At 39.7% G+C, this 72,089-nt stretch overlaps 2 long non-coding RNA genes and 1 other non-coding gene across 3 annotated transcripts; 1 reads left to right on the forward strand and 2 right to left on the reverse strand.

The window, feature by feature from the left end:
* Nucleotides 1–8,560: 8,560 nt before the first annotated feature.
* Nucleotides 8,561–9,497, reverse strand: LOC116713894 (uncharacterized). Its single transcript, XR_004337938.1, has 4 exons — nucleotides 9,426–9,497; nucleotides 9,139–9,292; nucleotides 8,957–8,993; nucleotides 8,561–8,862 (listed from the first exon to the last, which is right to left on the reverse strand). It is a non-coding gene; the product is annotated as an uncharacterized LOC116713894 (long non-coding RNA).
* Nucleotides 9,498–13,933: 4,436 nt separating this feature from the next.
* On the reverse strand, nucleotides 13,934–14,452 carry LOC116714838 (uncharacterized). The gene is made up of 2 exons (XR_004338137.1): nucleotides 14,297–14,452; nucleotides 13,934–14,219 (listed from the first exon to the last, which is right to left on the reverse strand). It is a non-coding gene; the product is annotated as an uncharacterized LOC116714838 (long non-coding RNA).
* Nucleotides 14,453–69,636: 55,184 nt separating this feature from the next.
* Nucleotides 69,637–69,708, forward strand: trnad-guc (transfer RNA aspartic acid (anticodon GUC)). The gene has a single exon. It is a non-coding gene; the product is annotated as a tRNA-Asp (tRNA).
* The last annotated feature ends 2,381 nt before the right edge of the window (nucleotides 69,709–72,089 follow it).

A 72,089-nucleotide genomic window follows, 5' to 3' on the forward strand; every position in this document is an offset into this window, starting at 1 on the left:
AAAAGCTCAATAATAGTCGGATTTATTGAAAATGACTGCTTTGTTTTAGGCATTTTTGGGGTCTCTTTTCTTCTAAAACATATTTGGGGGGAAACAAGTGGAGCAAAAATGTAATTTGGGGGGAAAAACAAGACTTGAAATAAAGTCTTGTGAAAAAAATGAAAATGCTTTTCAGTGGGCTAATTTGCTATCTGAAAGAAACATTGTCAACATCCAGTCAAGTCCTGAAATATCTGTAGAAGCATCCTCTCTCAATAAGATTTTAACCTTGGGGAGAAATAGCAACATTAACTGAGCTGTAACAAAGATTTGAGAAATAAAGCAACATTTCAAATTAAACTTCACTTACAAGCAAAGTCAACAGCAGCAGCACCACATTGTGAGGAGTTGAAAAGAAAGTTGATTACTTGATTTTATTTTTCATTTCTTCTTTTTTATATTAGTTCTCAGATTTTATGTGATGTAACAAACACTAACAACAACAAACTATGTAGATTAGACTCTGGGTCTTTAGTCAGATGCTGCCCTTTTGATTCTGAACCTGATTCCATGGTGCATATACATTTATGTAGTGGAAAATATATATGGTGCCTTGTTATAAAGGCAGCTATTTACAGGTTAGAGCTAAAAAATAAGTTTTTTATGCTAGGATTCACTTTATGTTCATTTATACATATGGTTTTGCCTTGTTTGTGGAGGTTTTGTGTGTAAGTCTACATTAATTTGCGCCTTGAAGCCAGTGTGTGGGAGTTAAATGTTGTTTATGTTTCATGGAGCCTGCTCTCCGTAGTTTAGTGCTGTTAAATCAGCTGCAGGTAGAATGATCTGCAACATGCTGTTGCTCTTTGTTTGCGTTATACTGAGCGTTATACTGTAGAGGGGGCGGCAGTTATTGTGAATTCAAGCGACCACGCGCTGTCACTGTTCACTGCAACAAGTTTATGTTTAAGTTGTTAATAGTTTATATTTTAAACTAAAGTTAAGTTTTGGTTTTATTTTGTTCCAGTTTTTGAGGGGGATGAGGATACCATTCAATGATGACATAAAAAATGCTGGATGTAACATTTTGGATTAGGGACAACATGGCCGAAATCGTCCATGGCAACGGATCTGAATTCTGATGGAGAAACTAGGAAAGGCAATTTTGTTTGATTAGCTGCTCGGGCATCTGGTCAGGATGCCTCCTGGACGCCTCCCTGGTGAGGCGTTCAGGGCACGTCCCACCGTGTGATGGACCGAGTTAAAAACAGGAGGAGTCACAGGACATATTAGAAAAATAGGTGTTTTTTTTTTTATTTTAACCCAAAGATTATAAATGACAAAAGATAAACTGAGCTCATAAAAGAGGTCAAAAAACCAAACTGAACTCAGGCAAAAAATGTAAACAAACTGGCTGCACAAACAAACATAAGTGACCTAACAAAGAAATGACTCACAGGGGTTTATATACTGGCTGATCAGACCAATTAAGAAACAATAGGGGTAACTAAACAGAATACAATTACAAATAACATAAAACAAATAGCAGTGCAGCTAAGTTTGGCTAAACTAAAGACCCAAAAATGAAAATCAAAAATATTAAACTTTTAAATACTAATATTTACTTAAATACAAAACTTATCTAAACAAAGAAACTACAAATTCCCCCTGCCAGCAGGAACTAGTGGTTCAGTCCAATCAGCATTGGAGCTGAGCCCTGGCCCCCATCTTTTGTCTGGCAACTCCAAGGCAGGTAAGTACCGGCAGGAAAACAAACAGAGTTAATCTTAAGCAAACAAAATGAACTTTAAGTTGATATAAATACATATGTTAACTAAATGTGCGCGCTAACAAATAGAACAAATGTACTCAAATCAACTAATAAATGCTTTTATTGAAGCTAAAGTGTTGTTGTGTTTGTATGAAAAAATTAACTGTGCATAAAAAGAGTTACCGACAAAGGAGTGTGGCCATGGATTTGGCCATCACACACCGGGAGGAGGCCCCGGGACAGACCCAGGACACCCTGGAGGGACTATGTCTCTCAGCTGGCCTGGGAACGCCTTGGGATTCCCCCAGAGGAGCTGGAACAAGTGGCTGGGGAGAGGGAAGTCTGGGCCTCCCTCCTGAAGCTGCTACCCCCAGCGACCCGACCCCGGATAAGCGCAAGAAATTGGATGGATGGATGGATGGATGGATGGATGGATGGCTGCATTTAAATTACAACTCTGAGGAAATCTTTGTCTGTATTCTGCTTTTAAAAAACAGAATTTTGCAATTGCAGAGTTTTCATTAAATAAGAAATTAAATGGAAGTTACACGTGAATAAGCTTTTTTATTTAAAAAAAAAAGTCATGTACACTGTAAACCATTACATCAGATATATTCATAATTCAGTCATGGAACTAGTGCTCATCATCTATTAGTCATCGGAGGAGAGATCGGCGTCTGATTCAGGCGTTGGATCAACAAGCCCTGCTTCTTGGGAGCAACTACGTTTGCGGCGTTTTGGGTTAATTGTAGCTGATGATTTATGAGATTTGAGTGGCAAACTAAACTTTTTTATGAACTGTGCAATGCTGCACATTGTCTGAAAAAATAAAAAACATAATCCTCATACTGCCTTCGTGGTTGTCGCCAGTGGTTAAAGTCCAGCTGTTGGGGCATGCGTCCCAACGACCTTTGAAGGTCGCATGTCTTCCCCCCCTCTCCTCGCCCTCCTTCCTGTCTGCCTACTGTCGCAAAAATACAAGCTACTAGTGCCGCAAAAACTCTTCGGAGAAAAAAAAAAAGTCCAGTTGTTGATCACGTGACTCGTGATGCGTAAAAAAAAAAGCGTTTCCGTTGCAGTTTTGCCAAATACATCTACTTCTATACGGAGAGAAGCCACCTCATCCTAACACAAAAACCTTTTATGGCAGTCCTTTTATGGACAGCCGCGTTTCCATTAAACAAATTTATTTTACACATTTTAATGTGCTCAAGTTCATTGTTAATGGAAACACAGCTCCTGTAAATTTGAACAATATGCTACTTGTTAATAGGTTGGATGCTACACTTTATATATGTGAAGTACTGTATATCGCATAGCCGGTCTAATGTGATTAACATTCTTCAGCTGTGATTCGTTGGTGAAAACCACATCTTGCAGTAACGCAGTGTATAATTTATTTAATTTTATTTTTTGCCAGTCACACTTTAGCAGGTCAGTCGACAGATATAAATGCACGGAGTATGAATCTTTGATGCGAATGCAGTTAGACGACATGACTCCTCCAGAGTACTAATTAGTTTGGTCTACCCCTCCTCCCACACAAGCACACATCATCAATACCAACTCTCAGCCTGAAACCCCGTTTATACTCATGACTCACTGACGGCCATCTGTCTTACTTACGAAGCACCTCGTGGTGCCAGATCTGCTCTTTCAGCCAATCTTAAGTAAGACGAGGAACCGAAATGCTGATTACGATAGATACTAATTAGTTTTTAGGGTTTTTTGTTTTGTTTTTATTCATTTTTACATGTGATTGATATTAGCAGCTTGATGTATTCGGCGGGTAGCGTCCCAACGTGTTTCTCTGTGCTGATGAGAACAGATTGCATGGTGGAGCTGGGGAGCACTGGAGCAACTAACCGTGTCTCAGAGCTTTTCACTTTCTCTGTCAAAGCTGCTAATTAACAGGAGAACAAAGCATCTGCAGGACCGAGTGGAGAGGGAGCTGGAAGAAAAGTTGATAACGTCGCCCGGCTAATGTTAGTGTATGGATCTGGAGTATTGATTTAAAGGCTGCAGTCATTAATTACATATCTCAGTGGAATTAGCAAATGTTTACTGAAATGGGGACCTTGTGTGTGGAGAGTGTGCTCTCCACATCTACACCACATTAAACCAATGGTTTGACTGCTTCTTTTTCTTTGCGGTTAAAGTTGCCCTATTATGTCTAGACTTTATTGTAGTGTTTTAAAACAGCTGGGATACATTTATTCATGTATGAGATATCTATAAACCATCAGTGAGGAGTTCGGAAGATTTTAGAAAATACAACGCCTTTCCCCAAAAGCAGCTGTGGGCACATGTATTCTAATGCGTCAACAGTACCGCAAATTTTTCGTTTGGCGCTTTTGCTAGCTAAGAAAATGTTTTGTGCTAAATTCATTTTGCCAGATTATTTTTAAAGCGCTAATTGACTTGTCTGTTTTGTTAACTTTTGGTTGAGTAGTCAAACATTTATATTCAGGCTCTTATTTTGAAGTGCGTGAAGACTGTTTATGCAGCAATTTTACTTCCTCGCCTCCTTTGGCATTAGCTTCATCTTGGTATAATGCTATAGTGTTTAACTAAAGTGTCTAACTTTTTAATTAGTGGTAGCCAACAACTGGCCAAAACTTTCACCAGTAACTAGAGTTTCTGCATCAGATGTCTTATCTCAAACATTTAGAAAATATGTGGAGGAATGCTAAGACAACAAGAAAGAGCAGAAGTTTATCTTTCAACCAGCAGAAAAACAATACAGTGATAAAGTTACAAGAATACAGGTCAAATTTTACATGAGCTTTACATCATGTTATAATTTTATTTCCTCGTCAAAAACGTACGTGAAGTGTTGTGTTGATTCTTTAATGCATGTTTGAGAAATCAAAAATAAATTAAAGAGCTCCAGCAACGCCACCCACTCGCCACCGTCCACCCCGTAGCGCAGTTCCTTCACCCGTACACTAGTCGATATACACTGATGTGTTCAGCACTGCTTCCTGGGGATGCACAAAAAAATCTGGTGTAGATTGACTGATGTATTAAGAAGATAAAGTTGTTGGAATAACCTAGGGTGTGCAGTGGAGTTGAATTGCAATTTAATGCCACGGGGCTCTTCAGAGGTTAACAAAGGTCAATCCTAACAAGTTTGGCTCAAATCAGATGACGCATGTGTGGTTTACAGAAAACCGTAAGCAAACGACGAGGGATTAGAATTCGCTATTCAGCCATGCCCACATGCTGCCGCCCGCAGCCAGTGTTGAGAGAAGGTTTTACCATCATGTTGTTCTATTTCTTTAAAAACATTTTGAAATCTGCATGAACCATAGAGTAAAAGGAAGAAAAACACTAGGAAGACCCGTTGAAAGGGGGCGGGCCTAAAGTGATGTCTCTAATTGGCCATGTGAATGTGATGAGCTCTGATTTGTATTCGAATTACCTGGAACAGAATATTCAACACCACAGTTTTCTATGTTAAAAAGGGTTAAATCATCAAACTGAGGAGATTCACAAAACAAACCTGTATGCCTCAGTGCTAGAGGGGACAAATTATGCATTGAGCTGAGGGCATGATGATTCCACTGCTGAACAAATTCACTGGCAGACTGTTGAATTCGCTGTATGTACTGTATACATAATGTAAGGCCAATATGAGTACTTTGTTATCCAGAATTCCTATCTCAACCACATATCTAAAAAGTGGCTTATAAAAATCAGAAACTACTCTGTTGACATCAACCCACAAACGCTCAATCCTTTGATTGTGCTCACCTCTCCCTGTTCCTCTATTAGTTATCAAAATATTGTGAGATTTTATTTGAAAAATGTGAACCATGAGATCTCACAACATTCACACTTATATGTCAGTGGATTTAGCAACCGCTGTGCTCATAAACCGAAAACAACAATCAGTTATTGCTCTGAGGAAACCAATCGGGTCAATGTTTCAGAGGTCAAAGGCTGAACCTGAAGGCAGGCAAAGAAAAAGTTATTGTTTCAGTGATTTTATCCACCAATCTGTGTTGGGTGAATGATTGAGCGGAACTGACTGACAGTCTGAAAGGGTTGGCAGCCAGATTATTCTGGCAACAGGGTGATGTGGACTGATTGACAGGAGGGGAGAAAGCAGAGGCAACAACAGCAATTCTGAAACACTGAGAACAATGGTAGGCAAGAAAGGCACGCTTCACAGGTCGATACTCAAAGAACAACACGCAAGACTGAATCCTGAACAGCAGCCACCTACAACATGGGAATCCGGTCAATTGGAGTGGAGGAGATGAAATACAGTTGTGTGGGGCTGTGGTCACGGAACCAGGAAACAAAATCTGAGGAAGACAAAGGAATACAGCCACGTCAGAAGGGGGAAAAAACTGATACTTATGTGATTTGGCATAAAAACAAGTTCTCATTCATAGCATTCGTTTTGATGTCTCACTATGGGATACGCCCATCCTGTGTATTCTTCAAAACCTTTTATCTCATTACGCCAATCCTGATTGGCTGGTGATCTCGACACTTGCATCATGTATCCTTTAAGTAGCGCGCGCCACGACGCAGTATCATTAAAATACCTCTTCTCGCTTTGAAGGCTTGCCTCTGTTTTGTGTACTAGCAAGCTAGCTTAACTGTCCATTCACCGGAGAAAGTTTTCAAGCTAACTCTCCATTAACAGACGCTAGCTGCTGTGGCTACGGTCTTCACCATAGACTGGAGCACCTGTCATGAAATCTCGTATTAGCACACCAGCTAATACCATTCACTCTGTTTAGAGTTAACTCTCCGGTTAGCTCGGTTCAATTTTGGCTAGCAACCCAGTGACCGAAATGGCAGAGGTAGAGACTCTGTGACTCGCTAATGCAGGGACAAGATGTTGAGCAGAGATCCACACCTGGCTGCTAGTTCTAATATGGATCTGCAATCTTTCAGAAACATATATCAGTTTGTGTAATGTTAAAACTGCAAAGAACTGCAGTTTGAATAGATAATAGATAATAATGAAATAGATAATAACTAAATATATAAACTCCATGCTTCCTAATATCTAGGGTCTAACAGTCAATTTCCTCATCGCGACATTTACCCATAATATTGGAAAACATTGCATGTGTAACGGTGTTAAAAACACTGTAAAGTTGCTTCATTTCCCTTTGAATGTTGGAAGTTATTCTGCAATGTGTAAGTGAATTTTACCGCGTTTTGTGTTTTATTTTGGAAAACCAGAAATGCACAAATATCCTTAGTCTCTTATGAACCTGCCAATTTAATGCAACACATACAGTAAATAATAGTTGCACTTTACCCACAGTGAACTGTAACTGCACTGTCAACATTGTACCATAGAGGGTTAACAAACTGCTCAGCATGAAACCAAGATGTGAACTTCTTAAACGTCGCCGATAAGCTACTCAAGTGCTATATTGATGAAATGTATCGGGCCCTCCCTTCACACTGAATGCATAGTTTTCAGCCATATAAATTGCATCTTTGTAATTAATTTTATCCAGCTGTCGGACTGGAATTCAGTATGAATTGATTAATATATTATTTAGATTTGGGGAGACAAAGCCTGCTTGGGTCATCCCCACACTGAACATGAGTCTACACGAGCCTCCCTTTGTGCTCCACGTCTACTTCGAAGCAAAGAGGCAGCAGAGAGGAACAGTCACCGAGGCGGATCAGCAGAACAAAGATAAGCAGCCAGCCACAGAGCTGAACGTATCAGAGTGAAAGAGAAACATGTCCTGAATAAATTTCTTGGTCCATGACAGGAGCTGTAGATGTTTGCCAGCTGAATCTCCAGTACTGTGACACACTGTAGGGTTGTGTGATACGTTAGCAGTTTCATGTCAGCCTAATTGGGTAGATCTTGATAGAACGTTAATGTTGAAGTAGAGAAGACCGGAAGTCAGCGGCTTTTTACTGGGACAGTCTAGCCTCTGGACTTTTTTTTTTTTTTTTTTTTCCCTTACGCCTAGTTAACACCCAGGAGGAAAAGGACAGAGTTGGCCATAGGAGCTGGTGTTTTGCCGCTGCTGCTACTTCAGCTTCATAAATGAAACAATAAATGACACATAACTCTGGTCAGACTGTGTATTTCTACAACTCTGTGTCCGGCCCAGTAACAGCAGTTTGGGGTCTGGTCTTCGTCCGGGGAATGAACCGGCTGCAGATTTCACACTAAGTGGTGTGGAGAGTCCTACTTGGTTCGCTCACTCGCTGCCATAGTGTGGAGCCACCCAGGCCCCTGTTGTTAGGAACTAATTTCAAATGAGCTTTTGACTCAAGTCCACTGTTTCAGGTAAGAAATAACAGAAGATCATCTTCTTATATAAATGTCCTCCTGCAGCCTCAGTTTCTTTAATTCAGAATAAATGAGTTCTGGTCGAGGCAGGATTGTAATAACTTGCCTCCTCCTTGTGATCCACAATGTACCGGCTATACAGAGCTCAAATCCTCCAAGTCTGGTGCCAGTAACAGTTTCATATTAAAATTGTTTTTAAAAAAAGCGTGCTGTGGTGGCGTAGGGGACAGCGCGACCCACGTTTGAAGGCCTTGAGTCCTCGACATGGCCGTCGCGGGTTCGATTCCCAGACCCAGCGACATTTGCCGCATGTCTTCCCCTTTCCTGTCAGCCTACTTTCATACAAGGGACACTAGAGCCCACAAAAGACCCCCTTTAGGGGAGAAAAAATAAATAAAATTAATACATTAAAAAATGTGTAAAACATTTAAATAATTTCAGGGTGAGGTTATTTTTATTTATAAGTTGAAAGGATGCAAGCTTTATGCAACAATTGAAACATTTTATTCATGGTGATTTTATTTGTGTACAAGGTGATTGAAGTTTAATGAATTAATTTTTTTTTGTGGTTCTGCACATTATGTATAAACAGTTTTTTTTTTTTTTTATGACACCCTTCAACTGCCAAAGAAGTGTGGATGTGATGGCGAGCCACATCCATGGACGACACTGGCATCCTGGTAACGTCAGCAACTGAACTTCTGACTAAACCTCAGCTGAGGCCATCGTGATGGAGGAGCAGCAGCATCGCCAGGAGTAACATGCACATCGGGCCAACCTGCTGAAGAAGCAGCAGGAGGAGAAGGACCTCCGCCTGGCTCTGCTGCTCCAGTGAGAAGAAAGAATAATAAAGAAGAAAGACTGCGAGCCAATGACTGTCTGAAAATACATACTTATTGTACTCCTGCAGCACTCACTCAAAGTAGGCGGAGCCGTCACTCTGACCACTCTCAGCTGCAAAACATAATAAATACATATATATAAAGGTTAGTTCAGTTGCTATGACAACGGTAAATAAAACACCAAAGGACTCTATAGAAACTACATAAGTTATTCAGAGTTATTTTGTTAAAGTAAGAACATTTTACCCCCTACTTACCTGCCAGCTGGATAATACTGGTAGGAATGACGAGGCGGAAACAAATCCGTGTTTCACAAATCCTCCTGGAGTCCATTCTGCAGCCGGTCATCAGGTACGCAGACTCTGGAGGGATTACAAGCTCACTCTGCCTCCTACTGGTAACTCTCTGCTACTGCAATACAATTAGGTGCAATAGATGGCAACTTTTGATATTTCAAATATACATAAAAACGCATCATTTAATTCAATAGCAATAAACAAATAAATACATAAAATATTAGTAATCACATAACACAAACCATTACCTTTAGTGTGTGTCTGGGTTGTAAGTGGCTGTTAACTACCACTAACTCAAACGTTAGCTGCCAGTAACGTAACCAGTAGCTAACATTCCTGTTGTAGAAGTTTAGTCTGCAGGTGTTACCTGGCGCTGGGCCAATTCTTAGCCACCGTCAGCTGAACAGGTGGGGCAATTGAACAGGTGGGGCAGCTGAACAGGTGGGGCAGTTGAACAGGTGGGGCAGCTGAACAGGTGGGGCAGTTGAACAGGTGGGGCAGCTGAACAGGTGGGGCAGTTGAACAGGTGGGGCAGCTGAACAGGTGGGGCAGTTGGTTATTTTCCACTTTATTTTAGATTAGTGAGCAGTTATAAGAAATTGTATATCATAGATTTATTTAAGCACACGTCTGTTGTATATATAAGAATGAATATATTTTTTATTAGTAATGTATTTTAGGTTTATTATTTAAGCACTGGTGCATTGGTTAAGAAAGAATATACATCCTGATTAGGAAATTCCTGCACAGTGATATGAAATGCTATTATGGGTGTACAAACTGGTCAGGTTTCTTCAAACTACAATACTTCTTGTGAAAATGGGCAACATTTTATGGCAATAATTGGCTTAAAAGGCTCAAAAACTGTGGATACAAACTCCTGCATTAGAGAAGCAAAGTAAACTCACTTTACTTTGCTTCTTGTGGTTCTTTCTCGCCCACTTAGAGAGGTGTAACATTTTCACGAAGCCCTGCACTAGCATTTTACTGCTGTGAGCTGGCAGGCTGCCTTGTGAGAAGTGGACATCCCAGCAGAAGGCTGATAACACACAGCTGCAGTCGCAACACGTGGATGCACCACGGATTTATTAAAAAACACAGCCTGGTGAGGTGCAAAGCTACACAAACACAGGATTCACTGGTGGATGGAGTTTATCACTGGGCTGTTGTTGGACGTTTGGGGGAGAAAATCAGATAATTGTAAAGGATCAATTCTGGGAAACTCAGCGATGATGTCAACATGTCATTTTGTTTGTCTCTCTTCTCATTTTTTCCCTGCATGAACCATCAGAGTTGGGAACAATGATGGCTGGTTTGCCAAGACAGTGCCTCGCAAAAACATTCACAAACTTTGATATTTTTCATTTTTGTTATGATACAACTACAAAAATCTAGGTAATTCATTGGGAACCTAAGGTGACAATCTAACACATACTTGAGAAATGGATAAGTACTGGTGGTTTTTTGCATTTTCTAAGAATAACACTCATAATTAAAACCCACTTGGACCATTTTCTGCAGAAGGAAAATGGTCCACTGTATTCTCAAACTGTGCAATTCAATTAGCCTCTGGTAATACTTTTGTATTGCTTTAGCAAATTTGGAAATACTGCTGATACTACACATCAGCATCAAATTGACTTCAGCAGCAGGACTTTGAAAGCATTGTGAAAACGACTGAGTCTATTTCGCAGCAAGAACCGCACAGACTTGTCAAACCCGGTCATGTCAATTAAAGATATTGGGAGTTTTTTCCTCAATAAGCAACTTCTTTTTCTAGCAATTTTGCGACGTTCTTCTGGTAATTTTTCATCTTTATTCTACTAATATTATGTTTTTAATCTCATAATAAAAAATACTAATCTTAGTCTGCGTTTAATACTATGTCAAGTATATGAGTGGAAAGGGATTGCAGGTTGTTGAAGTTACCTCTGAAACTTGTACAGGCTCACTTTGCGTTATTCCATTCAGTCTGTTATTTATTTCAGGCTTTGCTCTCTCTGTGTTTTGTAGCATTAACGAACAACTTATATGCCTTAACATGTCATACATAGACAATACTTTCCTGTCAAGTTGCTTCTTACGTCTTCATGGATTCTCTGACCAGATAGCTAGCAATGGCCGTGTCTCTCATGCATGCAGTTCATTCTCAACAGGAAGTGCAGATTTTGAGCAGCGGCGTTCATGTTTCAGTCCCTCTAATGTAATGCAAGCTGGACTCAGCCTTTCCAAACGGCTCCCTGTCCGCCACAGTACAATCTCATAACCATCTGTTGTTTTCTAGCTGAATGCCTGCGTGTGACTCTGCATCTATGAACCTACTCTGAGGCGTCCGTCGGATCAGGTTCTTTTTTTTTTTCACAGAGCACTGGTGTAGCTCTTTGTCTCCACCGCTGACCCATGTAATATCCGGTCTGATGCCTGGGTCAGAGGTCTCTCAAGGTCACAGCAGTGACAAGACGTTGGGCTTGGCGCTGCCAAAAAGTCGCCCATGCGTGCCGCATGTCAACTAGAGGAACTCTGGTTGTTTAGGACGGCAGAGCAAGTCATTAAGCAGGTAAGGAGGAGAGCTACGCTCTGATTAAATTTCAGACGATAAAACGTCTGATTGCTCTCAAGTTTTCTTTTTCATCGGGCTTCGAGAGAACACGTTTAAAGGTTATCGCAAAACGAAATGAGCTGTTGCTGTTTATGACGCGAAGATATCACGTTTATAATACTTTTGGGTTTTTCATAATAGTTTAATTTTATTTTGTTGTGACTTTTAGTCTAATTCAGTTAGCTTTAAACTAGTGCGTTTGCCGGTTTTTATTAGTTATAGTAGTAGCTTTAGATTTTTCATACTTTGATTAATTTTTGGCACAGAAACCAAAAACTTGTTATGATTATGTAAACACTGATTGACTAATGAACACTCAAATAGAAGATACCACATTTCTCCAGAAAAAAAGTTTAAAAGGCTCATAAATAGATTCATAAGCATAAAAATGAAGAGAAATATGTCTATAGATTCAATATGCTTTAATTAGTTTTTATATAGTTTTCCCCATTAATTATCATTTTTATTTAATTACTAATAAAATAAAAATTACATTTTTATTAAGTTACAAAAATGTTTTCTCTATTTCAGTTTTCTTTTTAGATAACTATAATAATCTTGGTTATAACTACAAACTTAAGTGTATTTTAATGGGATATTATGTGGCCAACAATCAGTAGTAAATATCTGTGATATAAAAGAAAACGGTCAAGATGCTATCAATCTTTTTTTATTTTTTTATAATTTATTACTTAAAACAGATGCATAGCAGAACAAACTGGGCCAATATCAGAAAAAAAACAACTAATTTCCTGTACACTGTTAAATTCATATTACATATTTTTGTCAAAAGAAATTAGATTTTTTGTTTTTACATCCTCATACAGGCAGGAAATGTACCATGAGTAATATTATTACTAGTGCATCAACAAATGTGATATACATGATTTCTTGCCCCTGTGGGCATGCATACACTCATGTGAAAATAATTAGGACAACACATCAAATATTCATTTAGTTATTCAGAAATGTTCACATGCTGTTGCCTCGTCTCATTTTTGTCTACATATGGATGTAGAAGTGAATTTGTAGCAGGCAAAAAATGAAATTCAACCATATTTTATGACTTTTATATCATCGGTTTTACCCTTTGTGGTTGTAATAACTCCAGTTAAGATGCTTCCTGCAGCATCACAAACAAAATTTAGAAGACATGTAATGCCTTACAGAAGAATAATCATTCTAGATGCTAATTGGATCACAACAGGAGGAGGTTACAGAACCTAATCATTAAATTGGCTGCAAATAAAAAGAAATAAAAATGTTTGGTGGAAAAAAGAAAAAAAAAATGTCATTCACCTAGTTGGGTGGGAAGTCATCCATCACGTAACGTCCAACGTGTTAATCAGGAGTTATTTCTGTAGCTTCCAACTGTAACACTGTCATCTGTAAAACATTTATCCAAAAGTATGTTTATTTTTTTTTGTAAACATCCATACAGTTTGTGTATGAATTTTAAACATACACAACATCTTCTATTCATTAATGGTAATGTCTCAATATTATATTGTATATTGTTTCCATCAGCAAACCTTGTTTTAGAACAGAAAGTGTCCACAAGTACCTAGAAATGATACAGGAGTTGTGGTTTACTTCTGATAAAAACTCATTCATGATAAACTAAAGTCTTTCCTATCTATGTGATCCAGATTAAGCAGCAGTAACCTACAGATGTCTGATGTGTTAGGTTCCTGGTCTTTGAATTGTCAGGACTAGATGAAGAGTCAGGAAACGAATTGTTCCGGAGACACTTCATGGCATTTTATAGTACTAAAATTGTTTGTTTTAGTCAGAATCACCATGGAAACTATCAACTGACTCACAAGAATCGGAGCGAGACTTCATTTGGAGAGAGAAATGCAGTTTGTGAAAACCCTATATAGCTGCGCACACATTATCTCGACATAGTTATAAATATAACTTTCTTACACAATTTACATAGTACATTTTAACCACTAAAAGTATGTAATCAAGAAACGTTAGAATTCCTCTAGACAAAATATCTGCCGTGAGGTTTCGTTAAAGTAACCCCTAACCTGTTTTTTTCTTGCTGCTAAACTCTCTAAATAAGTTATTTAGGATTCAATGTTTATGCTTCTGTGTCATGCTGAGGTCTAACTTCTTAGCCCACATGCAGAACAACACCAGAAGCCGAGATTGATTGAAGAGATTTATTACAACCAAGGGGAAGGGGGAAAAAAAACAGATAAACAATCCGGGGGCGCTTGGGACTGGATATCAGGTCAGCTCCGATCGGGAGGAGAAAGGACTGGGGGGGAAAAACCTGGGAAATCCGGAGTCTGTTTTGAGGCGCAGCGGGCTGCGGCGGCGTTGGAGGACGGACAGGTAAGTCTGAACTGTTCTGCCAGAAGCAGGCTGCCGAGCTGTAGGTTCGGAGGGGTCCTGGGCTGGATCTATCTTCAGCAAGTCTCAGGTCAATCAGCTGAAAAAGGTCAGAGACACAGGTGGATCAGAATTCAGGAAGCAAACAGGTAGAGTAGAGCTGGAGTGAACCGGTACCATAACTAGCTAACAATCTGGCAGGGAAGTGTCAGCAGCCTCCTCCAGTTATACAGCTCCTGATGGCAGAACGGTTTCAGGTGCGTGGTTCAGGAGACGCCCTCAGATGGAACAAGGCCTCCAGCGCCCTCTGGTGGATGAACAGCTCCGGATCCCAACATTCTGTGCCAATTTTGTGTAAATTTGTTCCATTTCGCATTATTCTGCCTAAACAGTTTCACTGCTGGCTCCTTCGGTCGAACATTGCTTAGGCAATTGGATCCTCCTATTCATTAAAAATAGTAGGGCTTTACGTAAAAAGACAGGTTTTCAAAAAAATCGCTAGATTTGTAATTTGCTGTGGAATTCAAAGAACTCTATCATATTGTTACAGTTTGTGGGTAGTTTTATCAATACATTCTGCCGTAACTGTTTCTTCGAGAACCGTCGTGATCTTCATGGCCCGAAATGAAAGAGGTTAACACCCAGGGCTTACAGCTTTCATCCATTTTACCCACATATTTCACATAGTTTTGTACATATTTCAACCAACTGAGTTTTACTGGAATATTCTTCTTTTTGTTGAGATAAAATAGTTACACGATGATTGTAGGCATTTTAAGTGGGGTAGAGTATTATTAACACACTTGCTATTGTTAGACATCGCACTAGTTAGCATTTAAGCTCACGTTAACATTTTAGCTAAACTTCTGCCGTGGAAAAAATACTATTTCCAAGCACTGTTCAGGTGAAATCACTCAATCAGGTTTATTTATATATTGTGCACAATACAGAAAGCTTGTAGGATAATCAACAATGAAGCAGGTCTGGATGAAAAGCTCTGCCAGGCAGAGACAACACTTGAGTTTTATACCAAGGATAAAGAATTAAAACAAGGGGAGAGACAGTCTGGTTCTGCTGCAGCTGTAGAAAACAACTAACCTTCTACATGTAACCCAAATAGTTCTTTTGGTGAGAGTTCACAATCATTCATATAACATGATCAGCAGATGTTACCTTATTGTAATATTTCCATCACACTTCACATAAGATAAGCCTTATCATACTGAATGGAGTAAGTTATTGTTACCCAACTTGCTAGTCCTTGAGGAAACACAACACTAAATGGAGTAATGCTGCTTAACATGCTAGTGGTAGCCTACATTTGAGTTATTTTGAACTTTTACACTTTTGTTACCATATTACATTGAGTAAATGTATGTTATGAAACGGTAGTTGGTGATTTTAACTTATTAGCTAAAATACTAATTGTAGCATACACACTGCTCTTTTGAGCTGCTCCCTGTAGCTATGCAACATATGACTATGCTGTTTACCTTTGTAAAAACTGTTATGCATAATTTTTAAACTCTTCTGCTTAGGTTTTTGCGTGGATTTAAACTTGTCAACCATTTTAAATTGAGGTCTTACCATGTCTGAAATTTTGAAAGCTGTTTTGCTTTTTTCTGTTGTTAATGCTTATTGTATCTCTTAAATATTCAGAATATTCACCCTCTTCCTAACTGATGGTTTAGTTTTTTATGAAGTCCTGGATTGTACAGCCAGTGTGTGAAAGGTACGACTAATTATTCAGTTTCAGGAGTAGATCAATGATTAATGCAATCTTTTGCTTTGCCTTAAAGTGTAGGTATATGGTTTGTCTTGTGTTCATCTTTTTTCTGTTGCACTGATTTGTACTTTAAGTTTATCCTAAACATTTTTCCAGTCTTTCAGAAAATCCCTATATAACTGGAGTCATAACGACCGGAGTCAAGGAGAATAGATTCATTAAAAATGCACACACACAGGAAAATTAGCTCCCAATAGGCTCATTTATTCATACAGCGTTAAGTCAACACTGCAAACATTAATCAGGTTCTCTTTTCGTCAAGTCCTCCGTTTCCATTTACCAAAATCATAGTTCTCTAGGATCCTCTTGCCCTGTGAAACGGCAAGGGCACATTTTTATCTTAATCCATCGGACCTGCAGTGTAATCCCTCTTCCTTTTCCCAGCGTTTGAGAACCAAAGATTAACCGTTGCTGTGTTGAGACGAACTTTGATGTCGGCAGAAACGTGTATTCCCAAACAATTTTTTTTTTTAAAGCGTTCCACTTTGACTCAAAACTGAGGGATAGCTACCACAACTCTGAAATATCAGAGTTAAACTTATGGTTCAAAGTATATTGACACAAACTTACACACTTGTGTATAAAACAGGAGAAATGTCAGCCACATAAATGACAGAGCCAGAGCACGCTGTGTGTTTTACTGTATTTCAGCTGCTATGCCACTAAAATAACACAAATACTAAAAATGAGATAATTATTCAGACACAAAAATAATAGGACACCTACCAGAGCTGGGCATGTGCTTGCTCCTGTTGCTATGACAACCACCATATACCAATTGATGCTGTTTTGTTATAACTGTAACTGAAAGCCTATAGTCCCAGAAGCAAATTCTAATTCACAAATTGTCTAATAAAGTGCTGGATTAGCAGTGAATATTTTTTATTTACAGGTTTATTAAATATTCATGTAGGTATTATGTTTGCATAATTTTATTGGAAAGTAGTGCTGATGCAGGAGGCTAAAGAAATCTGACATCAACACTGCAATGGTACATTTTCTTAGTATTTTGCGGTCTTGATGTGTGATGTGATGTCAACTTAAAGATTCAGTCCTGTAATTTTTCTTCGTTGACTATTGAATTTGTACCCAAAATGAAAGACTTCCATATGCTAAAGGAGTCTCTTCTCCCGGCGGTGCCTACAAAGTGACTGCTCATCCGTCCAATGTCCTCTTCCCCCTCCTGTCTGTCAGCGGCTCTGACCAACGCTGTTTGTTTGCAAAGTGTAATTGTGTTTGTGCATGTCCTGCTGTGAGAGAAACTGGGACTCAATGAGGGACACCGAAGTTCATTCAAAGGTTTCCCGCTGAGGTGGAAATGAGCACCATCAGGCTAACACGTTCTGAGAAGCCGGCTAATCCGTACTCACACCAGTTGCCTTAAAGTGGAAAGGACTTTCAGCTACGTTACATCCCGACTGAGCGTTGGAATTAAAACAATGTGTGCCAATGACACGGTTGCTCATTCTAAGAGTCCAAGTAAAAATGCAGGATACTTTTGCTAAACCTTATGCCAGACTTTGCTAGCTAAGAAAATCAAGCTTCTTTCCTCTTAAAAATGTACTTATTTTTGGGTGAACATTAAAAGTCCACCACTGATGAAGCATCAGCCACATAGATGAGTAAGCCATTTCGTTCTGAAATATTTTAATAGCTGTTTGAAGTAAGTCCAAAGGGACACGGGTAAGTCTAAGTGCAAGCACATGGATAGGAAGAGAGATCTGGCTTTACACTTAAACATGGTGTGGAATAAATTAATTTCTTCAAGCACTGTTAAGGTGAAAAGCACTGTGTCAGGTTTATTAGGAATCTTGTACAGGATGAGAGCAAACAGAGTGCCAGAAGGCTCTGTCAGAGTGTCAGCTCTGAATTAAAGAGTTCAAAGCATGTCTTTTATACCCAAGGACAGAAGAAGTCCAAAAGTATTTAAAAGACAGACTGTGAGAAGCTGGCTGCTGTGAGGACCAGACTCACTGTTATCTATCCTTACAGCTGCAGGACTCTGAACAGACGTGACATAAACCATAAGTTCAAACAGTCATGAAGCTTTAGGACCCAAAGTTCAACACAGTCTCAAGACTTTAGCACAAGAATTCAAACAATAGACTTCACAGTGCCGTTTACTTTGGCTTATTGATCTTCAAACTATTTTAGTTTAGTTTAGAATAACTCTGTAATGCTGTTTTTAAATGACTTAATTTATGAAACAAAAAAAATCCTCTCAACCTAATAATTGGTTGGGCAACTACTGGTGACAAAACTTGTCACCGAGTGTTTCCAAAGTCTTGCAACGAGTCTTATACAGAGAGAAAGTTCTGTTTAGCCCAGATTTATTAAAATGTGTTTTCACACCTGATGGTACCGAGTCACATCGGAGACCAAAATGGCAACATTGTTACATTATCAGCTGGTGCGGTTCGCTTCCACACTGCACTGAGTCAAACCAACCAAACCCTTTGTAAAAACCTGTTCAGCCCCTTGCCTGAGATGGCGCTGCACCAAAAACAAAAAGGAAATGACATAGAAACCTCTGAAGAAGACACTGATGTGCCTAAATCGGATCTGATTGACGTGATGAAAATTGCATAATTTTCTTCGCAGAGAAACATCTTTACATCAGGTCCTGGTGGAACTAATTCGACAGAGCGCTGTACAAACTGTTGCGTGATTGGTCAGAAGTTTGTTGGTGTGTTTTATGTGGAAATGCGCTGTGGCAGCAATGTTCATGAAGTCCTCTTTCTGAAATGCTATGTTTGTTAAACACCAGATTCTATGGGAGGAATATCTGTGGGGGTTCGATTCCCGGCCCGGGGTCTTTCTGCACGGAGTTTGCATGTTCTCCCTGTGCATGGTGGGTTCTCTCTGGGTACTCCAGTTTCCTCCCACAGTCCAAAAACATGACTGTTAGGTAAATTGGTCTTTCTAAATTCTCCCTAGGTGTGAGTGTGTGTGTGCATGGTTGTTTGTCTGTCTCTGTGTTGCCCTGAGACAGACTGGCGACCTGTCCAGGGTGTAACCCTGCCTCTCGCCCGGAACGTTAGCTGGCGATAGACACCAGCACCTCCCGACCCACTAGGGACAAGGGTGTAAGTGGATGGATGGATGTTTATCTTGTCAGTTCAAAGACTGTTTAGGGATCATGAAGATGTTTTAGATAAATGTTAGAGAGCTACCATGTAGGCCATTTTTGTCCAGTAGATTTCTTATTATAAGCTTTGACTTTAACAGAGAGAAACAAGACCTGAACTATTTTTGGACCTCCTGGATGAGTCATCGATGTGTTTGTGGAGTAGTTTCTGTATGTTGGCCACTCCTGGGAAGGTTCACACCTGGTCGTCTTGGATAGTTATTTTCTCCTTATAAATAAAATCATCATTTTAAAAAGGCATATTTTTACACTCATGTTATTTTTGATTAGCTGATCCGTCTGGGTGTGATAAAAAGCAAAAGGAAAAAAAACAACTAAATTGACAAACACTTTTTCAGTGCTCTACAAATCAGTGGAGGGGATGAATATTAGAACTGAAACATAAAAGAAAGAATTCCCATCCTGTAAAACGCTGTATTAGAGATCAATGGTGTTTAGTAGCAGCTCATTAATTTCTTTTTCTTCGAAGATCACAGGCTTGATTCTCTCATTTCAGACATAATTGCTCGCCATCTTCTGTCTAATAAAGAAAATAGCACAATAAAGTACATCCACTGGTAATAGAAAGCACTATCTTTTTTTCCTACCAGTTGTTTTTTTTACATCCTTGAGGATATTTGCTGCTTCACTGGGCTCCTCTACCATTGCATTGTTCCTCTCTTGTCCTCTACGTGTTCTACAGAATCAGAAATGAAGGATTTTCAGATATTTCTCATACCCTCAAACAACGGATGACAGCAAAATGCAAGTGGTGTAGTAATAATTCTGTCATATGGGTCATGGTTGTCACCTCCAGCCATGTCTACGGCAGATAAGGCCATGGAAAGGCTTTCCGTCTTTGTCGGAGCAAAAGTTTCCAAGGTCGCCACTGCAGACAATCGACAATTCCGTTTTAGTCTCTTTTTTTTTCTGGAAGAGCTGTAAACAAAAATTAATTTTAGGCTATAATGCAATGCTTGGGTCAGTAATTTTCCTCTTCATCTCTGATGGTTCTGGTCACAGAATTCAGTTTATTCCCTGATTGTCCTGCAGTTTAAGTAAGGGGACCCATGTGTGTTTTCTTATTTGTAAGGCAGCTACTGCGCCTTTCAAAAGTATTATACAACTATAACACGAAAGTAGTAGTTTATATCTACTTCCTGGGATGCTGGTCTACCAGTGAAGAGCGACGGAGACTTGCCTCTCTGAAGCTGCTCTGCTCCAGATTGGTAGCAGGTCTGATCCCCCTGCAGCCCCCACCTACAATGCCATGAAAAGTTATTAGACTATTTCATCAGATTTATGGTGGGTGAAAGAGATGCAGCGGTGTTGTAACACTTAAAAAGCGGATTGAGGTTCTGTTCCTTTCCTCTTCCTAGGTGTAAACTGTTCGAGTGAAGACATGTTGAGATGGAGCCACGTTTATATAGTAAGTTGGATCAATCCTGTGCTGTGGTATTAGAGTCAAAATGAAGACTATTGCGTGCCCAGCGGTGGCTACATCTTTGTCGCAGGAGATCTTGTCTATTCACAAGAAAGCTACTAACCCGATGGATTGGGCGGCTTCGGTAACCGAGTAGTCAGCGCTCGCAAATGAGAAGGAAAGTATTCACTTGAGTTAGCATTGGAGAGGCTAATGACTAGCGTGTCTACCTACTGGAAATTCTGTCAGAAGAACACATGACCGTGTATCTAATGCATGCTACTTATAGATAGTACATATCGACCATTTTTCTTGATAAAATCATTGGTTTCTTCAATACTAACCGCAGCCTAGGCATGCTAGCCACTACACTCTTCTATGCTAAGACAAGTAAGCAGTCTGTTTCTCATTTGACGCTCTGGCCGGTGCTGGCCTGTCAGTCAGATCAGTGGCTGGTTTTCAGAATGGACAGAGACATAACCACCACTGCGTGTGCAATGGTCGCCATTCCAACCCAACTCTGACATGAAGGACGATGGCATTAAAATGTTTCAACCACTCTGAGTGAAAAACACTTCAGTTTGAAATCGCAGTAATGAGTGGAAGAAAGTAACCTGCACAGAAACTGGAGAAATAGATGATCGAATAAAGGAGTTAAAGGAGCAGGTCTAATCCCAGGGACTTGGAAGAGGGGGAGTTAGAGAAAGATGAATTGGGTTGGAATGAGATAAGAATCGAGATAAAACGGATAAAGGATGACTTGGTAGGTGGAGGCCTTCTTTGATGGATAATTGAAAGGATGAGGGAGAAAAGATAAAGGGAGGAGAGTAAGAGAGGTTATAAGAGTAGAAAAAAGTAGAGGTCAAAAGATGAGGAAGTTATTAACCAGATGAGTAGCAGTAAATTCTCCATAAAGTGCTTTGATAAAACATGGGAGCATTTTGGCAAACTAAAGTGATGTGACAAAAAAAAAAAATCTACTCCTGATAAATGACTCTGGTTTGGGTGCTATGCAATGCAAAATGCAAGACGCCACCCTGTACAATGTAAAGTCAGCTAAACATTTACGCAGGAATTTGTCTTGTAAAAGGAAGGCTAAAAGTAAAGCTGACTTATTATTGATGGATTTGTTTATGTTCTGGATGAAGCCTGGTGCGCTGGGTTTTCTAGCTTGATGAAAATGGCTTTTTGGCAGTGATGGCATCCTGATTTAAAGCCACTTTGTAACGTTGGCAGCAGATAAACTCATTATGTCGTGGCTGTGCAACATCTGTTTAAATAAGGTAGAGCTCTACGATGATACAGCACACTTTTCAGGACAAAGCCACTTCATGAGATGTTGGTATGAGAAACTTTAACTATGTCAGAACAGGTGATGTGATGGCTACGTGGCACTTTACAAGTTTTAGCCATAAAATAAAAAGAGATTCACAAGCTGGGTTTCTGTTGACCATATAATTGCACAATTTGACATTTCAAAAATAAATCTGCTTGAAGAGGAAAAACCAATTTCGAAGGAGTCTCTTGTTTTCCAATAAAACGTCTTGACGCTGTGATGAGGTATTTTTTTGGCCGAATCAAAATTGGTTTATGCAGTGGAAGCACCTTTTTTGCATCACACGAGTCACCTGATCAGATGTTGCTGTTGCTTTGTGGCGCAAGCCACAAAGAAGAATAAAACAGGAAGTGCTTGGAGGATGATGGGATGAAATTTTAATGACTTATCATGTAAAGGTATTTGTGTTGATATCAAAACCAGTGATACTGGCATTGTATTTACTTGGTGTCAGATCGATACCAAAATATGCAGTACTACACACTTCTACTCCAAGGTGTTCTATTTCAGCCACCATTTTGAGCTTGCGGTGAAACTAACCTTAGCGCATGCACAGTATGAATTACTCACCGATAGAGATAACCTACGACAATATGGACCTGCCAATACTGCACAGCCACACCTTTAAAAAAAAGGCAAAACAGGAAGTCTGTGCAAACCAGCAGTGCATGTACATCAGCTAAAATTGGAGAAGTGGAAAATGCCAATCAGCAGAGAAAGGAATAGAGGAAGGGAGAGAAAAGGTCACAAGGAACGAAGGGGGGAAGTTAGGAAGAAAGGGAAGGGAGACGGGAAGCAAATGAGCAAGTGAAGGAAAGACATTCAGCGGGGAAGAGGATAATGTAGGAGGAGGAGAAGATGGAGGAGGAAGGTCAATGATGAAGTGGCAGACAAGCTGCCAGACTCCCCACGGCTCTGAAACACTGAGTCACAGATTGATGTAGTGGCTGGATGGGCAGGGAGTGGAAGATAAAAGAAGGGAGGAAAATGGAATGGATGGCACGGGGACAGGACGGGACAGAAGGCTGACTTATCGTTGTGTAGAGTCACAGTAAGAAGCGCTGGGGGTCATCAATCTAAATGGGCTTCAAGACTACAGTAGGTGTTATTATGATGATGAAAGCTCAGCCAAAAACATGATCTTCAACATAAAAGTCAACCGGCTTTCTGAAGAGAATTTCATTCCGTTTGTATTTTAGTGATCAACAGCCAAGAAATTAATCGCATCATGTAAGGGAAACTATAGACAGATGTATACCAAAGCTTTACAAAGTAGCTTTTTCAAAATTGCAAAACAACAAAAAAAAATCCAGAATAAAACCAGGATGTTCACCAGTTAAAAGAACTGTAGGATCGCTCTTCTCCTACCTATTGCTGTGGCTCACTAACGGTCAGCTGGCTGGAAGGAGGACTCCAATTTATTTTTACCCAGCTCACAAAAAAAAGACTAATTTGGCTGTTTGGACAAAGGGTCACGCCATGGAAACTAGACACCCAGTAGAGATACAAATCTTTAACTGTCTAGTGATTCCATTCCAACTTTTCAGGTCATGTTTTTCAATTTTTCTATTCAGTCTAGAGATTCTGTTTAAACTGTGTGTCTGACCAGAGGAAAAGACAGTGGCTGTGTCCATGACAACAAACCAGGGCCAGGTCTCAGCAGGGGGCTTCCCACTAAGTCCTTCCCCTGACTCTGGATATTTGCTGTCCTAAATAGAGGAAACAAGATATCACAGTTGGCAAAAAGAGCAACAAACGTTTTTTGTTTTTTTTTACTTTACATGTATAAACACCTGCATAAAAATTATACTCTTCATTACACATTTACATACTTTGCATTTCTTCGTTAGGTTGTCCCATTTCTATTTTGCCTGCAGAGGAGTCACCCTCCTCTGCAGACTCATCTTCTCCAAAACGATCCTAATAATATCAAGACAACAGGAATGAAGAGGGAAAACGTTGAAAATAATGTCTTAAACCCATATTGAAAAACTCCAGTTTTCACAGCACAACACAAGAGGAACCATATTCCATTCAGATCGCAGGTTATGCAAGATGAATAAATAGATTCATTCTTGTACCTCCATGCCACAGAGTATTTTGCACCCGTAAAAAGGTGGCCATCTTGATAAAAGCTTCGGTGTGCTAATTGCTCCCTAAAGAGAAAAAGGAAAAAAGCTTAGCGTAAGGGTTGAGTTGCAATGTTGCCTGATGATCTCTGACAAAAAATATGTACGCCAATGACAAAAGCCAATCATCATAACGGCTTTATGCCTTTAATGTCTGCAATCCTAGATTTTAACATGCTGAGATTACAAAGTGTACTCGGTTTCTGTGGCTCCATTTCATGCTTCGTCCACCATTTTGTATAGAATTTTCCATTTGACATGCAATGCATCTTGGGATACAGTGGGCTAAGAAGGATACACCGTCTGGTCCCATCCTTCATATCGGGGGAAAGAAGAACACATTTAAAGGAGGCTTCAAGATAGGTCTGCCTTCGGTACGAGGTGCTCTGCCTTTAAAGGATGTGGCCACTGAACTGAGATACATCTGGTGTAAAAAAAATAGAACATTTATTTAAAATTATTCAATTTCTGGGTTTCAGATGATGTAGCACTGACGTCACCCAATGCAGATGGAGGGCAAGAAGTAAATGCAGCCCGTTCACTTCTGTTGATCCAGCATCAAAACGCCTAAAGTCTGAGTCGTGTACGGTTGTTCCAACCGTTCTAACAGAGAGGAATATAAATGTTATTTTCGTTTTTCAAAGGTAGTTGGTCACAAGGGAGTTAATTTTAAAAAACATGCTGAAAAAAGAGGAGAAAAGTAGATCAACAATCTACGTGCGGAAACAAACAATGCCAGAGTTTGCAGTGCCCACTTTCTAACAGGTAACAATTGCATCAGTAAAATTGTATTTTCAGATATTTTATTGGATTGTTACTTAGAAGGACAACCTTTCAGGTGTAAGGTAAGATATATTATTTTAACACCCTAGCTTGGTAGTCCACAGAGTGCTAATGCTGTTAGCAGCTAGCTCAATGCAGAGTCCTGGACAGAAAATATGTTTATTCAATGGGACTTTCATGCTAAAAAAAAAAAAAGCTAAATAAATTAAATATAACCTACCCAACCATACAGTCACAGTGAGCTGTGACTATTCCCCCACGTTTTGTGTCAGGAAAAGGGTTTCTGTACATCGCCAATGGTTGACCTCCATTGGATCTGAATCCAGCGTCCTACAACGACTCAACATTAACATACAACTCCAGCATGAATTTGGGTTTACAGAAGCTAAATAAATTATTATAGAAATAACATGGGTTAGTTTGTTGTTAGCGATAGCCGACAGAAAGAAGTCGACCGTCATTTAATGCTTCTTTTGATCCTAATTGCTTGACAGAACCTGACACTAAATAATTGTATGCTTCAGGCTTTTCAAAACTTTATTCTAGCTTGTCATTTAATATGAGGTCTGCAGCTTCAGATGGTTTTGTGGATCGCCTCGACACAGCATAAATCCTCAAGATTAAGAGAGAAGTCTTTTTTACAGAGATAATACGGATCATGTACTAAATATACACATATTTTTTTGAGACACCTCGTCTGTACCAGCCCATTTAGGGCATTACCGTACTCACTGTGATCCATTTTGCTCCGTTTTCAACCGGAGAAATCCACTTCCGGACCTCTGTCTGAATTTCGCACATCATTCGGGTCACATGTCTGAAACCCAACAATAAGGTTTCAAACTGTGTCAAAATTCATCAGTTTATATTTCACCAAAAGTAGGTTTGGGTATAAAATTTTGTAACGTAAAATAGCAGTATTAAGTCAGCTGAGCTACCGGGCTTTTTCTTAAATCAAAAAAGTATCAAAGAATTATCCAAAATACACACAGTGGCCAAGTGGAATCGTACTGCAATATGCAGTATCCTCGCAAATTCTTCTAAGTAGGGTCTGTTCATCCTTAGACATCTGGCTTAAAATCAAGAATTACTTGGTTTTAAAATGAACGATAACAGGCAACTACATCAGGCTTTAAACATGTAGTAGATCCCTACATCTAGATTGGTGTGAGCTGAGATTAAACAGGAAAAATATAATAATGGGAACCAAAGCGATCAAACTTCTCTGACTCTAACATAGATGTATTTACATGGTGGAGCACAGAATTTGACTTACACCATTTGTTGTTGCCTCAAACCTTTTGGATCGCAGCCTTCGAAACATCAAAGCCTGAACAATGAAGCATTGCAGTGAAGTTGGCTTGGCTGAGTGTTCAAAGTGGAGTTTGATGATGACTATAGAATTGCCTCTGGTGTCGCACGCCGTAAACTTACGTAATACCATCTGCTTTTAAAAGGTGGTTAGTCAGACGTCACTGACACATAGAAAAATATCTTAAATTATGGTCACCACAGCCACTGATGTGTTAGTCTGCAAGTTGAACTCTGTGAATGCACAGTGAATAGCTAAAATTCAGCAATACCTCTAAAATGCAAACGTGTATTTTTATAGTTCAGACACCAAATATACCTCCATATGCTTATATGCAGTGATACCCACAGGGGAAGCAGTCTTAGCAATACCACAGGAGCCAACATCCATAGTCGTCCTTATCTCCACTCTTGAGTGAATATAGCCAATAAGCACCAGGAAAAGTGAATGGTGCTCCTGAATTGGCTGATTTGCAAACACCTGACAATAGTGTGTCAAGCAATACCACATCTAGGTATTTCAGCTTCCCAACTTCCATAAATAGGTGATTCCTATCATTTCTGCATCCTGATGATTCCAGCTATGAGGTCTGACCTTGGAGTTAATTTGCTTGGATGGCTACCCCCGGGAGAATTGGTACCAGTCTGAAATGTAACTCTTCTCAATGCAGATGCCAATGGACTTTACATAAAACTCGTCTTACATTGATGTAAAGCAACAGTTGGCATCTGTAAAGTCAGTGCACGTGTCTTTCCGTCTTGTTCAATGTTCAAACAAACCTGTATGCTAAATTTACAACACATTCACTATTTCTCCTTGTATTTTGGAATCAACTGACCACCAGGTTTTGGACAACAATATCCCAACATTGAAAGTGTATGGTACAACTACAAACCTACTAAGAAATTTCATCTGCCTGAACTGACAGGATGGACAAGGAACAGCATTAACCAGAAGCAGTCAAGAAGCCCATTGTAAGCCTGAAAGACATATAAGTGGTCCCATGTTCAAACACTTGTAACTAAATTGATGGTTTTGGTTAAATCATGAAAAATGCACATCACAAAATAATTTAGATGTAGTAAGCTGTGCATGTTCATGGAAAAGCACATTTTCTTAGTACATTCCAGTTATTGTGAAATTAAGAGCCCATGTGATTCCTCCCTTGAGATTCCTACATTTAAATATGCAGATTAATGTAAATAAGCTCTTCTCCTGGTTACAGTGTCAATGCTTTAAAATGTGCTCATGTATTGTTCACAGTATACCTCTGGAGTTTTTAACCTTTTGCAACTTCCCCGCTGGTCATTGCCCTATTGGCAGTACTTAGTAACTATAGAGATATGTGTTTTCAAGTCATGGATCTGCTGTGGAGCTGCATATATTTCCACTCTCAGTTCATTACTGATAACTCAGAACGTTTGCCTGGAAAATGTAGACATTCGTCGTACAGCCATCGACAAACCATGTAGAGAAAGTGGCAAATGTGCTCTGATCAGATGAGATGAAAACGGACCCTCTTGAGCTGAAAACTAATACTGCACATGACCCAGAACCCACCATGTTGAACCATAGTGTTTACAGAACCATACTGTTTAATCATGGACAAGAAACAAAGAAGGTGTTGATTTTGGAAATACATGGCAATCCTTGAAGAAAACCTAATAGTCTGCAAAGACTTGAAAGTAGGATATAGGTTGACCCTAAATATACAGCCAGACATACAATGGAATGGCTTAGTTCAAATCATATGAACTTGTTAGAATGTCTTAGTCAAAGTCCAGCATTAAAGCCAACTGAGAATATGTGGAAAGACTAGACTAATGCCTTCTTCCACTGAGTGGTTGGTCCAGTTTGGTACACTATTTTGTCTATGGAGAAAATGTCCTATACAACTGACTCGTACCAGACCATTTATGGGGCCCCTTCAGCAGTAGGTCCATAAGACAATGGCACAGTTAGCAGAGGGCAACAGGCACCACACAACCAAGTCCATTGATTTGGAGAACAGAAGAACGTCACAGCTTTTCATTGCTCTATCACAATAAACCGTCCAAATTCATTGGGTGTGGATTGTGATGTGAACGTCTTAATTAAAACCATTTTAGAAACTTGAAGCCAATTTAACACAGTGAAAAACCAACAATGATTTCTATAAAGAATGTGAAGAAATACCTGCCTGCTCATTTGCTATTAGTACTGTTGTACTTTGCAGATGTTTTCCCGTATGGCCTGGTATAATGTGTCTATAATCAGAAACCACTCTTAATCGAACTGTCATCGCCATTGTTTAGTGCACTCGTGTTTTACTTAGCATTCACCTTCCACACAGTGAAGAGTTGCCATCACAACAGTTTCCAAAGCTCATTTATTACAGCAAGCGTTTAATCAGAGTGATTGGCAGGGTTCAACAGGGCAACAGTGTTATACACAGTAAATAACAAGAGGGGCAGATGTTTAGCTAGTCCCTGACAGCTAAATGTTCCCTCACTGGATAAGTCTCTCACAACTAACGGCTGTGTTCATTCGTTTGCCTCAACAGCAACACTGAAAGTTCCCAAATAGTAAATAGTAAACTGTATTGTAATTCAGAAAAACAACTTCAAGAGACTTTGTGGTTTAACACCATCATCTTTGTGCATGTTTTGATTTTCTCGTGTTTCAAAATGATAACGACGAGCTGAATGGAAACAATCGATGTCGAGCATCGTATGAGCAGGTCATGACCATCTGAACCTAACACTAACAAGGCTGCTTTTATCTTTGGAAAATTTGAATGGTGTGTGGTGTATATACACTGACAGAACTCTTAATGTTGATTGAAAGACTTTACTTGATGGTGAGTTGCCTTAAAACTCTGTGTGGTGCTGTGCTAACACAGATGCAACAATCTCAGTGTTTGCCATTTAAAGGATATTTTTGATTTGATTTGTTTGAACTATTTTAATAAGTCAGGTTCCACAATATCCATTGCAGGTTCCTACCTGCCCTACAATGGGCATAGTGGACCCCGCCTCTGAAATACTTAACACTTTACATTTAAAACAGAAATATGAAACCATAAAACAAAGTAATGGGAGTCATTTACAACAAATATTCCTTAGTTTAAGAGTTGAGGTGAGGTGACATTTAGTAGATAGTTTCCTGACCAGAGAGAACCCAACCTGATCGTCTGCTATTAGCTACTGGACATTGAGGACAGCAACAGAGCGTCTGTAGGGAATTGGACCAGAACCACAGCCAGAAAAGAAGCTACTGTGTCACATTTTACTTAGTTTATTGTGGGAAGACAAGGTAGCTGAACGAGGATCCCACATTTTTCCCTTCCAGAATCCTCTGGTAGGTCCTAAATTCCAAAATGAGAAAGGTAAACGGGCCTCCCCGAGAAGCTCTTGATGCTTTGGGCAGTATTCTGCTGCTGACATTTGATCAATGTTGCTCCCTGTGTGGAGCTGCTGTGGAAAGCATGTGTTGGAAGCAGTCAGGGCAGTGGGGGTTGGCAGTGTCAGAAAAAAAGGCAACCCTTCCATCAGAGTCTGTCCTTGTGGGCCCTTGCTATTTACTCTCACTACTGTAATGGAATGCTGTTTGGTGTCAGCAATCCAATTTTTCGTTAAAGAAGCATTAAGTAATCCATCACTTTAATCAACCTCTATCAGCCACCTAGAGAACGCACAGGCATTGATAGGAGCTCGGCTGAGCTTTCACTGCTCTGTAATTGACACTTGTACTAATGCTGCGTTGCTACAACAGAGAGAAGAACCACTGCAGGTAATGAAAGCAGAGACACTCACCCGGCCTGATTCCCCAAAGGACTAAATTAGATTTTTATTTGGAAAACCCAAAAGCAGAGGTCTAATGTACAAATCCACTGCATTTGTACAGCCAACCAAAGAGAATCCACCTGTGGTTAACAGTCTGTCCAGCGTTTTACCAAGTCCGAGGACTCCAAAGCACTTTACACTACAATCAGTCTTTTGTCCATTCATACTCTGATGGTAGTGAGCTACCTTCTAACTGACAGAAGTGAAGCTACCATTCAATAAGCACCACTGGACACCACAGAAAAGTGACTGAACCGGGTTCGACCCAGTAGCCCACTGGTTACACGGGTTGCTTCCTGAACCACTGCTGCCCCATGGCTACATTTCATGTGTATTTTTGTCAAAGTGGGCCTTTTTTATGAAAGACCAGATCTGTTTGCAACATGTTTTTTCCTCTGTTTTTACAGCTTTTTGATGGTACAAATCTGAGAAACTGAAAATGAACCTTCAGAACCACTTGGCTTGGACCTCTGTCTGTTTGTGGTACAGAATTCGCAGATGTTTCTGTGGGGTGTAACTCTAAATTATTTGAGGGAAATCCGCCTATCTGTGGATTTTTTTCAAAGTGCATATCTAAGATATTCAAAAGTAAATGCAGCTCAGGAAGTTGAGGTACCAAGACGCAATGTTTCTTGGACATACTATTTGGGAATCCAGGAGCACCATTGATTTTCCTTGGTGTTGATTGGCTGTAGTTGTTAAGCCCTCAAAGCATTTAGGAGTAATTTCCTTCTGACAAATGCATAAAAAATAAATCTGTGTTATCCTCACAGTTATTAGATTAAAATGCAAACGTTTTGTACCATTGTAAAAAGTAAAATATCAAAAAATGGTTTCCTAGTGTCAGCACTGTTGTTGTCTGATTGATTTATTAGTGATAAAATATCCTTGGCAATTTTTTTTTTAGATATAAACATTGCAAAACACTACAAAAAAATCCAAGTGAAAACACAAAAAAGTAGTTTAAACTTTTAAATTCACGTAATGTCTAAACATTCACCAAATTGGGACTGAATCATTTGACATGTTTTGTTAAAAATGTTTTAGTGGGAAACGTACCAAGCGAAGAGGAAAATGGGTATTTCACCCCTTCATCTGGCCAGCATTTTGAAAAGTATGTAGCTGTTCACAACCGAAATATCAATAACATAGTAAAGAAAAAAAGCTCTTATACGACTTAAAGGTTTTTTCTCTAACAGAGTAATACTGAATGACAAATCCACTCCTCCCATGAATGTATTGTAATCTTTCACTGAGTCTGGAACACTAATGTCCTTCACCACCCGCTGCTCTGCCTCTTTCACTCTCCTCCATACAGTGTCTCCACTGCGAGCTTTGTGAAAGAAGCTGCATATTGTTACTTCCTTGGTGTCCTTCCGCTTCATGAAGAGGAGTCGGCCTTAGCGAAGCCATTTCATTGCTCCCCCCTGAGCAGATCTTGTTCTGTGTTGTTTTTGGACATCCCACACGCGTTTGCCGGATGGTGCCACAGGCAGCTGTATCGTTTGCAGACAGTTTCTGAAATAAATAAAAGTGATCTACATGCATCAGGCATCATGTTAGATGCTAACCCCTTCCAAGCAGTCCAAAGTCCATCAGGTCCATAACAGAGATGATGCTGAGGTCGTCCTGTTGAACTCCGCTAGTCTTTCCTCGGTAGATAAATAAAATTCCACGTAGAGCCATTCCTTGAATCCACCAGGTTTGTATCCAAATCTGGTCGGTTTGTCTTTCATAAATTGCCGGATTCAATTCTGGCTTTACTAGCCACCATATGTTCATCAATACATATTTCTCTGTCTGGCTGAAAAAGAGACTTACAAGCAACTTTGCTTGTCAGTCATGATGCCGGACATGTGGTGGTCGCGCACGTATACAGATTATTTACATAATGTTTATTCTAAAACGTTGACATATCTGAAGGTCCTTTAAATCTGATCATCTCTCTTAAAATAGCAGTAAAACCACAACATTTAGTGCAAAACTTGTATGCGGGATTGTTTTTGAAACATTAAAGCCTCCTCTTATGGGCAAGTTTAAAAAAAGAAAAAAAAAAGTCCCAGGTACAGGTTGTTTACCTGTAGAGCCTGAAAAGACGTGATTGGTCAACTCAGGTCAACCCACCGGTGGGTTGGTTGGGTGCAAGAAGATTTATTAAGCTGAAACAGGGAAGACTGCCAAGGACAGCTTCTGTGGTAATGCTAAGTTGGTTCCCTCTGTGTGTTCTAATGACTAATAAGAAATATTTTGTGACATTTTTAGAAACATATCAGATCTAAAAACTACTTTCACCTGAGAACGTCGTACGAGGATAAAGTAATATCACAAAACTAAAGCCATATAAGACTAAAGTCAAAACAATGCGATGATAAATTTGTAGTATTTTCAGTATGAATTCATATTACAACTTTTTTTCTCATAATTTACAACTTTATTTCAGCAATATTATGACTTTATTCTCATGATTGTATTTTTGTATTTTTCTTAATATGTCCCTGAGACTCTGTTGCACTTTGGGAATAAATACATTTCAAAAGTTGGCAAAAAACACAACACACACAAATGGAACATTTTTTCTTAATTGTAATATTTACATAAATGTCCCAATTAATTTCAAGAAATGTACATTGTTGTCTTGTTGAAAATAAGTATGACTATTATATAAATGCTTACTTCCAAAGAAGCAGGTTCTCCACCACTGGCCGCCATTATGTTTTCTGATCCGGCTGACAAAACGATAAACCGAATCATGTGACCTAGACTCTAATACCAGACAACACTTTGATAAATGCTAAATTGATTAGTGAAGATATCCCAGCACACCAGATGTTAAATGTTATGCGTCTTCTGATGTATGTCGCCAATTTTGACGTAACAAAATGTGAAAAGAGCAGCGTATGAATGTTTTAGCTAACGAGTGGAGTACTGGTCACTGGATCACCGTTGTGGAGAACCCTGTTGGCCCGCAGCTGGTGTTTTACTCCTAATATTTGAGCAGAGTAAGATGCTGCGTGGACACGGCGAACCGAGCGGAGTCCCTGCAGTCGCAGCTGTTTGCTTTGCTGCCGTCTCTGGTCGCAGTTCTGAGGACAGACACTCCGCCTGCTGGGACGCTGCTCACAGATGCTCTCTGCAAAACAGTGATGCGAGTAACCTGTTTAAATGCAGACTGAGCAACAAATGTTGCTCCGCGCTTTTCCCTGGTAGCAATTTCACTATTACAGAAATATTCTTACAACTAATACAGGAATGATTTTTTTTTTTTTCAAAAATGAAGCAGAATAACAGACAGTAGATGTGTTTCCACTGACCACGTAATTGCAAAATTTGGCAATTAGAAAATAAATGTGCTTAATGGAAACACTTATTATGAAATAACTCAGGTGTTTTTTAGTTTAAAAAAAAAGTTTCGGCACTTGAATGAGGTGGGTTATGGGGCCACTGGCGCAAAGCACAAAGAAAAAGACGACACAATATCCTCCATATATTTGGAGGCTTTTAATGACTTATTGGGTGAACAAAAGTATTTACGTGTGATTTGAATTGTGTTTCTTATTTAATGGAAACACTGCAATTGCGAAATTGTTGGTGGAATACTGACAAAGTTTAGTGCATATTTCCAATGCGAGCACAGCTAATTTGGAGAATAATAAATGCTCGGGTTCTTTTTCTTCTTGAACTTTTTCACCAAACTTTTCTTTTCTCATCCAGCCGACGTCTCCTTTCAAAGGTCTTAATGGCCGTTTTTGCATCAACTGGGTCTTTGGTGCATTTTGTGAGGTGTAGCATTAGAAAACGCTGATGGAAACTGCAACATTTGAAATAGGTTCCTTCACAAAAACCCATGCTTGCTGGAGTTGGTTTTTGGTGAGTTAAATCGCTGAAGGGGAGAGGAAAACATATTTGCCGAATAAGTTTTGATTTAGCATACGTTCCAATCCGCTGGTGGGTGAGTGCCTTGCCAGAGTCACAGATCTCTAAACATTTTAAAGTTCAGACCTCCAGTTCAATATGTCCATATTTTCTGAGATGTGTGGTCCATGTTTATTATATGTTTATAATAATATGTTTATTATGTTTATTATGGAGCATCAGCATCTGACAAAATCCCTCTTTCCGGAGCCTCGCTGATTCGCTCCAAACCAGTAGATGGAAACCCACCTAACTCTTGTTTTCTTCTTTATGACGTTTTAAAGGTTCGCTCAAAATTCGCATAACAAGCTTTGACCTGCCAACACTGACTTTGATCAATTCAAATGCTCTTTATTTACTCCATTAATTATTTAATCATTGGATACTGCATTTTTGTTTTTCATTTTGAGTGTTTTCAAAGTAAAAATAGCATTTCAGCAACATCTGATCATGTTGGCACCGTGGTAGATGCTCCATCAGTCAGACTCAACATCAGTTATTGAACTGTAGAGGAAAATGACAAACCATACAGAAACGGAAGCCAAAATATAGGGCAGGTTATAAGAGTCAGAGCTTTAAAAAAAACAACATATGGAAACACAGCTGCTCTGCAGAACGAAAGCAGCTCTTCTCCCCGAGCGGCTGCAGAGACATAAAGCCTGTTAGGAATATATACACCAGGGAGCGTACTGGGCAGCCTGGAGAGCTTTCAACAGGTTCTGATAATTACCTTGGAAAAGGCGTTTGATACAGGAAATGGGCACTTTCTTTTTAATACTTGCCTCGAAGTCTAAAACGTCAGATATTTTAATATTTTAGATCTTACCAGGGATAAATGACGTCTTTATAGCCAGCCATACTTTCATAGAAACTATTTGTTATTGTTGCTGTTGTGCATTGCTAGACAGTAATACAGGATATTAACTTCAGTGTTAGAGGCATGAATATAATACCTTTGGGCTTTAAATTGTTCATTTAAATTGGTCTTTCCCCACACCCCAACACACTGTTTTTCTTAAGTAAAACAAATTCAATGCATAATTGTGAACACATTGTTTGTTTGTTTTTTCCCCCTTTCATCCACGCAGGTTAAAACTCATACATGCAGATTCAGATATGTACAGATGCCCCCCCTTTAACATTTGATTTAAAGTCCCTTAGCACATTGCACCATGACCACATGTTTTTGTCAGCAACTATCTGACATGATTTATCCTTGTTGAAGTGAGTTTAAACATGCATTTAGGATTCTTGCCCTCCTGAAACTATCAGTTGTGCTAAAGTATCAATATTCTGACAGAAATTGCCAACCATATGCCTTTTGGAGAAAGTTATTTTAGGGAACACAAAGTAATTGTGTGTATGGTTACAATGACGAGACGAAAAACCCTACCTAACCATTACCAGTACCCACCTGGCCCTAAAGCCAACCCTAAAACTAACCCCTAACCCTTAAACAGCACATTTCTCATGGGGTCCCATAAGGAGCAGTGGGTCCTCAAAATGTGTGTATTTGTTGGACAAATGGGCCTTACAATGTGAGAAATGTGTGCACACAACACACAGTCATTTCTCACTGTACTAGTGTGGACTTGCATTGACTTTCATTACCTATAGAGCCTAACCCTGACCTTTTCTCTAAACCTCAACATCTCAACTACTAACTCAGTTTACACCTTAATCCTAAATCTGACCCATAAATGATGTTTTCCCATTGGGTGAACCAGATAAAATGTCCCCACAACACCAGCTTCATGCCAACTTTTATCCTTACAAGTGCACCCCAACATGCACACACACACACACACCCACCAACACGCACCCACACACACACACACACACACACCCGACAAGTAAACACCAGAAATATGGAAATATAAAACACAGATAAAAAAATGCCTCTTATTTTCTATTCATTGATCCAGATGATTCAGTCTCATCAATACACACAATATAACCGAGGCACAAACTGTGAGGCGGCACGCTTTTTTTTCAAGTAATCTGAGGCAGAGCTGATAGCGGCTTCCAGTAAATTTGATTCACAGCAGCCCTTGTTTCGAGATGCACTTCACTGAACTGTTTCACGTTTGCTTCAAAACTCCATTTAGAAAGTTCAGCCCGCTTCAGATTTTCTTTCTTCTCTGTCAATGACCTTCAAGGATGCTTTGATAGACCACCGTGGCTCGTGAAGGAGAAATCATTTTGAGTGAATTGTGAACTAAACAAGATAAGATCAGCCTTGTTGTACCCAGGAGGAAAATTGTCTTTTGCTCTACGAGCCCGTTTCTCCCACAGGGACAGGACAACTCATCATACGTCGTCTCCCATCAAGGAGCCTGTGCTGGAGTTTAACGTCTGACTCTGAATTCAGAGCAAACAGGAAGCTGTGGATAATACAGAAAAGGAGAGGCAGAGCTGAAGTCTGTTAGTCTACCGTTTATAGTCTCGGCTCTTCTTAAAAGCATGTTTTCCTTATGATGGAATATGATAATTCAAGACATTTAATATTTTTATGAAGTGTACAAAAGCTTGAGAAAAGCTGATTTATGATCTTACAAACTAGGTCCATATCATAAACCAAACTAATTCAAATAAGCTCGACCAGTTCTGGTGGGATTAGAGATCCAATATCAACCTTGAATTTTACCCATTGCAGTGTTCCTCATTTGGACTTTGCAAAGGTTCACCAAACATGGGACATACAAAAATGGGAGGAAATAATATTCTCTGAAGACAAATGTACCTAGATGGTCTTATTAGGTCTTACTCCCATGACAAACAAATCCCAAATGCTTGACATGACCATTGTAACATCTCTAGCCTGGCTTTCACCTTCCTACGTAATTCTAATCAATTCTCATCTTCAGTCTAGGATTTCTCCTTTGAGGTCAATTTGTCAAGATTAATTTCATCCTGAGAAATTAAAGAACTGAAGGAGGAGCTGTGAATGAAGACGTTGTTTCTCTGCGCTGTTTTAGAATTGCAATCTGTCTGTTGTGTGGTTTAGCAATGGCAGTGGAGGAAGTGAACGAAGCCGTTCAGTCCTTGTTGGCCACGCTTCCAAATGTTGAGCAATTAATAGTCAGAGCAAGACGAATGTTGAAGACATTTTATTGCTGGCTAAGATGTTGTTTCTGCACAAAACTTCTCTCCTCACAGTAGGCGATGGTTGTTTACCGATAAACTTCCTTGCATAGTTTCTTTGACAATTGAGCTGGCACATTACATAAGTCATGGCTAAACGTTAGCCAAAGTCAGATCCAATCATTTCAAACTTCGACACTTCGCCTCCAGCTCACAGTCATTTCTAGCCAAATGTCCAAATCCTCTGAACGAAGCAAAGCGTGGAAACCGGGGCTGCTTTTTAATATCCCACTGTAAACATCTGAGACCACAGTCAGCAGCTAAAATCCACCAGCAGTTGAGCTAAGACGCTAGCATCTGCAGTCTTCCTTATTTCCACTCGTGAGAGTTGCAGCCAATCACCGTCAAGGAAACTGAATGGTGCTACTGAATTGGCTGCTTTACAAACGTCAGTCAATAGCATGTCTAGGTATTTCAGCTTCCACTAGTTGCATTTCCGTTCAAATATTTTAGAAAAAATAAATAAATCAGTGCATAGGTGAATTTTCAGTAATAATTTGGAGTTACATTCCACAGAAAAATCATTGAGTAAGTGAATCCATGAACAGTGGATTTATAGTCAGAGGTCGACTATAAATCACTTTCTGGGGTCGCGATGGTCTTGAACCTCCAATCAGCTCATGACCACCATCCTTGAGATTAAATGTTTTCAGGAAATTGCATTTTGTGTCACTCATTTTATGTATTTCTTTGTGTTCTGAAGGTCAATTACAACCTGGTTAAGATTATGACTTGTAACTTTTTACTGTATTACTGTGGTCACTTGAATATTTATGTGTGTTTGAGCCTTTGTGTCTAATTTGAACCTGGTGTGTATCGAGCAAAATCCAATAGGTGCTTTTAAAATTGATCGGACAAAGACACCCGGATCAGTAAAACACCAAAAATAAACAAATAGACAACATACAATAATCAAGTACCAACGGTAGGGGAGGGAGAAACAATCCTGTAAAAACAGAGTCAGTGTAGTAGCTGCCAATTACAAATAAATTGAGCTGTGAAATTGGATGCAAATAGAGAAACAGCTTGATGAACATTTGTGTAAATTATCAACTTTGTTTATTTTATTAAATTGTTTATGATAACAAAAACAGGCCCAAATTGTATCATTAACCTTAAGTTCATTTTATCATTGGGGGGGAAAAAAGCAATTTATTCATAATAGGAAACAAAACAAAAGGGAAAAACAGAAAATGATGACAAATTAAACTTAATGACCAAAAATACCTCAAAATAAATAACTAGAATTATGAACTACAAAAAAAAGGCTTAAAATACATGATGATACCAATATTTTGTTCCAGATGCAATAAACCAGGAAGCCACTTCCTTTTGTGTAAATAGACAGAATATATCAAAACCACTGAGCTGCAAGTTACTCTTCCTCTAATACCAAACAGAGGGAATAAGCCTTGTTATCAATAAGCATTAATTCAGCACCTTGCAGTTGTTGTCGCTCAGTTCTAGTGCAGGTATGAGGAACGCAGAGATTGTACATAAGGCTGGCTGGATACACACACAGTGTGTGTGAGGAGCTGTTTGCTAATCTGCTCTCATGGATCGCTGAGATGTTCTCTCTTCCTCTCTGACAGAACAAAGGTCCCGGCAGAGGGAGGAGCTCCGCTAAATTCTAATCTGTGAACGGTTTGTCGATAAAGCCGCTGGCGCTTTCCCAGCAGTCTGCTCTCAGCACTGTTCTTTAGGCAAACACACGCACACACACAGCATACTTTGTTTTTTTTCATTTATCTTCATTCATTTGGTATACTTTTTTACACCAATTGGGGATGTTGGTAGATATTTTTTAATGTGAAGCACATTGACATTATTATTTTGATATCTCTCTGCATTGTATAATCTAGAACCAGTCAAGTTATGGCTACAGAAACAGGAATAGAAAGGACCTTGCTTGGAAAAGGATCAGTGAGGAAGCAGGAATGTCGGATAAGTTAGAACTTTTACCATTTGAAAATATTTCTCTGCATTTGAGCTATCCAAATCCACCCAGCAAAAACGTTGGGTCACTTTAAATACACATTATTTAGACCAAATATGCAGGAGACGGTGGAAGAGTTTCAGGGACGCGTATGCCAAGGAGACTCCTCTCGACGCGCGTCTAGAGCAAACTGTCAAGCGCGTTGAACTTGAAGCGTCGGAAGCGTTTTTGACATGCGAAATGCATTCAGTGTGAACGCAGAATCAGGCTGCCTGATTCTTGATACGAAACCTGGCTGTTAAAGTTTAAAATGGTGAACTGAGGTTCTACACCAGGATTCTACTGGCACAGAAATCTTACACATGGTGGTTATCAATTTCCATTATTAAAGTGACATCCTAAGCTATGCAAGTATTAGAAGGACTAGACACTCTACAATGATGAGATGACAAAAGTCATAAAAAGTCATCAAAAATACCAGAGAGTCCAACAACTTATCGCTTATTAGAGTTTTAAACTTCAGCTGTTCTAACTTCCTGTAGGTTGTGGCTGTGCAGCACCTTTTTTTTGGTTTATGTAAACTTCTAGTTTCAACTGTATGAGACAAGGAGCAGAAAGTGGCAAAAGTTACTTAAAGCGTATCTCTGGGTTTTCTGACTTCAAATGACTTCATAATTCATATTCCAGCATGTACATATACTCCGATGGAAAGCTTTTTAACAAAACAAAAATCACGTTATATCATTTATTAAATGTGCTGGGCAATTTCATCCAGGTATCAGTATGTTCTGTTTCAAACCACTAACTCTCAAACTTTCACACACAAATAAAACAAACAAAAGTTGTCAAGTTGTCAAAATCAGTTTTACTTTTGGAACGCTGCTGGGAAGTTGAGGTTGTCATCTAAATGTTCCATATCTGTGGTGCAGATTGCAAAACCAGCAACAGACATGAAGCCAAGGGAGTCACACTGCTGGGAGTTTGATGTTGATGAAATAAACGTTCAGCAAGCAAAAGCTGTAAAGTCCTATTTCTGCCCGTGGATATCCTGGCAAGCACACAAAAGGTGTCAGGCGTGTGTTTCAGTGTATAGAAACCACCGTGCATTTGTGTTCGCCAAATGACTCATTAGCACTCTCACCGTTGCCTTCACAGTCGGGAAGCACATCGCACACAAAGCGCCTGAACGCTTTTGCCCCGTTTCAGACGCGCTCGCTTGTAAAAGTGAACAAATCCGGGGCGAACAGACCCAGGAATATCCATGAACGGAGAAAACAAAGCTGTCGGTTTGTTTGACAGCTTCTCACACCGAGAGCCACTTAACGGCGAGCAGGTGGAGACGGAGGCCACATGCATCTGACTGGGTGACTGATGAGTTTCCCCGGGACTCAGACAACAATATGACTAACCTCTGTTTGTGTGTACAGTTCAGGATTTGTCCGTCTTTAATGACTAAGACAGTGGCGGACCCCTCCGCATGAGTCAGTGTGCGTCTGTCTGGGTGGAGGGAAAACGGGAGTACAGTTGGTGAATAGCGAAATGCTCAGTGTAGCCTGAGGGAAGTGAGACAGGAAATGCCTTTCCATTGGTTGTTTGAGTGGGGGGACTGGGGGAGGATGTCACAACCCCAGGGCATTGTAATCATGCTTTAGACACAAGCGTAAGCAAGAGGAAAGCAATCTAATCATTTTGTTGATTTATTAAAAAACAGGTGATTTACACATGGGAATGTTAATGGTGTTTTTAGACCTGACAGTCTGGTAGGCTCAGTTCAATCAGGGATCAAAATGGCACCATTTGTTACGTTTTCAGTTGGTGCAGCTCTTTCACACTGCACTGTGTGGCATTAACCAAACCCTATGAAAAGCCTGTTCCCCTCCTCTCCTGTGGCGGCGCTGCATCAAGAACCACTGAGGGAAACGAGACAAAAACCTCAGAATAAGACACGAGTGACACTTTTTTATTTGTGAGATGTAAACAAAAATTTTAGCGGTTGTAGGATTTCTCTTTTGTCTTTAGTAAGAAACCACCAGTCATTTGTCCCACTAGCGTGAGACTAAGTTCGTTTTGGTTGTATTTACCCAGAATGCCCTGCACTGTAGTCAACCTCCTGCTTTTGGTTGGGTCTACGGTCCGTTGGCATTCACATATCCATTCAAACCGAGTTCACTTCAACCGAACAAAGAGGTTTTCAGGTGGACCAGAGTTCACTTTTCCGGTGCGCATCAAAGTTTGATTCCACATTCACACCTAGCCGAACAAATCAGACTTTCTAGAAAAACAAACTAGAGTTTGATTAAAGCGGACTAAACAGTGCTGGTGAGAAGAATTGTGACCATATTGGATTGGGATCATTTGTCCTATTAAGGCACAAGTACTGGAAGGCCGCTGAGCGAGGAACAGGCCATAAGTCCAAAAACAACATAAGTCAGGTAACAGTTTACAGATGCACTAAGAGAAAGGACCTTAAGAGACTTGAGGTTTGATGAAACTATAACCTAATATGTTCATGGGTGTTTGGCCTTAACAGTCATTGTTACATTTCCAGGAGAACGTGGGAAGCTTCCACACCTGAGAGCGGCGCTCGAACTTTAAACTGCCAAGTTAGCAGCACCATGTGTAGCTTTAATTAACGAGCCTTTGTTTTAAATTTGACCTTTTGGCTCATTAAGCAAAAATTCTTCTTTAAGATCGTAATCATGCAATTGAGAAACAAAGTGAGAACCCAAGTACTAAAATAATGAACAATATTGTTTACTGATCCAGTTCTGACTACGTTGTTCATGAAAGCAGCCACTCTTCATGACTACATGCAAGCACACCTTCCACTCCACACTGTGAGTCACGTTGCCCTTCAGCAGCCTTTGAAATTCAATACGTTTCAGGCTCATATTGACCCTGAATACAAATGGGAGAGTTTGGAGTAAATGAATATGCTCTGGGCGTTAGTTTGAGTCTGTGTTCTAATGCGTTCAAAGCTGTTCAGACACTGAGCGCATGAATCAGTCCTCGCATAGTGATCATATTGTTTGATTCTCTTTCTGCCGCAACCTGATGTTTTACCTGGAGTCCGCTGGCCGAATCCCCCGTCTGCCATTTTTACATTACATTTACTTAGAAGACCTGGTCGGTGAGCGGGATCAACTCCTTGACAGGTTTTGTCCATTTATTTGCTGATACTCATTTATTGATCGGACATTAAGTAAACCTAACAGAGTTCAGCAATGTCACGTCACCTAAAAACTCAGGAAAGAATCATTACTTCCCTTAAGCAGATATTAAATGGGATGATTTGTCACAGGCCTCCTGCATTAATGGAATGGGTGTGGATGGAAAAAGTTTTGGGAATCTGGTCTTTAATTAGTCAACAAAGCAGGACTCAGCAAAGAGAGTTGCGTTGTCGTAGGCAACAGCAGTTTAGAGATTTGTAAGAGATTGAGGATCTGTAGAAGTTACTCCAGATGTTTTATAGAAGAAGAGTCCCCAGTTTATTTTAACTGATCCAGGATTTCTACACTATTAAAAAGTCCTTAACGACAGTTTCAGCTAACGTCTTAACCTGGATTTCCAAAAATAAGGTCTTAAATTATCTTTAAGTGGGGCTAACGTTTGTGCCTTTGATCTTTAATTACATCTTTCTGTTGCTGGGTTATTTCTTTTGGCATATATTTTTTTCTGTGTGCTGTAGTTTGTGCTGAGGACTGTATAGTTTATTGCTCTATGACAAACCTACAGAGCCCTTAATACAGGGCAGTAAATATCCTGTACAAAGGAATTTAAAGCCAGACATTCATCCTCACTGGCCAGGTGTAGTTTCTTTAGGGAATCACATTTATTTATGATCACCTCCTTTTGCCATGAGGAAAAAAAGTATATTTCAAAAGGTTTGGCTTAAAACCACAGTAGCTAACATAAGCCCATCAATAATAACCATTATGGAGCTTATTGTACCCTATGAAACAGCTAGTTTGGAGCCATTTCCTTTCACTTCAGTCACAGTGTGTTGGTTTGTCATATAAATCCCTCAAAATATATTGAAGGTTGTTGTTGTAGCTTGAATGTTGAAGTTCAGAGGTCATCATACTTCTGAAAGGCACTCTATCTGCTGCTGCCATAATCCTCAGTGAACAAAGTGACAAAACAAGAAGCTATAGACTAAAACTAAATAACATTGGTTCGGTAATATGAGCAAAATAATTGCCTGGTTGAATGTTAACGTATTTATGTGTTTTCCAGCCACATAGTGTAATTTTACAGCACAATCAAGAAACCTTGGTTGTTAAAAATGCTATATATGTCAAAGGTGACTTAAATGAAATTTGTAGTTTAACATCTTGAAATTGGACCTCTGTCTTTTTAAGAACCTCCTGCTATTTATGAAACTCCGCCTTCAGGAAGTCATTACAACAGCTCTCCTTTATTAACCCTTTATTTTACCACTAGGTCCACCATTTAAGCTGTACTGAGCCTGGAGGTTTAATAAAGTAGCACGTTGTTGAGAAACTCTGGTGACTATTGCTCTAGATCAAATTAGAACAAACCAATGAAGACTGTGAGTGTCAAGGCCGCCTTGTGTTGCTCAACAGTTGGTTAGCATTTCACTTAGATTGTGTAAAAATCAATCAGTTAAGTACATGTTTTCCTATAATGTACAAAACTACTTCACTTTCCTAACAACAGCCACACTTTCACACATTTCCCCAGCTTCAGCTATCAGACACAATTCAAGCGGTTTACCTGTACCTGAGGTTTCTGTTCCATTATGGAGTGAATTTCCTCCACAAATCGTCCCCGCGTGAGCCTATCAAATTACAGAGAGTGACAGGAAAGACAGATGAAAGTCAATTACAGCTGACAAGCCGGCCGGCAGACAGACCGACCACCTCCGGCTGCCGCGCTCCCATGTATCCCCAGTTCATTTCAGGCTAGCTCTTGAATGCATGAATTACATTTGTCTCCTCTCTGTTTGACTTTCTGAATGCTACGGTGAAAATTAATTCATTACAGTCGGTGAGTCACGGGGAGATGCAGATTGAAGAGTGATGGAAAAGTTTAACGAATCCGAGGAGGACAGGAAAGTGATTCAAAGTTGTTTGCATTCTTTTAAATCAGTTGTGATTCGCCACGCAAACGAATGAGTGCAATCATCCTGCTGGGACAGATAATACAGGCTCTATAGCAAGAGCACATAGTGATGGACGTGTTATTATTGTCACTAAACTATTAGCTGATGCAACAAACCATCCCCACACAGCAAGTCAAGGGCATGGCAAACCCTAAGCTACGCTGAGGCAAACAAGGAGGGGCAAGAACGTGTCCATTTAAATACTTTTTCAAATTACGTCTAACAATCTTGCTGAAAGTGTGATGGTGAACAGAATAACAGAAGGACAAAGGCAACTTTCTGCAAACTGCAACAGCAAATGAGCGACATTTAGAGACAGACAATCCTGTCTCTTTTTCTGCCAGACCTGTTATTTAAATGTCCAGTCCTTCCTCTGTTTTACAAGACAAAACAAATGTTAATTAACAGAAACATCGACTTGACATGTATATGTTTAGTATTTCAGCAGAAAGTAACTTGGAAGTTTGGTAGAGAGACATATTTAGGGCAGGGAATCTTTATGGTTTATGGAACGGTCAAAGGGCCGAGGGCATTTCTAGACAAAGTCCAGTGGTTGTTTGGTCTTCTTCTAAATTGGCTATAACCTTAAGGAAAAAGTTAGAAGGACATGGGATGTAGGGAACGGACAAAAGGTCTTGGTTTAAAAACACATGACACCAAGACACAGTTGGTAGAAGGCAAGTCTGGGACGTTTCTGGGGAAGATTTATTCTGTGAATCATGAAGTTCTGCCATCTCTGTGGAATTTTTGCTTCCACAAACCACCTACCTACTACGCATTGTTTCAAACCACATACACCCGTCCATAAAACACCGTTTTCTGATGGCTGTGGTTTAGAGCGTCAGGTGTTTACCTGACCTCCACATTCCCCCAATTAGACATCTGTAGGATGTGCCGGACAAACACGTCTGATCCACGGAAGCTTTACCTCTCACTTTTCAGGACTTAAAGGATCTGCTGCTGACATCTTGGTGCCAGACAGAGGTTTCATGGGTCAGACCTCTCAGGGTTTCTGCAGGTTTCACCAACTCATGTTTAAGACTTTGGAAGATCTTTTAAAGACCACTGGCAACAGAAGTGAGCCAATGGAGAAGACGTACGTCATCCAGCCTAGTTGCAGTAATTTAGCAACACAGACAGAAAACTCCAGCAAGCTAGCAAAGCTGCCAGCAAGCTACCGGCAGCTAGTTGCCGGTAGCCTCAACTAAGTTGAGTCGCAGAATGCAATGACAATGTCTGTGCTTGACAAACGCTTGCCTGACAGAAACAAATCTACATAGAGCAGGGATGTCCAAAGTGCAGCCCTGATGCCATTTGTGACCTTCTGAAGGATTTTGAGCAAAACATAGATTTTTGCTAAAGTTTTTTGCATTCATATAAAGACCTGCTTTTACACAAAAGCAAACGCCACAGCCCAAATAAGAAAAAAAATAAATAAATCAACCCACAAAACTTAGAAACAGTGGGCCTGTCTTTTACTAAAGCAATCTTGTAAGATTTTTTCAATGTTTTGCATAAACATTGATCCGTTTTCTACAAAGATGTTGATCTAAATAAAACTGCAAATTTTTTAGATTATTATTGAACAGATACAATAAAAAAGGCACACAGTGTGTTTAAAAAATGCTATACAGAAATATTTTTGGTGGACCTACATGCTTTCAACCTAATAATTGTGTCCGTCATGACAAAAAGGTTTGGACACCAGAGACTTAAAATATAAGAGATTAAATATTTTTTTCACTGTAAAATGTAAGATTGACATATTGCAGGTCAACTTACCTTTGAGAGATGCATCTAAAACATTTAAGGATGTGTGGAAACGTCTCGTCACTTACAATCCTCAACCCGCTCTGGATCTTATTAAGGAAATTACTTTGAATATCCAATGAAATTTATGTGAAAGTCAACATTCAATAACGTTTGCGTTGATGAATTGCTGCTGACAGGTTGTGAAGTGAAAAAGTGTCGTTTCGCAGCTTTCCGTGAGGAAAACCTCATCCTAGCCATGAGTTACTGAAGCGGCTAAAGCACAAGCTCACACAGGCCAGGCGGGGAAGGAATACCCGACGGTAACAGCTCACTTCATCAATGATGAGCGGAAGAACTCATTTTAGAGACGACACAGATGGATGAAAGCCTCACAGCTGGAAATGCTGTACTAAGACAAAGCAATCTGTGTTAACGCGCCAACACTTTAATTTCAGAGGAAGGTTTCGTTAACAGAGGAGGGTGAAGTGAGGTTCACCGACAAGCAGAGAATGGAGATGTTGCTACTGTCAGAAAAGGCAAAGAAGACAACGGCAGGAAGTGGTAGGAGTTCAGGCATAAAAACTAAAAATAGGATGGAAAGCAGTTAAAGTGTTAAACATCACATTTGCTTTCATTTGTGTCCAGTCTGGTGTCTGCATGCAAAAAATATCATTTTCTAGCTTACAAGGTGGAAGCCCTTTGCTTTTCCCAAAGGCGCAATGTGTGTTTGAAGCACAGAAGCCCTGACCCACAGAAAGAAATATAACGAGTCTCTAAATAGGTTCAATTTGAGTCCATTGACACCTATAAGAGGATTTTACTTTACGTTTATCTGACAATTTACCAAGAGATGAGGCTCTCAGGAGTAGTTTTACCTTTTAAGCTCAGCTAATGAGGAGATTTTATCTTATTAGATCCTCAGACGTTAGAACCGGCAACCCCTTTTCAGCCTTTTATTTTGTTCCTCCATGATGGAAATGCACGCTCAATTAATAATCCACCTGTTCAGGTTATACAACAATCAACAGTTTATGAATGGAGTCTTACGGGCTTTCGACAAATTCCCAGCTGAAGGTTTGACTTGCAAATTTTACACAGCGAGCTGATCCTAATATTTTCATGACGATAATCAGATGAATGTAGGCGTTCTACTTATGTGCCATAGCTGACATATTGCGGTCTCCTCGTCTCGAGTCCTATTTCATGTTGACAGACAGGTTTTCGTCCCACGGAGCTTGGCGGCGTAACGGATGGGTCCAGACCGGCTCGTGTGTGCTCTGTGTGTTTGTGCGCGCGTCACGATGATGGATTGGTTTACACAGTTCACGCAGCCTGTAATCTGTCTTATTTGTCAGTATACTGATTAACAGGCAGGTTTCACAGCCAGTTTTGGTCCGTGTCTGTGTTCAGGGCCCACCATCATCTTACGATAGATAGATAAACTTTATTGTCAGTCCCAAAGGTGTCACAAATTCTTTGTCTTCTTTATTTTACTGACATCTAAATATTGTACATGATCCACTTTGGCACAATTAGAGCATTACTTCTAGATGGATTGTATAGCAGTGATACATTAGAAGAACTGTTGACTTACTACATTTCTCTCCGTGTGTGTACTGTACGGCCTTTCGTCTGAGTTCACATTGCTCTGTCTGCTCAGTTTAACACAATATAAACTCTTACTTAATGTTTTCCAACCGAATGAGCTGCGTTGTGATGCTCAGTGATGGCGATCGCTGGCGTTTTCTGCCAGGCTACACCATTTGCCGGCTCAGAAACACTCAAAGCTGATGCACTTTTCCAAACCAGAGATTCCTTAGGATTTCCTGCTTTTCAATTATTACAGCCGACTAAACTGCCTTCTTCTGCAGTTATTTGTTACTCCTGTCAGGCGGTGCATCGCAGTCCGTGTAGAGACACGGTGTCGGGGTTTGTGGGTAGTGGTCGCCGTGCCGACCTGAAGGTTCCAGCTTCTCTAGCCCACCTGCTTAAGTTTCCTTTGGGAAGACGCTGAATCCTTTCACTGATGTTAAGTTTTTGCCTATTTGCTTGCAGAACTATGGAGTCACTACTCTTAGAGCAGGTTCAGTCAGCGACTTTATTTCTAAGCAAAGAAAAAGAAAACAGAAACATACTTTTGAAACATGAAAACATGCCAATCAATAAACAAAAAAAAAGACAATCAATACTTTATCGTACCGCCTTTTCCCTGTAGGTTAGATTTTGCCATGGACTTCACAAATGAAAAACATTACCCTGTTGTTTGTCATTAAGGCTCCGTGGTTTTTGTATTGACACTACGTCACCTGATCAGGTTGAGGTGCCATGTTGGAAGTGAGGGATCGGTTTATTGTTTTGCGATTGTTTTCCCCAAGTTGCTTTTGCCAATATAGCCATGGTTCTACTTATTCAAGTCAAGCTAATGTTTGTGGAAGCAACACACCCTGTTGGGTCTCAGTTGACTGTATTTAGAAAAGTTGGACGTCAGCTTAGGAACTGACCCTTACCTTCGTCCCTCCTGAAATGTTTAAATTGTCAGCTTTGCCTGAATTCAGTCTTCATGGTTTTTACCACTAGGTCATAAATAACTTTTCCTCTTACACTGGAGCAGACTTAAAAGTGTACAAAAGTCTAGATGCTTACAGTTTACTTTCCATATGGCAGGCTACATGGTGGCATTTTCTCCATGGTTACAAATTATCAGACATGTACCTTCTCCTTTATGTACCATTTAATGGCATCTTACTAGTCTTACTTCTTAAGTATTTGAATGTTAATTTTACCTTGTAAAAATTGTTTGCTGCAAATCCATGATTGAAGGCTGCTACCCTTCGACGACTTCTGTTCTCATCAAAAGGAAAACAATAAAATAGTGTCAAATATTAGCAATATTAGGAAACGGACGTTTCCAGAAGAATGTCTCCCGACTGTTTGCTTTTCTTGTCACTGTTTGCTTTTCTTGTGCTGCGTTTCCTGAAGATAGATTTCAACCATCTTTGCCCAGTAGACAGATGCATTATCACCCTGATAAACAGCTTCATCACTGAACCTACTTCGGGTTGATGGATCTCGCCACCGACTGGAGATGTTTTCTATTTTAATTCAGTCACTCATCCTTTCACTGGGACGGCATCAATCCAGTACCATCTCATTCTTGGTCGATGCAGATTTAGGATTGAAACAACATTCATCCAACAGTTCATGGCTGCTGTTCTTTGGTCACTGGAAGGTAATTTTCTTCTGCTTAAACATTAATGATGATTCTATAGTAGGTTTTTCTGTACATAAATCCTATTTCAGTTTGTTCCAAAACATTCACCCCAGGTCTTTGTGTTTCATCTAGTTTTTTGTGCATTTTCTATTTTTAAGACTTCAAGTTTTCCCTGTTGAAGTTTTGATGTGGAAGAACCAGCATTTCCAGGCAAACTCTGCTGCTTTAACCTTGATAAACAAGTTTTATAATCCTGGTCCATTGTTTCAGCTGACAGCTCTGTGTTTGGCTCTGTGTTTTCTCCCAATCTGTCAGCTGCAACAGCTCCTTAAAGCCTCCAAGCACCTTTATAAAAGACTTGTAAGTAATATTTTCCATTTTAAGAAGAGTTTTGTTTTTCGTTGCTAATTAAAAAGAAAAATCTCTATCTGCAATAGCCACCAGTGCTGGCAGTGGCAGGGTTTAATCCCCCAGAAGAGAATAAACAGTTTGTACTATTTTTTTTTTTAACTCAAATGGACATACTGTTTATCGGTGCAATGGTCAGATTAATACTTTTGGTGCCTTTAAGTTGTGCAGCCTATGGACTGTGCAGCTGGGTCCAGTGGAGGAAATTAATTTCCATGTGCGCTGGGCCCAGTGGGCAAACACCAAGCATGAGGTAATGCGCTGTGTGATCAGTTTTTATTCACATAATCTTACTCAAGATCTTAATGCATCTTTTTATTAACTTGATGCCCTGTAAAATACCAAAAGGACAGCGTAGATGCGTGACGGTTGCTAGAAACCTCCCTGATTCCATGCGAAAAAGTTCAATTCATTTGTCAGACATCAACCAGGGTGCTAGAAGTTATCCGGTTTCCCCAGATAGCTGTCCCATAGAACAGACAAAACAACTTTTCCAATCCAATTTACTTACTTTGCACTATTTCAATCAATTCACATACAATTCAGTGTATCCTAGTTATCACACAGTACAGAAAGCTCATTTTATTCTTCAACTGGGTTCAAACGTTTTGTCTCTAAGGAAAGCTAGCAGACTGCATCGAGTCAGTGACTTGCAGCAGTCAGTCAGTTTTATTTATAAATCACCTTTAATTCTAAATGCAACTCAAAATGCCATACAGAAATATACACAATAAAAACACAGAAAAGTAAGGAAAATGTATGGACGTTATGCATTGACCGGCCACCGGTAATTTATTATTACACAACTGGTGATAGAAATGTAAATTAGAACTTTAGATACTATCGTGTAAATTTTTGTGGCAAGGAAGAACAAAGCCGAGTAAACCTCCTCAGAACTGGTCTTATTATTACACAATAGGAAACTACAAAAAAAAAAAAGTGTTTAAATAATGTTTCCAGCCATGTACTGTTGCATTTCCCCACAGGCTGGCGTGTGTGTGTGTTAAAGTTCACCAAGTGTATTTCTCCAGGTTTTCCCAATGAGCCTCAGCTCGCTTTAATGAGATTACTTCTGCCGCTGGAATAACTCAGCCCCCAAGAAATGTTTGTTTAACTCAAAATCTGATTTGCATTTACAGCAATGACTTCAGCGCCGTAAACTAAGGCACAGAATCCAACGGCGCATGAGACGCACTAACCCAACCAGAAGAAAAGCTCTGTTAAGTCAAAGGAAACACGCTAATGCTTTCAGTTAGCTGAAAAAAAAAAAAGAGACCCTGATTCGTGTGTTTTTCGCTGGAATGTGCCTGAGCAGAAACGCTCTCTGTGGATGTGAGCGGTGAAGTGATAGCCTAAGGAGCAGAGAGGCCAGGCTACACAGCTAGGTCAGCACTGCACACACACGACTGAGAGGTAAAAGGCTCTTCCTGGCAGCTGCTGCCATGATATTATATAAGGAAGTGATGGGGAGAAAATGATGAAACACCAGCTTTATAAAGGTTTCTTTTTTGGACATTTGCAAAGCAGGACCTTAGTGAGATGAGCAACATTTCAAGAAAAACAAGGCAGAAAGAAAACATTATCTCTGAGTCCAGTTAGCCAATTATTGCATTGAGGTTTCATACAGGAATAAGCTAACGGTGTGTGTTTAGCCTGAACAGGCGGCCAGTGAACCTGCAGCCAGCCTCAATGGATGGAAGAAAAGACCAGCTATCACAGCCTTTTACTTCTCTGAGAATGTTTCCAAGGAGATAGACTACTTCTAACCTTGTGGCTGCCTAACTTAAGTAACCATGGTGACAGGAAACATTGCCTTACATTAGGAGTATCATGGCAACAGCTGAGCTGATGCGAGTTGGGGTGATCATGCTATACAGGGAAATCCTTTTCTATCTATTTCAGAGGTGACAGCGTCTCTGTCGAGTCATTCCCACGTCATGGACAAAAGGTTTGACCATAAGATGAAAATGCAGTTTGGTGGGAACAACTGTTTCAGCTTCCTCTTAGATGTTTTGCAAACAAAAACTAAGTATGTTGGGATGTTTCTGTAGGATGGAGGATGGGTAGATAGGTAATGGATAGAAAACATCTGGGTCAGTCCGAAAGAACCAAACAACTTAGTTAAGCTCTTTATTTTTTATTTTTGTTATCAAGTTTTATCTATATCACATTTCATGTTATTGTTTGCATCTGGAAATTTCGCGTATGCGAGCAACCATGGCAGCAAGACTATTCTTTCACCTGGCATCCATAGCCGCTCGGCCGCTGTAGAGCAGCTCCATTAGCTAGATGAAAACTGGAGATGTTGGTGTTATTAATTTAGCGCAGTGCGTCTCAGCAAAGGGAAAATAATGCAGAAAAACTCCCAGTCTAATTTGACAAATTTTCTCATTTTACTAACCACCTACAGTATATCTGTTATGTGCTATTTTTAAAACAGCCTTACTGTATATTACGATGTGTTTGACAACTAAATCAAAATAATTTGTGTAATAGTTAAACCACACTAAACTCCCTAACCGTAATACTTGTAATAAATAAAATTTAGCCATTGTCCTTCCTGTCTCATAGCAGGTTATGTATTGATGTAGTTAGCTGTGTTGATGTTGAATGACTTTCAGATATTATATTGGTCATAGTCTGTTAATATACTGCCAGTAAATAACTTCATAGTGCTCTCTGCTGGACAAACTTTTTCTACATGTTACTTTGAAGAAAGAAGTTGTAGCTTCTTGTTTTCATGGTTTTTTCCCGCTTTTCTTTCATGAACTGCGATAATAAAATTCATGTGACATTAACATATTTTCTGCCTCATGATTTCTCTTTGTTTCTCGTTCACATTCTGCCTGCTTTCTGTTTTCACTCTGCTTTCAGACTCTGCATCAGGTCATTACTGGGAATATTTGAGTCAAAATCGCCGCCTGCGTTCCTCTCACCTCAAAGTAATCCATCACCCTCATTCCAACCACCGTCGAGTCCTGATGGTTCCGAGCCGCCTTTATAACACCGCTGACATTCTGCTCTGTCTCTGGAAATGCTGCGGGACCCGGTCGACTCGACTTTATTCATGAAGGCCAATATCAAGAGTCACAAATTTGCCTTGAGGGGCTTCAGGTGTCATTCAGTATCGCCTCCGTTCTTAAAGTGTGCAGAGGGCGATCCAAAGGAAGCGGCTTCGGTCCGCCTTTCAGCTCAGCACTGACTGAGTGTTCATTCACTGTGGCGCCTATTTATAACCAGCTATCTAGAACAGAGCCTGGGTAACTGACTGGACTGATGAACCCTGTCAGCGTGGGCTATTATCAAAAATTTCCACCTGGATAATTACCCCAAAAACCAGAAACCCAGCTTCAACCTCAGGTTCTGTCACCATCGTTCAGTCTGCTTCCCCTTTACCCTGAGCCAGTGTGACTAAAATGCTTACTCCAACTTAAAATGTTTAAAAATTTACCAATCATTCTGTATGGAAACTTTTCATTTTGACGACAGTAACAAATAAACCAATCTTTGACACATTCGCTCTGATTATTGTGCCATTTAACAATAGCATTTCCAAAGGTATTTCTAACTGACCTAAAACAAGAAAAGATTCATCTGAGGTCATTTCAGACAGTGAAGCAAAAAGTTGTTTGTTTTCAGACAGTATCTTTGTCCAACATTGACAAAAGGGTTGAACACAGAAACACAGGCCCGAGTGAATCCGCTGTAGAGAATCCAATGAAATAAGATTCAATTCAGTTTCTTTATACAGCACAAAATCACAACCAAAAAAAACCAAAAACAACGATTTGCAGAAAGAATGTGAAGGTATTGGCAGCAATACTTCAGCTAAAAACCCAGAGAGATGTTTTGTAATTGGAGAGCAGTAGGAGAAAGTATAGCCTCCATTTTGCTTCCTCCAGAAGGTCTGGACTGCTCACTATTGAGAAACGATTGGTTGCTGGAGGAGTGGACTGGAAAATGTTTTTACCCAATCGCTAACACTTAGCCATGATGCATGTAATGTGCTAGCTTGACTGCAAAGGAAGCTGCGCTATGAAGCTCACTGGAAATTGTGTGCACCGAAAACGATCGTCCTCCACTTCAGAGAGAGGTAAGAGCTGAATGACGTCTTTGACAGAAATACAAAAGTTTTAAACATTCCTCTTGATCTGACGTTGATATCTGGAGGCGTGGCTAACGCCACTCACTTCCTCTGCTGCCGTTGCTAAACTACAACCTTAGATAAACAGAATACAACTCTAAAACAGAGCAGAATATCAACATCATCTTTCACAACTCCTCATTCTGTTCGCTGATTGGTGAGATTGAAATTCTACAGGAGAAATCCGGCTCAATGGCAGAAATCCCAGATGGAGCGTCAGAGGGAGATGAGAATTGAGTGGGATTGTGTGGAAGAGACAACAGAAAGTGTCAGAGTGATGAAGATAGCAGCAGAGCTAATTACTCTAGCTACATGTGTAAGCTTTACCAGAAAAGAAAATGTATCCCTCGACAAAAATAAACCCCTCATCCGACACATAATAAGTAAAAAATAGAACTAAGAGGTGTTTTGTTTAGAGATTCTGTCATAGCGCTTAGACGAGGGGACTGGAGAAAACTTCCAAAGTGAGAATTTAATGCAGATGTGACAGTTAGGATCAGGACGTCTGAAGGAAACTTCGTGTCATGCTCAAAGGATCCTGCAGAAGAGTAGAGACTTGAAGACCTAGAGGAACAGAACAGACGGGACAGCTGTGACAATCTCTCACAAGTGATGGATGATGCAAAAAGCACGTCTGTGTGTATAACAAAGAGTGTGAAGTGCTTCTCCTTTCTTGTAGAAAATAAGTCAGATCCTTGTGACTTATTTTCCATCGTGTCAACCGTGAATATGAACACAGACTAACGCGCGAGTTCACCTACAAAAGGACTCTCGGAGGCAGAGGAGATCAAATATGTTTAATATGACAGAAAGTGTGGCTCATTATAGTAGGAAAACATTTGATTTTTAGCGCAAAGTGCATGATGATGAAGATATCATTGAAATTAATTTAACTAAGCAACAAAACACCATAGGGCCCGTAGAGATCAAGATCAAAAACGTGTTAGCTAGCTGACTGCTAGCTTTAGACTGACTCTGGAGATGGGTTAGCGAAACAATTACGCTAGGTTAGTAGTTCAAGTGAAAATATAATATAAATTCTGCGTTACAGAAAAGAGATTTACACCTGGTCTATTTTTTTTCACTTCTGCTCAAGAGAATCAAGTGGAGATGCCTTCCCAAATCTGACCACAACATCCAGAATGTCTGTCATGTGCATTAAATACTGGCAGTGGCTGCAACTTAACATATTTTGTCTTAAAATATATAAATCTTATTGACACTTAAAGGTTTCTCTTTATATGAAATTGTTAAAGAACATTTTTCTTCCCATATTTAAAAACAGACAGACTTCCTCAACCAGAGGAGTTGTCCATAAACTGTTACTAATGTACGGCTTATAACAGTGCAAGATTTTAAGAAAAGTAAAATAATCTCAAACGTAAAGTTTACAAAAATATGGCAAAATGAAACTGTTTTACTCTCTACCAGAGATATCCTTGACAACGACAACATCCCATGGTAAGAGACAGACATGGTGGAAAGTTTTCTATCTGTAACACATCTGAGACTGTGATGCAACCATCTAACTTATGGTATGAAATGTGCTGCAACAGTGTTACACAAAAGGCATGATTAAATTCACATGTTAGCTTGTCTTGCTAACTATAGTTGGCCTGGTACTTGTGTATCACAAACAGTGGACCTCCTGTATTTGTGGGGTTTAAGGACCACAACCACCAGAACTCTGTGAATACTTCAGGTTCCCTCTGAAAATGTGAAATGCAAAACTGTTTTAATTGTCGAGACACCAAATATGCCTAAATATGGATCAATATGCACAGTGGAAACCATCTTCATCTAGTGCCTTTCTTATCTCTGCTGCTGGGGGTACAGCTTATCAGCGCCAAGGAAAATGAAGTATTGGCTACTTTGTGAATGCTAGCAAATAGCATGTCACGTAGCATTCCACCTACACTGCAAAAACACAAAATCTATCTTAGGTCCTATCTTAGTACACTTGAAATAAGACACAACTAACTTACAAGTAATATTTCAGCAGGAAATAGGAGCTTGGTGTAAGTCAGTAATTCCTTAATATTGATGAGAAAGTACTTTCAGTGCAGATTATTTCACTTACAATAAGTGAAAGGAGAGGGTGGCATTCCCAGATCATAGTTCTGACTTGTGAGGTAATTAGATCGCAGCACAATCCCGCTTTTTACTTTTCCACCTTCAGAGCGACCATAGACTGTGTTTGAGGAAAGCGGCTTGGTCGGCTCTATTTCTGCCATGTTCCAGTTCCCTATCAATCAGTTTTTCCCTCCGTCTCTAATCCATCGTTCCTCCTGTCTCCATATCTCTGTATCTGTTGACACAGAGATATAAGCACATAAAACACTGACATCTCACAGATACCTGGAGACCCACCTGCTCAGTTTGTGTGTGTCAGTGTTGGTAGAAAAGGAAAGGATTGGCTCAATATGTGGTTCTTCATGTTTACCTGAGTTGTGACTACTAAATAAGTATTTTGGATAATACCTGTCTTGTAGCTGCCAGTAGAGCTGGTGATTAAAACATTGGCATGAAAGCTACTGGATTATTACAGCCTTAAACCGGAGCTGCCTAGAAATACCTGTAGTCCCCTACGCTCAACAGCAACTTCCTTTTTTTTCAACGAACATGTACAGTTGTGGAAAAATGTTTGCCGTCTTTTATGTTTATCAGGAAGAAACTAAAATCACAACTATTTCATTTGTAACACAACAAATTACCCCCACGCTTCAATCAACACACAGCATCTTTAGAGCTGCTGAAGTTCTTGACCCGAGTGTCTTTTGTTCCTAATTTTCCCATTTCCAGAAAGTTTTCAGAGTTTCCTGTTGCTGTTTCTTCACCATATGGTTTGTGATAGCAGGTAAGGCGATGGGCCCTGGAGATCCGTCATGTACTCAGGTAACAATGTGACCCTGCGCCGCTGACCAGAAGGTTTTCAGAGTAGCGGTAGGTGTCAGCTGTCGGGGGACGGGGCACCCGCTACGCTGGCATCTGGCCCAATGACACGCATGCATACGCCCAGCAGATTTAGCTGCTTTGTTGAAACTTGTTGAAGATGTTTATTCATTCTGAATTTAAAACTTTGAACCTGTTGATTAGAGGACAAACTTCTATTAAAGCCCAAAATGAAGAATATTTTTGCACTCGAATGTACTTAGACTTCAGAGTGTAAACATATTTGTCTTTATTCTCCATCGGCTACTCTTTTTTTCCCCCTCTCACACACATCGTACCTCTCCAGCTGTCATTCAGCAGATGTCGGCCAACTCTTGTTTGAAGCGAAAGCGCAGCCGATTGGTTCTGGAAAAATCCACTTGAGCTGACACCGAGTCACGTCAGAATCATTCTTCTCCTAATGCTGCGCTTACATTGATTTGCGTCTGTTTACGTCGTGTTCAGCACCTGCTGAGAGCATCTTCAGTTTTGTCTGCGCTTTTATCTGCCGTTTGCTGTGGAGTGCCATTGAAACGTGTGTCTTTTGATGAAGAGGCTGTGATTCGCAGATCCTCACATCTGCATTCAGAAAAAAAAAACCCACTCAGGATCTGGATGGTTTTGAGCTACCGGTTCATGATTCACACTTGTTTAATACACAATGTGTTGCTTTGATTGTTGCAAACAAAATACTCAAAAAGACCTTGTTTTCTGAAACTCTGCTTTGGATGAACTGTGGTCTAGTCGACTAGCAGAAATACATTCCTACGTTTTTGAAGTTGTAGAGCAGAGCTGCAGAGGAAGGCAATGACCAGGCTAGTCGAGCTTTGATGTTGATGTGAAATGCTCCTTATACTCAAAAAATACGACTACTGGTCTCATTTTGTTCTTTATTGAAGATGTATTTTTGGTGTTGTACTCCGAACCACATAGACCTAGACCAGGCCAAAACCAAGGCTTTGAGAAAAGCAAGACCAGGTTGAAGACCAAACCAAAGCGAGACCATTTTCAAGGCCATTCCTGCAATCAGAAAGATGCCGTTTTTGCAGCAAACCTCAAAAATATTGCCACTTTTCAAACTTGAAAAAGTTGTCTTGAGTAAAAAATTAGTTGAGACAGAAACAAGACCAAGACTTAGAAACTATGACTTGAGACTGAGTTCCATCCGAAGTTCCTACCTCCAGCGATCATTGGGGTGAGAGAAACAATACAACCTGGACAAGTTTGCCAGTCTGTTCCCAGTTCCTGCCGTTAACAGATGGCTTTATGAATATTCTTTGTTTGAAGAAACACTTAACGTACTGATCAACAATACAAAGTTATTCGGATTAAGTCTATAGCTCACCCTTCAGGTCTTTGAAACACGTCTGCTGTGATTTGAAGGAAACTGGGTGACCAAACACTTTCACTAAGTTATGCCATTAAGTGTTTGCTTCCTTGCATGATGTGTTCTTTTATTATTTTGCTTTTATGACATAAACATGAGTTGTGTAGGATGGTCTGTTGCGTTCTTTTGGTGTATGAAAAGATTCTGATTTAAATTATAGTGTTTAGCCACCATTTTTACTGTGCAGACAGTTCCTGTCTCCTGTCTACTTCCTGTTGTGTCCAATTCTACTTCCATGCTGTTTTCTCTCTCACTCCTGTTTCCAAGTTGCTTTGAGACCTTTTGGTTTGGTATTCTGACGTATTTTTGTTTTGATTTTATGATTCTCCAGCTTTAGGCGACCAAAAGGCGACTTGTTTTAAATTCGCCATAACAACCGGCGCTAATCTCTGATGGAGTTCAGCCACAGAACACTTCAGTGTTAGATCACATGTCCAGCATGCAGAGACGTATTGAATCGGGTCTGGATTGTGACTGAGGTCATTCCGACCAAAATGTAACATCCCTAAAGTTCTTGTTGCCTCGTCGGCAGATTATGCATTAAATAACCAAAAACTGTCATTTGAAGCAGCAAGTCATGAAAGTCTCTAAGCATCCAGGTTTGAAACTCCCATCCACCCAGCGAGCTGAACTCTCTTAGTATGTTACATATCATAGTTATGACCCACACTTCCCTTAATGTTCTCAAGGAAACAATCTGGAACAGCGAGATGATGTCTTCATTTTCCAAAAGACACACCCCCGCACACATTAAACACTTCATATTTCATGCCACCCCTCTCTTTTATGATCATTGCCACCATTAGCGAGTACTCATGTATGGCGGCGGCACCACAGTATGCGACTGATGAGGAGGAAAAAAGGTTCTGACTTCTGTGGTAGTTGATAAATTCAGCTGATATGGAGGAAAAGGAAATATGTCACACATAAACCCCAGGAATGTTGGAGATTCTCTGAAAAAATTGACTGGACCATTTCAAGATATTCACTTCATCCAAATTTAATCATCTACATACCAATTTTTGCAATTGCTTTTTTTTCTTCTTTTTTTTTTTTATCCCTCTATGAAGACTGTTGGAAAAATGTAGTAACTGTTTCTTGGGTAAATGATTGCACTCTCACTGTTAATCTTTTCTCTTCAAAATACTTAAGATTACACTATTTTGTAAGACTGAGAACGTAAATAAAAGTCTTGCTACAGCACGTGGTTTAGTAGGTCATGCCTTCCTGGTTATTCAATCAGGAGCTGTTGTCACTAGTGGAGCTGCTGTCAATCAGTTACTATGGCAACGGGTTTGTGTGTAGCCTAGCCAACACAGAGTGAGAAAAAAAGAAGTGGTTTGGAGTGTTGCAAGGGTTTTTCTGCGTTGTTTCCTTTGCTTCAGCACACTGCACTATATTAATAACATCTCCAGGTTCCATTTTGTTAACGTAATTGTTCTACAGCAGCAGCGCAGCATGCCACATGAAAGACAGAAAAAACATAAGCTTAAAAATTGTATTTTAAATAACCTAATCCAGGCTTTAAGGAACAGAAATGATGCTATCTCAGTTTAGTGTTGTTAATGTCAATATATAATGGTTATTTAATCTAGCACTACTAACCCCAAGCTTTTCTACCCTGCTTCACAAATCAAGAGCAAAAACACTAAGTGGAAGGTGACTTTTAGAATCATTGATCCCTGATGAATATTCTTTCCGGTCCTCATAGTGTCCTAGCTTTATATGCATTCCACTCAACTTTTCCTTTTTTGTCATTGTCCTTTGTTTCGTCCAATGAAGCACAGATGCCATAAAAATAATGCCTTGGAGAAAAGCTATAGAACCTCAGCTTTATGCTGTAGTTTGGTGAAAGTAAAAAGCCACTCCAGGGTATGAGGCTGCATCCTTGAACCACAGAACATCACAGGGATGACAAACGATGTCTGGTAAATGGCCTATTGAGACAGTAACGCAAAGACTGGCCTCCGAAACGTACACACAAAAACACACACGCACAAACACAACGGCGTCTCACAAATGTCGGGGACTTGCCCAATGCACCAGGAAATAAAGCATGGCTTGACAAAGATGTGGAAAATATTGGTAGAAACAAAGAATGCATAAACTTTGACTCTCTTTTTCTCTGCGCACTCTTTCTTACAAAGCTTTAGGGAGCTACACACACACACACACACCCACACATACACGCCCACACTTGGTGTCACGGCTGGGAGAAAATTTAACAGGAGCACTTGTGAAGTTGCCTTCAGAGGACAATTATCAAAAGTTTGATCTGAGTTCAAATGAAGGAAAGTTTTTGAGCTAAAAGTCTGTAGAAACGAGGCTGTGACTAGAAGGTCAGTTCTTTGTGCTCACTTGCAAGTCTTGTGTAATAGTAGATTATATTTTTTGGAAAGTTGTCGGGCTTAAAACAAAGACACAAACTGATCTACTTTTAGAGGATTCACAATTAGCTGAATCCCTCTAGTCGTTATAGTGAACTCAAGCCAATAAACAAAACACAAGTCAAGGTGATGGAGGACAACCAGGGCGGCCCACAAAACTACCTGAAAGTTTTCATTTGTCGTTTCACACGAGATATCAAATGTTATCAGTTAGTAATCTACTGTATGCTAAATCAGCTAGTTAGGCGCTAACATGGAAATCAAAGCAAATTGTAGGGTAATAAATGGATTTTTAAAGTGACAAACATTTTTAAGTATTTAGAACAAGCCTTCCTAAAATATTTGAGAAGATGTTTTGATCTCAATGCTTACCGTTAACAGCTTGAGCTGGAGCTCTCCTTTTTTTTTTCTCTGCAGATATTGCCCAACTTTAAATTCAAGGCAGCCATATTTGACCATGACTCTGAGAGTGGGCAGCAAACCTCACTTCCCTACCAGGTATTTGTGGAAAGCTAAATGATAGTAGAATGTACCAAGGTGGAACCTGTTGTAAATATCTTGGTAACCATTGTTGAATAAATCATTTACACGTCCCCCACTGTCTACATTTGTACCAATTTACTTATTGGTGCTTATTAGTTTTGTTATAAAACTTTTTTAAAGAACCACTTTACCTAATATCTTCAGCTCAAGAGAGGAAAAATATTGTGATCTCATTGATTCCAGTAAAAAGAATAGATGCTAAAATGAACTTTAGCTAATTTATTCAGATTGTTGACATTGGAGCACCTTCATCCATCAGAATGAGACTCTCCAGTTATTACCGGCCTTCCTGATGAATTAGTTTGCAAATAGACAAGTTTACCACCATAAATCAGTGGATTTTTGAAACTGTACAGTCACGGAGACACATCCTCCTCAATGGGGTCTGGAAATGTTTCAAATTTCAGCAAACAGACAAGCCAACATCCCCATAAAGTATGACAAATGTTTTATCTGTCTGCCTCCATTTGTCTGTCAGGGCTTCTTATTTAGGAAAGATTTATGTGCAGCTCTTCCACTAAAATCAGCAAGTGAGCAAACAGCAGGACAATCAAACATCTTTGATTGGGGGTGGGGAATTCGGGATTAACACGAAAACGAGAAAGTAATGAGGTTATATTCATAAGATGCAAAGCATGATGAGAGTATGTGAAATTGTGTGTCGATTTGGTTGCTTGAAACAAGTTCCCCTGAGCTCTTGGTCAAATATAATAAAGAAAACTATCTTTTCTTTCACCACACTTTCAGACAGAATGAATGAACAAACAAAAAAAAGAACAAGAAGAAGCTGCTCTTCCATGCCTATGGGAGTGACTGACACCTGATAGATGCTGACAGCCTCTGAACCGTCTTCCTGGGCAACATAGTGGTGCAAATGAAAGGAGAGAATAGTCAAATAAGCATAGGGTTGTGCGTCAAAGTGAAACTGCATCGAAAGCGAATTGAGAGATAGAAGCATATAAAAATCGTGAGAGGACAAGCAGAGGCGCCAAAGACAGCAGCTGGAATATAAGGCGTAGCAACTCATGAGCAATAAACGAAAACACCGCAGAGTGCAGTGATGTGAAAAAGGATTTACTTCCTTAGAGATTTCTTCTGTTTTTGTCACACATCAAACACGTTTTTATGAATACAAACAGAACCTTTAAAGTGATGTTTTAATTTACCGGGAGAAAACAGGTATCCAAAGCAACCTGGCCCTGTGTGAAAATGTAATCGTGTTAAATTGTGAGTAACTGTGATTAAACAGATTTTTCTACTATTACTGCCAGACGTGTACAATAAAGAAAAACATGAAACGATACCTGTCTGACATCAGGAAGTAGGCTATAAGATCCCAAAAGTCAACGCATCACTCCTGAGTCAAAAGAAGTTGAAAGACAGATGAGAAACAAAGTGGTTGAATTTTTATTTGTACTTTGGGCTGCCATCAGTGAGAGCTACTTTTCACCAATAAAGATACACTGGAGAAGTAGGGAACCTCTTGATGAGCTAACATCATCCCAAAATGAACACAAGAGTTAATCCGGAACATCACGAGGTATAATGTTTTAACCAGAGCAGACCTCACGTGCCTTATGCCTGGTTCACAAGGCAAGGTTTGAAAATCTCTGTCTGATTTTCAAAACCTGAGTGACCACACACACGACAATAAGAACATCTTAGGCATAACAGGTTTGGTCGCAGAGTGTGTGGTGTCGAGCCACACGGCAGGAGCAACACACCACACACAAACTGATTTCACTCAGCAACATTCAGACGTCAGACAGGAAATTTCACAAAACCTCTCAAGACCAAACGTGAGATTAGAGTAAACAAAATTAAAGTCGAATGGGAAGAAGCAACGGCGATACAGATGTCCATTAGACGTTTTGGTGAGCCATGGCAGCAGTTCAGTCTTCTATGTTTTTCAATTCCCCTCTGTATTTCTGTCACCTCACTTTCTGACTGGCTATGTGACGATTTACAATGAAATTAGTCATTCCCATTCATGCATACCAAATACTACCTGGTGAAATCTGACAGAACCAAGGCTGCCACATGCCGACACCATCCACCCTTCTGTGCCATCAGTGGGTGAAGTATCTTGCTCGAGAACACTACAAAGACAGATGGAGACTGGGATTCTAACCAGTAACCCACCATCAGAAAAGGATAGATTGCCTTCTCTGGGCAGGGGACAAGGTTGTTCTGCAAGTGAAGAGTTCAAGTATCTGAAGGTTTTGCTGTGGTCTGTCTGGTGAGAGAAAACTCAGCCAAAAGACAAAGTTCCAATCAATCTACCTTCCTACCCTCATCTGGGTAGTGACCGAAAGAATGAGATCATTGATACTAGTGGCCAAAATGAGTTTCCTCTGAAGGCACTCCCATAGACTTAGGGTGAGAAGCTTGGTCATCCAGTAGAGACTCTATACATCGAGAGGAAGCAGATGAGGAGACTCAGGCATCTGGTTAGGATGCGTCCAGGATGCCACCCTGTGAGGTGTTACTGACACGTCCCTCTGGGTCTTCCTCATGTCTGAAAAAGACCCAGGACACGCTGGAGGGAGAATGTTTCTTGGCTGGACTGGGAATACCTTGGAATTCCCCCAAAGTGACCCAGATCTGCATCATGCAGAAGATAATGGATGGATGTTTCCTTTTTATCCAGCGTAACAGAAAGTCAGTGATTTCTGTGAACATAGGAAACAAAGCCTTTCAGCTGCTGTAAATCCCTCTCTTTGGCAGTTTTGTGGTACCACACCACTATTTAGTCAAAAAGGTTTCCATCATGTTGAACCTGACTTTAAAAAATATAAAGACATGCAACCCAAAGATTGCCGTAGCTTAGCTTTGTGTAAACCTATTAAGAAGGCACACATTAATTTGCTTTGATGAGTTGTCTGTGTAAACTTTATTATCTCCTCCTAATCATCAGAGTGTACGACTTTGGTGAGCTAACATCAAACAATTAAAAGCCGGGAGGAAAACGGAAAGCAAGAAACGTACAGAGGCACTGATACATTATACTCCCTGAGAATATAATTTAACTGACAGCCTGTCAGACTAATTGTAGTACTGACTGTGATCAGTGTGCTACTAAAAGTGACCTGTCGTTTCTTGACTCATCCCAAATGTCTTCATCCACGGGCAACATGACTAACTGACTGAATAAATCATAGTTTCACAAACAGTCAGGAATCAAAATAAGTGAAGGTCCGTCCACAGATAGTAACACATTTCCAAAACTGTTTTTAGACACATATTCCTTCAGTGCTGCTGTTTTCGTATTGTTTTTGTCCCAGGCCTTTCTAAGCATTATTATAATTAATACGACTCCACCACGGAAGACTGATTCGACTCACAGGGATGACGGACATCGGCATATTTTATGAATGGTCAGCAGTTCAATGCGGTTACGTTTTGGCAAGGACTGTGTACAAAGTAATAACTTAAATCCTCAGAGGTCATCCATTCTCAAAGACCTTTTGCATTTCACTACAACCCAGATTCCATTTTGGTTGGCATGGACTTTAGGAAACAAAATGTCCTGCTTGCATAATAAAGCCTGTCAGGTGAAGTGATTGAGTTCAATTCTTTCAGCTTTCAGGAACAGTTCACAGCTTTTGAAGAGAGGTTTTGTTGATTGGTATGAAAAGTTTCAGGCAAACAACCTGAAAATCAAACACAGTGAGCGTTTACAGAGATTTTTTTTAAAGGTTTCACTTGGTAGCACGGTGTCTGCGCATCCTTAAAACTTCTTAATGCTAAATCTAAACTTATCAGTGTATTTTACCATATATGGAAGAAGCTGATCTGGGCTGCATGACTGTCACTGACATGAAGGCCGACATGTTTTTGATTTTGTGTACATTAAAGCTGTAAAATGTCTTAATTATTTTAAAAACAAAAGTAGGCTTGCCTTAAAGTCAGAACTTAAATCTTGTTGTAGCAGGACTATTTAACCTTTCATATGCATTTTTTTTCCTCCTAAGACTTTTCTGTCAGGCAAAAGTTTGAGTTGCACTCAAACATATTCAATTCATTCTGTGACTCGAGGCAGTTGAGGCTACCGGTATTTAGCTGCTAACATACCTTTGCTAACTAGCTAACTAACTTCCTAGTCTTGCGAGCAGTACTCCGATGTTTTTACTCATTCTGCTGCAAGTTGGCTCAATTTTGACGCGCAAGACGTAACTGGTAAAATCCGGTTTAGGATTTTCAAAATAAAAGATCCGGAAGTAGTTCATTATTTCTTGCGCGGCCCGGTACCAATTGGTCCGCGGCCCAGTGGTTGGGGACCACTGATCTACAGGAAACAAAATACTTTGCCAACCTAAAAAAAAAAAAAAAAAAAGATATGCTAACGGTAGGAATTTCAACTTTTTAAAAATTCTTAAAGTCATTACTGCTATCCCGAGGCACCTGGGAGATAAACAAGGACAGGAGGTGAGAATATGGAGGACAAGAAACAAATAAGGACCTTGACTGATACTTGGATGGTTCAGTGCGGAAAAGGTGGAAAAGGTGGCGGCTTAGCAGCGCAAACAGAAACACACACGGTTGCTCTCATTCATCCTCAAGGTGTTTGTGGACATTATTCACCTGAATGAGCTCTCCATGCATGCCACAGTGATTGATGTGTGTGTGTGAACTGGTGTGTATTAGTGCATCAGAGCCTGATTGTCTGTGTGTGAAACTGCCCCTATTTAGAGCTAATCTTGGCCATAAATCTTAGCTCTTTCTCCTCTTTGCACTCAAATGCACATTTTCAAAGGTTTTCGTGGACGTGCTGTTCCAGGTCTTTGGTCTCCATCCTCCAGCAGCCATTCAACCTCAGCTTGGCGACTCGGATACAAATAAATGTCAAAAATAAGAACAAAAACGACGAGTTAGATTAGAAATCTTCACTAATGGGTCGCCGTACAAACAGTTTCTAAGATCTTAACTTAAGACATAGTTGGCATTCACAACCAAAAATGTTCAGAACGTCAAATCCAATTTCAACAATCAACTATCTTAAATCTTTCTTGGTTTGTTTAAGGGCTTACGGTCCCATTTGTACTTTTAAAATATGACTTACAGATTAGTACTTTTAATGATCAGATTATTTTTTGTCACAGTTAATATTTTCACTTGACAGTTTAGATTGTAAATTTCTCTGCTTCATCGTTGGTGGACGACAAAGCTGCTTCTCTTGGAAGGTTAAAAACAATCTGATGGGAGGCTGGGAAAGGCTGTCGTTGTGTTCAAGTTATTTAATAATTTAGCAGCAAAATTGTTTTCTGAATAAAAAATGTTGCTTATTTATCAATATATATTTGCAATTTAAATCCAATTAATTGTCATTAATTAATTACAGATCCAGCAATTGATTCAATTACAAATTTCCATCAAGTCATAGGACTTGATGAAAAGAGGACATCAAGAGGAAAATCAAAAACACTGATTTCAATGTCCCTTGTTGACAAGACAGATAAATACGCTGGCATATGGAATAAAACTGGTATGAAAAATAATAAAATTTTAAGATGTAAAAGTTGACCTTCCCACACAAAATTTACATTTTAGCCAAAAAAATAAGAAATAAAAGTTCTGGGAAATTGTTCAACTCGACAGAAATAAAAATGTAGGAAGTAACTTATGGAATCATAGCTCCTCTGTTATATAGACAGCTATTAAAACCATACGTTTTATTTTTCTCATTGTGTAGCAGATTGACTTTTCTAAGATTTCCAACCCAAAGCCCTTTAAGTTGCGGCCCTTTGCTGTAATTTTCACTGTAACTGGTATTGACAGCTCACTTTGCTCGTTATTAACCAAAGCTGATCTTTAACCAAAGCTGATCTTTAACCAAAGCTGATCTTTAACCAACTCTCCTGAATCCAACATTTAACGCCGACTTCTGTCCCACCAGGAGTAGACTCACGATGCCAGTACATTACATCCACCAGAAAATCACTTGTGACTGTTAACAAGTCCAAATCTTGTCAAACGTCCTTTCGATTTTTCACAGGGGCAGTTGGGCATTAAATGGAGGAGTTACTCTTCCACTGAGAAAGCATGTCGTGGTTTCTCATTCCCTGCTGTGGTTTTCTCTCTCCCTTTCTCCCCAGTTAAACGGAACCCCGTGCCTCCATTATTAGGTAATACGAGAAGGTCCGCTGCTCCCCTCAAACGTCTCCCACGTCTCTGTCCTTCTGTCGCTCTTCATTTCAGCCCGCTGGAAGCGATCCAATGGACCCTGCTGCCATCACACTACGCCAACCTCACCTCAACCTCCTGTACGCCCTCCGCCCCTCCTCCTCCTTTCTGTCTTTGCCCAGCGCACCTCAGGTTTTTAAGATCTCGGGGCTCACAGGGTGATTTCATCCTTCACTGGGCCATGAAAGCTCTTTATAAGTACATCACCACTGCCAGCGCATTAATCGCCTCAGCCATATTGATTGGGCTGTTCTGTTGAGGAAGCCGGCATATGGAGGAGCGAGGGAGAGGGAGGTGTTTGTAATTTATCGCTCAAAATCGTGCCGTGCTTCTAATTCATCTGTTGGCTGATGCAGGCGCTCGTCTATCTGCTCTGTCCTACATGCATTAGGCTTCTGTACGTCTCGCTCGCTACGCTAATAGATATCATTTTGGTGCATGTAAACATCCCGCAAGCCCAGACCTACAGGAATGTCTTCTTTTTATTCATTTTTCGTGTCTGTGCGAAACAAATTTGTTCAGATTTGAAGGGAAAACATATTATGGTGTTAAGAAGCAATAAGTTTTTCCTTAATGTTTTGAATTATGGAGTGTGTAAATGAACCTCTGTCTGTCTGTCAAGGTTTGTCACCTTGGCTGCTGCCATCTTGGGACCCTGCCAAGGAAGAGGCCCGCCTCCAACCAAGCTCTTTTATAAAAGGAGCAGTGATGAGAGCTGAAGTTTTATTGGCTAGAGTAAATTGAGAAGGCGGGGTCAACCAGGAGAGAGGCGGACTGCTGGGATTGCTGCCATTTTGAACTCTGCTGTGTTTCTGGAGGCTTAATAAACCGGCTCTGTTTGCTGTACAGCCACGTTTGCTGACTTTTTCCTTCCACACCTCTTAGCGTAACACATGGATTCAACTTTGATTATTTTAGTTGGGTTTTTTTTAACCAAACTCAAAGAGAGAAACAAAAAAAGCTTCAAGGTTTCTTCAAGATTTTATAACCGAGTATTGTCAGCCAGTCCGACCCAAAGAGAAGTACTGGTTGATTATGTCAACACAACAAGGCAACTAATGAACCACTTCCTCACTTACTTCAAAATAACTGTCACTAACTTTCCAGTTATAGTCATTTCATTAGTATATGTTCTGATGTGTTATTTGTTAGGCTTTAAAAGTAATCCTAAAGCAGGTCATAAACTTTGTGTTAACTCTTTTTTTTTTTTTGGCTTGATGCAATATTCAATCCTAAATCTTATGTTTTAGTAGCTGTAGGAAAAATCATCATAACCAACAAAAATATAGACTTGAATACATGAGCCAGTAGCTATGCTTCCATCCAGGTAGGAAGTAAATACCAAAGTGTGGTGATCCAAACACACAGCCCTGAGGTGCTCTGTGGTTTACCTGGAAGGGAGATTCAATAGAGATCATTATTTGACATTCTCTGTGTTTATTGTACTGGCTGTACGGCCAAACTCCAATATTAATCATAACACATTGGTTGTTGCATTTCTTTTTCATACAAAAGAGAAGAACCAATGATAAAGTTTTTAGCTCTTTAAAACAAAAATGTTTTATTTTTAGATTAGGAAATGAGTTGCTTCTATCAACAGTTGATTTACCATAAACTCGGCATAAACTGCTATACAAAAAACATGAAAAGTAGTCGATTGAAGTTACACATCGTACCGTACAGGATGCATGTGGGCCTGACAGAGTGAAGACAACATTTGTCAGTGGATCCTTGTTGACAAATTGCAACTTTGTCAAACATTCCTGACCTCAAAGTGCCGTATGGTTAACCTGCCACATCAGTTTCACAGAAGCTGTCCGAAAATCCATATTTCATAGGCTGACAGCACAGAAAGCAGCACTTGGAGATTTAGCTTTATTTTGCTGTGGTGGCATTAAAAAATGCTGATCTTTTCACTGGAAGGGAAATGAGGCTGAAAGCAACTTTTGAAATATGGTGTGCCCCTACAATTTACACGGACATTACAACTTAAGCTGCTCATCAGTCTGTTTCTCACAGCCAGAGGGAAGAGTTCGCATCATGAGCTTCTAGCTGATCCACTGAAACCAGAGAACCAGATCCAAGGCCACAGCAGCACCAGTAAAGTAGATTTTGTCTTATTAATAAATACCCAAATCACAAGCGGTCAATGCTGGACCCTTTGATGTTTGTGAAACTGGCCGGTTTGAGAAATGCAGGATTTTTCAAGCACACTTTGGGTGAATGCTTACAAAAATAATTTAACCGCTTCTAAATAAGAAACGTCAGAATCTCCATGGTAGCATAGCATTACTGTTACTCCAATAAAATTAAGTGATTAGCTTTGATTAGATTTTTTCTTGTGCGGTTCAGTCTCAGTGTATTGGTATATGTTTGGGTATATGGAATCTCATATTGAATGTAAAAGCATTTTTGGAAAATTCTGTTATGATTTTGAACCAAAATACAGCTAATATTTTTTTTGTGTATCTGTATTCTCAGCATTTGATACTCATTTTATTTGCTTGTTTGCTTTAAGTTCTGAGAGTAACATAAGGTGAGGCGTTTTTATTTATATTGCACCTTTTATTTCAATTCAAAATGCTTTACTTGATTTAGAGGAAATGCAAACAAAATAACAAAAGAAAGAGAAAAACAAAAAATACTCCACAATTTATAAAGATATGGGAGAGTAGTAAAAAGTAGCATTATGATCCATATATCATAATGGATATATATCCATATATATATGTTCTCCTCGTTAGTATAGTGGTGAGTATCCCCGCCTGTCACGCGGGAGACCGGGGTTCGATTCCCCGACGGGGAGTGAAGTTTGTTTCAGGTCCCTCTTGAAAATGAGATCTAGATCTCAACGGGGTTTACCTGATTAAATAAAGGAATTATTATATCCATTTATGGATCATATATTATTATGATCCAAATAAGATATTTGCCTTTGTTTATCTGATTAACCACGTTTGCTTTAAATATTTGTGTACAAAAAGCAATTATAACGGCAATACAAGTTTAAATGAACATCATATTTCTATTGATGAGGTGTTATTGCAAAATATTTTCAAATGCATAATTTGAAAATTGGCAGGTAATTTTCTGTATTCCCATCACACAAAGTCCTAAATTATAATTCAGTGGTGTTGTCTAAAGACATTCATTTGTAAATTAATTTAAATAACTTAAGCATATATTTCCTTTAGATATGCATATGTAAAATAATTTAACATGATTTTCTTGGAGATGTTGCGGCGACTCGGCTGTTTCTCATTTCGATAAGTTCTATCTGAGGCTCTGCAGCCAGGTTACTGTCTCCACATATCTGAAGGATGGAGTGCTCTCTTATTCTGTACAATAAAAAAAAAAAAAAAAAAATCCTCCTTCACTCTTCTGGGTTCCCATCCAGGTCTTGCATCTTGTGCTCCAGTGTGGCCAGTTGCATCATGCAGCAGACACATGTCCAGATTGTGGACATAGAATAAAATAAAAAATGAAAAAAATCCTCTATTGGCCTCTCAGTGGGGAACCAAAGGTCTACCAGCAGCACGTTAAAGGTAAACGGAAATACTTGTAAGGAAGTCCTACACAAAGCAAAAGTATCCAATACTAAAGTCAGTTCCAGTCACAAATTCATGCAAATATTCATGTTACAGGATAGAAATATGTATTACAATGATGATAACAGAAATGCACATGAAAGATCTAGAAATAAACGGAATGTATTTTGAAGAAAAATAAACACTCATCTCTCTCAGAGGACAAGACTTCAAAATGGTAGAGCCTCAGGGGCGCCAGAAGTCTTACAATACAATACCACAGAAGAAGACAGAAAGAGGAGGAGCTTCTGATCTTAAAGTCACACGCCTACACCAAAGATTTCATAGGGTTTTCATTAATGCCTATCTTAGTAACAGAAGACATTTTGTGTAATTATAACAAAGTACAAATACAACCCACCCGGTTACACATGCATATTCAAACTAAGGTACAAAATATAAAAACAGAATAAGTCACTGTACAATAGATAATCTGTACAGTTATTAAAAATATCAAATTTAGATCAAAAGAAACGTGCAGCTAGATGTGATAATTAAGACAAATGTACAATATGTGTGTATTTGTCCAGGGGAAACAGCAGCAGACTCTTCTCCAGGGGGGAAAAAAGACCAAAAAACAGCAGGAAATGCTTTTAGACATGAGATGCAGTAACTCTGAAGAAAATTGTGTAGCATGAGTTACAACAACATTTCATTTCTCTCTGGGGTTAGTAAAGTAGTTTGAAGTTGAATTTAAACTAATCAGAGGTTAAAGAAGTTTTCAAACTGAATCAACAAACACAGCACACCTAAAATTTACCTAAAACAGCAGCTGAGTTTACCTCAACATAAAACACAACCCATCATACAACCCAGAGCTGTTATTGTAGCCAGCATTGATTTTGAAGTGTAGTTTTCCCACTCATCAGAAAGGAGAACCGGGGTCTGGGCCCAAAGACCTTTAACATTCATGCAAAGACTTGCATTCACAGTGAATAGTCCAAGGCCACAGGACTGCTGGCAGCGGAATTCAATAATGCTAACCTGTCACATCAATTCTGCAAGAGCAAATCTATACCTTCCCACAACATCAGTTATATCTGACGGACCGGTGGACGGCAGCGCTACTAACTCTTGGCACTAAAGAAAAGGAGACTGCATTGATGCTTCTGTGGTTATACAGTACAAACCAAAAGTTTGGACACACCTTTCTAATTCAATGGGTTTTCTTTATTTTCATGACTATTTATAAGGCAAGAAATACCACTTACACTTACACCAGTAAACTGATTGGTGTCCCACTATTCCATTTATAAATTCCATATCAATTCTATCAATTGCAATCGATTCATAAAATGAAGACCTTAAATATCCAATTGTTGCAAAACCCAGAGATTAATTAAAACTTTAAATGTAGCTTCAACCTGGAAAGACTCACACAGAGAGAAAGTAGGTTTTAGAAAGTTTATTTGACAAGAAATAATCGTTGGCCCTTGGACCCCGGCAGTAGACACTGCGCTGGTAACCACCAGAGAGAATGATCTTTTTTCTATATGAAAACCTTTTTGAATAAAGTCAATGGTTACATAAATTAAACCAGTATGTAAATTCTAACTATAACTGTCTTCATCTCACCTGCTCAGCCAATCACCTGATCATG

This window comes from Xiphophorus hellerii, chromosome 23 (assembly GCF_003331165.1).
Source record: "Xiphophorus hellerii strain 12219 chromosome 23, Xiphophorus_hellerii-4.1, whole genome shotgun sequence".
In the NCBI taxonomy this organism is placed as follows: Eukaryota; Metazoa; Chordata; class Actinopteri; order Cyprinodontiformes; family Poeciliidae; genus Xiphophorus; species Xiphophorus hellerii.